Below are 71,785 nucleotides of genomic sequence, written 5' to 3'. Positions count from 1 at the left end.
TTTTTATTTTAAAAGAAAATGTGGCTCTTGACTTTAATTATTGGATTTGGTAAATTAACTCTGTGCTACATTCTATATAAAAAAAAGTAAATAATGGGATTGAAAAGTACACTCACTTATATAAATTTGAAGCATTCCATCATAATCTTTATATAGTGATTCTTATCAGACTCTGCTAATGGTGTTTAGACCTGAAGGTGTGTACAATAAGATTGATGGACTGTATGCAGAATCCAATGTCTGGGGGACAAGAGATTAAATCTACAACTATAAAATGCGGCAAAGCAAATGGCACCCAAAATGATTTTCACGTCAAAGTAAGTCAATGATGATCCACAGTTTCTAAATTAAATATGACACCTTATAAAGTAACCTAAACATCGGTGAAAATCCATTTTGCTATTACCAAAACATAAAAAAAAGCGTGTGATCATTGAAACGTTTCTGCAAAGGCCTTCTGTAATGAATCAAGAATGTAGCTCTCTCCTAATTATGCATGATAGAGTGTGAGGGTCCCCTGAATGAGAAGGCAAAAAGAAAAACAAGAAAAAGCGCTTGTTGAAAGGCCATGTTAGTTTATTTTATGGTGGTAGTTTGTGGAGGACTGTGGTTGCAGCAGTGGCTTGTCATGACATGTGGTCATCATGCAACAGTTCAGCTTTGCTGTCAGAGAAATGCATCGTCCTATTCCCAGTGGAAAAATCTCATTTCACTCACAGCATTACAATGTCACTAGGTGACAATGAGCACATTCAAGCACTGATTAGATGCATAGAACAAATCAGTGCATTCATGTGCACTATATTTTTTCAGCAGAATACAAGCAAAACTTTAGAAATTGCTTTTGGACCTAAAGAGGAACGATGATGTGTCGGCATCAACCTTCAGTTATTACAGACAGAGACTAGTGATCAGACCCAAAACGTGGGCACAGTGATGAGCTCAGACCTGAACCAAAGACACATGAAGAAAATTAGAAAGTTTGCATTTTATCATCTGAAGAACATTTCCAGGATTAAGTGACCAATGTCCCAGCAAGATATTGAGACCCTCATCCATGTTTTTTTTTTTTTTTGGTGTCCTCACAGGTCTTCCTAAGATGTCAATCCGACAGCTGCATTTGATCCAGTTCACTTTTGGTCATTTGTTTTTTACATGAAGTACCTTCAGTTGCCTTTTGCTGAAATGCGCTATAAACCTGCTTTGACCTTAACACCTAGCATTACTCTGAAGATCTAATCAACTCACATATTTAGATGGAAAAGACCGTCTATAAAAGGTGCCCTTCATCAGTTCAGATATTTCTGAAGGACTTGGACCTCATAAGCACACCATCTACTTTTAATGCCATCTTGAAGCAAATTAGATTCAGATCAGTGAAGAAATTGTGCTCAGCAACCCTTTGATATGTAGAAACCCTTTTTCAGTTGCTACAAACCAACATTCAACACTCTTTACCGTTTTCAGTCTTAGCCAAACATAGACACTTCCTTCTCAGGAGTACAACAAATTCAAAGAAATTCACAGAAGCATTGCTATATCGCTACATGTGTCTTCCTATATGCAATGTCGGATGGTTTTAATAGCAAAAAGTACAAAACCATGTGGAGCTGAGCTCTAGATATTCATACACACGAGTGTAGGTAAAAAAAAAAATGTAGAAAAATGTAACAAAAATATATAGATCTGTAAAGATGTCTTCAAAGAAAATAATTTTTTCTAATTCAGGTAGGAAAAGCAGATCAAAGAGGGAAAAAAAAGACAGTATGATATCATAATTTCTTTTCTCTTTGTGTGTGTAATGTGCTGCAAGATCTCAAAAAGGACTTGATTAGCTTTGAGAATAAAGCAGCCGTTACCTTGGTTAGCATGTTTTGTTTGTTATGATGTGCATGCTATCGATAGGACATATATTGTGCTCAGTTAAAATGGCATTGAGCACAGCAGCCTTACATTATAATGCATGCACTGACAGTTTTGAATGTTTCTCATTAGATTGCAGAGGGTGAATTTGAGCCTCGTGACCTTGGAAGTCAGAGTTGTCTCCTCTGATTGTCGGGTCGCGACCGATGCACTCATGTTCATGAATGCAAAACAACCGCACTTTTTCCTAGCAGCAATACGCATTTGCTGAACTTGAGGAGGTTGTTTGGTTCTTTTGAAGTTGGTCCGCATCGGGGACAGTAAGTAAATTCTCATTTAGGGGTAAACACTGCAGGATTCAAGAGCATGCAGATTTTCCCATTTCTATTCATTTGACATAGTTTAGACAATATAGAAAACGACTTACTTCCTGTAAACTATTTCATAGGTCAAACTCGTTGGACATTTTGAGTTTGATTTGTTAAGATTTATGGAAATCTATTTTTGAATTGGACCTACTCAGCATTTTTATTACTTTTATTACTAAGTGAGAAATCTTTTGTAATGAGCCCAAAAAAAGTTTTGAAAATGTGCTCACAGTCAAAGAAAAATATGTAAAAAAAAACTCATTTTCAACAGTAACACCTTTGATTTAGAGTTTTATGAAACAGCATAAAACACTTGAGATAAATATTGGGTGAAAAGTAAAAAAATTAACTACTTTGAGTTGTGGATTGCTCTTAGAGCAGCTTTTATTCAGTTTTTGTCAATATGAAAACCTGATATTTTTCATTAAAAAAATATGTTTTTTTTGTCACACTGCAAAGAATATAGCAATTAAACCTCACTATCATGATGCAGTGATGGAGAAGGTCAACACGATTGATTAATCTCTACTACTCTACAGATGTTACCTGAATAAAAGGCTTTTTTTTTTTAAATTACCGTTAAAAATATATTATGATTGGAATGGAATATTCCATCACAGAAATTTCCTGGAACTACGGCGTTCACAAATATAAAGGCGTTTTATTTTATTTTCAGTAAATATATCTGTAAAGTTATGTCTTCTATGACAAGTGCATTCATTATTCTGAGAAGGCTCCATGTCACACAACCATAAAGACAAAAAAATGTCTCCTCCATGTGATTGGGCAAATAGTAGTAAATTTTCCAGCAATAACCAGGTGACGCATCCTGTCTGCGTTATGAGTTGCATTGTAAACAAAAGATGATCAAACCGTCAGACCCGAGTTTGAAACACAATATTAAAGTGAGGGGGGAGAAAAACAAAGGAGAGAATGTGCTAACTACTTCTGGCGGTTGGCTGTGATCCATGCAGCTCATGGTTTCCTAAGGCAAAAAGAAAAGTTGAATTTGAATTGGCTGATTATAATGTAGCTCCTTCCACAGATTTTGACCCTTAGTCTGAGGGGGTGCAGACACCTGTTCACTGTAAAAGTCAGAGAAAAACATCTGATGCACAGAGAGAGCGAGAGACAGGTGAGACAAATGATGTTCACAGGGAGACAGCTGGCTTCTCCATATCGAAAAAAATGGTTCCTTTTGTCTGTGAGCCAACAAACCGATATGCATCATGAATCGTTTTCAGGAAGCTAGGAGTGTATGCTGAGATTGGGAGCAGGAATGTTAGACCAGAGTATTTCCACAGGTGCATTTTACAATGTACTACCGTGAAGATAAACTAACTCTCTCTCTCACACACACACACACACACACACACACACACACACACACACACACACACACACACACACACACACACACACACACACCTATCTCTGCTGCCTTATTTTCTACCTTGCCCCAACAGCATTCGCTCCTCTTCCATTTTATTCTGGCAGTAACTGTAACTGAATAACAGTTTGAGCTCCAACTTGTTAAATCTGTAACGCTTTTAGGAATAAGTAGGGCTTTGAAAACAAAAACACACACACACATAAAATAGTGAGAGTTAAATAAAAGAGATCGTGCAGACAGGTTGGAGAAATTGCAAAGCAAAACCGTGAGTCAGTTTGTCGGGGTGGGTGTGCCCGAGAAGCTGGAAAATAATTTAAATTGGGAAACAAATGAAGGAATGTTCACCAGTGATTCTTATCCGAGTCACAATTCTTTGTCACAAAAGAAGCAAAGTAGCAGCCTTGCAATTTCACAGTGATTGGACAAGGAAAGACGGAGAAGTAGGGAGGGCGACTGAAAGAGAGAATACAAAGAAGACAGACCGGTAGAAGACATGAATAGAGGGTAAAGAGATCAGAGTTGGAAGAAAAAAGAGCAGACTGAAGAGAGCATGGTAATACAGACTTCATTATTATAAGTACTTCAGCTATGCAGAGAGAATAAGTGCACTGTCAGATAAGAGATGCACATCTTTGACATATAAACTTTTCAGGAATAAGTAGTTGAGGTCAAAAACAAAACTCACGTCAATCTTATTGTCTCTTAAAAAAAATAAATAAATAAAAACGGCAACAAAACCATCTTAAAAACAACTTTATTTTGTTCAGTGCGACACAAAGGAATTTCATTTTCTCTGCAAACTGTTACTCCACCACTTACACGGAGGGCAGGGTGACCTGTGCCAAGACAGATCCTGAGTCATTCATGAATGTGAGCAATTTAAACAGCTCAGTCAAACTAAGGCCACTTTGTTCGGAAGCCAAAGAAACCAATTTAAAAGACACGGGCTCATCAGAAGCAAAAATACACCAAAAACGATTTTCGAAGAAATTATTTTTTACAACCCCTCTCTCAATAATGATTCAAATTTATCACAGCGATGAGATTCCAACAAGCTCCTCTTTCCCCATCGACTAATAGATTCCTGAAAGAATTCAAGAGGATTTTAAAGTGTGGAACATTTTTCTTGTGGTCACATTTATCTGGGGTTTTTAAATAGTTTTCAAATTTTCATTCCTATTTGCCCGGTTAGAATATCCCCTGCTGCACAACCTAAGCCCTTTTAGGAAACGATTTAGGTTTAATTTCTGCCAAAAGAAAATTATCAGGATCAAATAGGAATAGTTGTATTTTAAGTGGGAAATAAACTAAAGGCCAAAACAAACTATTGAAGTTATTTTTGGACCTTTGTCATGGTGAGGGAAGACTTTGCCAAAGTGCTTAAAAAAAAAGAAAACGAAAAAAAAAGAAAAACTCAGACTGCCTCATTATTTTTGTATTTTTACATTTTGTATTAATACCACCACACTTTCAGGCATTTCATTAGAATTTTAGGTGACAGGATAGAACAAATGCAATTGTAAAATGTCAGGAAATATAAATCTGAGAAGTATGGTGTGTGTGATATATATATATATATATATATATATATATATATATATTTCAGAATAAACAGTTATTTGCAACAACAACTGCAGATTAAGAGGTAGTTACATGTGATAATTTCTTTGTTTTCAAGCTTGGTGAGATTAAGTAAATCTATGAAGAGCAATGTTCAAGTTCTTCCACAGATTCTCAATTCAGTTCAGATCTGAACTTTGAATTGGCCATTCAACACTATGCAGATGCTTTGACCTAAGCATTGTAATTAGCTCTGCCTGTGTGTTTATGAATAGTGTCCTGCTGGAATATCAACTTCAGCTCTGTTCTCGAGTCTTTTACACCTTTTGACATATTTTCTTCCAGAATTCTTCCTGTTTAAACGCCACCTATCATCCCACCAATGAAATCTAAATACATTTTTCTCCATCTGCTAAAGAAAACAATCCTCCCATCATGATGCTGCCACCACCACGTTAGATTGCGGTCACGCATGACATTACAGGATCAACTTTGAACTCATCTGACCAAACCACCTTCTTTCATATTCCTCATCTCCCCTGTTTTTGACTCATTTTAAACTGAAGCTTTCCAGTGTCATGAAATGCACAACCAGCAGTTCTCATGTCAATAAATTCTCCCACATGACCTGTAAATCTCTGCATGCTTACCAAAAGGCCTCCGAGTTGCTTCTCTGATTAAAACTCTCCTTCCCCAGAGTGCGAGTCAGTGGCCCACCGTGCTAGTATTTCAGCTGGACCAACAACACCTTTTAAGTTTGATGTTTGGTTGAATGATTCTCTCGAGGTTTGGTGTTTTCAGAGGCGAGTTTGTTGGAGAGCGAGCAGGCAGAGGGGGGCAGTGGAGCTTTGCTGGATGAATTCAGGAATAAACTGTGGTGACTTAGTTCTGGTGAGGAAATCGGAGAGAAACACGAAGCGCTGGAGAAATCAACAGAGCTCAGAAAGTTCAAACCGGAGAGCGGGTTTGTGGCTTGACTCTACCGGTGTCCGTTAATCACCAGGTGTCGACTGGACGTCCGGCAGCTCTTTAGGAACCTCAGCGAGTCTCAGTTGATTACCCTCCTCAGGTGCGACGTGGCAGCAGCAGCAGCAGCTGCACTGCATACTCAATCAGCGATCCTCAGGAGCAAAGACCTCAAACTCGCTCACCACAGACGAGCACAAACAAATCCAGAACCCCAACACTGAGGCCTTCACAGAGCAGCTGTATTTATATTGCGGTTAATCGCAACCAGTTGGTTCCAGTTGATCCTTCAAAGTTGAATTTTCTACAAGGAAAGTGGGAGCAACTCTGACTGTTTTTTAAAAAAGTTTTTCCTTTCTTGTAAATATGTATATCTTCACTGATTATCGATGGCATGTTTACCAGTAGCACAGGGTGGGGTGGTTGTCAATACCATCTTTCTGGATGTTACTTATAAGTTACAATAAAAACTGATACACATTTAAAGTGCAACTATAAATATAGTCATTTACCATATGGAGAAAAGAGATTAATGTTACGCACCGTTTTTTTATAACCCAAGCAAGGTGAAGAGGGGACTGTGTGGGCTCTATCTCCTAAACTTTGGTTGTCAAGACAAGTGCTTGCATGATTTCTGGGAGATGTTTGGAATACCAACATAGCTATTCTAGGAACTGCACTTGTCATTGTTGTTGTTCCACTCCACACAAAATAATTTATTGAACAGTGCTGACAGTGTGTCTCATTTAGTGTGCATACGGATCCACAGGTGCAGAAAAATGGCATTAAAACTGCAGTCCGGAATGCCAAGTGGGTGTGCTGTCTGTGGACCAGAAATCCAGCGTTTAAACCCCAATGCTGACAGATGTCTGCACCACTGAAGCATCCAGCGTTCACACTGAGTCATGGTGAGCTGCAGGGTTGCTGGTGAGTAGCTGATCTACCCATCGTCCCTGCAGAAGAAGCATGTTGTCCTCCCACAGAAAATAAAGCAGATGCGAACACTGAACTTGCCTCCTTGTTTAGATGATTCATTTTCCACCTGATGCACATCCAGCCTCCCAGTTAACGTTTGCTCTGAGCAGGAGACCAAATGGGTTTTGACAAATAACATGCCTACAGAAAAATACTATTATTAAACTTGCACAATTATTTTCATCATCTTTTGATTTCTTTGTAAAACTGTAACGAATGACCGAAGGAAGCACAGCAATGCAGCTGCAGTGGCTATAATAAAAATCTACCTGCTGAATCGTAAAATGTTCCCTGCTTCTTTTTGGAAAAAAAAAAAAGATGAATTAAGAGATAAAAGATTACATACATGATTATATTGTATCTGATTATATTGCACCCTTTAGGATGTTATCAGAAGATAGTTGATGTCTGCAAAGTCAAAATTGATTGATTATTGTTTGAGAACCAGCATGTTGATGGATTAAATATTAAACTAGACCATTGTAAATTAAATGGTTGCCATATGACTCTTCACATACAGGTTGGTTACATTTTCACGTTTTGTCACTAGATGTCTCTAAATCCTACATATTACAACATAAATGCAAACTTCCACCAGTAGTGWTGTATTGTGGCAAGGATGATATAAAAAATATCCAACTATTGAAACATTTTAATGCCATGTTGTCTTAAAATCCAGAATGATTCCTCTGCTTCTGCCTGTTCMAACTATTCGCTTTCATGGTCATTACTTCCTGCCTCTCTCCTATTGGTGCCCTTTTTATGCCATGTAGAAAAAAGAGGAAAAAAATTATAAGAACACAACTTTATAGGATAAAATGCTTCTTCTGTCTGGTTTTCCTCTTTCTTATTGTGTTATTAGGTACCTCATTCTTCTCTCTTGTTGAGGTAAAAAATATATATATACAAGTATGAATATCAAYACTTGATTGCTTGTCATCACACCCACAATGCATGTTGAGATATACAAAAAAACAAAAACTTATATGTACGCGAGTTTGAGTTTGTGCCAGTGTATGTGTGTGTGGAGATAACAGTGATATTCTAACATCAGTGGGTATTGTACACACTCTCAAAATATTTCTGCCCCCCGTTTATCTCATTGTTTAAACAGACTAGCTTTAATTAGGAAAGTCCTGTCTGTCTATAAGCGTGCGTGTGTGTATATGAGTGTGTGTTTGAATGTGTATCTGTGCTCCAATAGTGCCCCCATGTGGTGAATTCTAGTGAGACATATATTCTGTGGTCTGGTTTTGTGACACACACACAGACAACACGCACACAGACCCACACACACTCCAATGACACGGTGTTATATTTGGAAACACAATTTCATGCTATCAGTACTGGCTAGCTATTCCATTTAGATAACACTCATCTACAGTATATAAGTGAATGTGTGTGTGGGTATGCATGTGTGCAGCGTAATCGAGAAACAGTGTGCGTGTGTGTGTGTGTGTGTGTTTACGTTGGTGTGTTTGTATGCATGCATGTTCTCATGAACCGGATGTGTATTTCATGGTCATTACCCGACTTCAGTGAATTAAAAAGTTTGTTGCCATGGCAACGTGTGGATTGGCCTCAATTATGTTGATTAAAAATGTGAAAATAATTAAAAAGTCAGGGAAAAGATCTCACAGCAGATGATCAGCAAAACATCATAATGATTCAGATCCTTGTGTGTCTTTCCCTCCCACCAGCTCTTGCAAACAAACACCGTTTTCCGTCTTCCTCTGTTGCGCCTCCTAACTCTTTCGCCACCACACAACAGCACTGTACTGTCTGCATTCAGTTCTCAAGGTCCGCCTGCTTTTCTTTCACACATTTGCTAAGACGTGCTTATGTTTTCTGGTCAAAGAACATAAATGGTACAAAACCCCCCCCCCACAAATGCCATCACAACTTTCCAATTTACCAAATCTCCCTCTTTCCTCTCAGCTCATTCTCAAGTTGTTAACAAGCACGCCAAGGCATGTCTCATACTGACAGAGCAGACACATCAGCTACTCGGCAGCAGAAGTAACACTAAACGCCATAAACCTCAACCTCGCAATCGTCTCCTTCGATCCCGACATTATTCACCCAACTTGTCTCTTGTTCTCAATCTCGTCTCCTCTGACAGAATGAGTAAACAGGCTGAGCAAAGTGTAATCTCTGTCTTTTATTAGCAACAGCAAACACAGAAACAATCACTTTACCCTCTACCTACTCCTGTTCTCCCCTCTGTTTGCTCTTCTCATCAGCTTTAATGAACCACAAATCTCATCAACTATCTCTTTCATCAGCGCTGCCATCACCTCCTCCTGCTCTCCAGCACAAGTCCTCTAAACCCGACTACTTATGTTGTGTCAATGCCTCCGTTTATGTGAAGACCATGAGGGTGGCACATAATTCATGTTAACTAAAGACCGCACAGTATTGTGTATCTTAGTATATCACTAGTACTATTTTTGTTGTTATTGTTAATCATGGTTGTTTTTACAACATTTCTTGGACTTTTTGTGTGAATCTACGGTATATATCTGAGGCTGCTGTTACACCCGAATGTCCCCTCTGAGTGACAATGAAGGCGATTTCTGTTTCTAACTGTAAAGTAAAATGCACGCAGGCAATGCAGAATTAACATTAATTTGGTTATGACGGGTTTTAGTGGCCGCACTGTCAGTCCCACTCTGAAGCTCAGCATGGTTCATCATTGGCAGCGGATTTTTGGCGCGTTCAGCATCTCACTGTGGTGGTGTTAAATAGGACATTGGCATATATTTGCAGCCATAAAATCAGAAGGAGGAAGTTTGCTGACCGCTTCCTACAACCCAGCTTACTTCTGTTTCAACCGCACAGCAATTTTGTTTGAGACAGTGGCTGAGAACCTGTTAATCCTCGTCTTGTCTTTTGCGCCGGGGCAGTGGTGGCGACGGTGGTGGGAGCTCATCCTGGAACTGGTGCAAGACACTTCATCCACTACGCCTGCTGGCGGTGGTCAGAGGACTCTGTGGTGTCTGTGTAAAGCAGCCTCTGATAGCCACAGGGCAGCTGTGGCCACAATGTGGTAACTTGTCACAATCAGCATGTGAATGGGTGAAAGAATATTAGGTAAAGCACTTTGGAGGCCTCTTAAGAAAAGGCCATTTACCATTTGTACATCAGCATTAGAAGAGAGAGAGAGATGTAAAAAAAATTACATTTGTCATGAAAATCATTTGTCCCACCAAGTGGAGGCCAGTTGGGTTGGGGAGCTAACCCAAAAAGACTAGCACCATGGCTCCCACACCTTCATCCTTAACATAATGCAACACAACAAGTTAGTGGGGTCTTGGAATGTGTGATGATGGGCTTTGGAGGCCTTGGGTGGGACACCAAGCAGAGGCCACCCGCCAACTTTGACCCCATCCTGAACTTCACTTTTATTGCATTATAGACACATAGGGCTTTGGGGTTGGAAACACTATGCTGTCAGCAAGCAGTGGAGTCTTGTACACTCCAGCCACAACCCCAATTTTAATAGACCTTACCAGGGGTGTCAAACTCCAGTCCTCAAGGGCCGCTGTCCTGCAGTTTTTATATTTGCCACAGGTACAGAACACTGGAATGAAATGGCTTAATTACCTCCTTCTTGTGTAGATACGTTTTCCAGAGCCTTGCTAATGACCTAATTACTCTATTCAGGTGTGGCGCAGCAGAGGCAGATCTAAAAGTTGCAGGGCAGCGGCCCTCCAGGACTGGAGTTTGACACCTGTGCCTTAGACATGTGCACCAGCTTCCATATCAACATTTAGCACTACCACAGACACATACAGACGCTGTGGGGTAAAGGAGTTGGACTTGGAGAGATCAGTGTTGTCCTCTACTGCCCAAAGGGCTTAAGCTAGTTTCATGTTGCCTGGGAGTGTGGGGATGGCCTAAGGGTCTCTGATGGTGGTGTGGGGATTTATCATGTGCCCTTGTTGGATTAACATACCATCAAGCTCTTTGCAATCATGTGATATAGGCAAAATCTGCCTTGTTCTGAATTGTAAAACAAAATATTGGTTCCTTTGAAGTTCAAAATCAACATCTGTTAATTTTTCCTCCTTCACCACTTTTCTTCTTTCTGAAATTAAATAACTTTTAGAGTATAAAAGAAAGAAGATGCTTCTCTCTCTCAGTCAGGTCTCAGGTAAAACAGCAGAAATTGAAGTTGAAGCATTTTTTCCCCCCTTTTGAATCAAGTATTTTTTCTTTCTTTTGAGGCTAAGTGACTTGGGACTGTAAATCTTCTTAACACAATCTAGCACTAAACTTTTAACTCTTCATTGTTGAATTGTAGCGTTGGATGATCTGATTTGTCGGTATGAAGATCAAACCAATGGAATCATAATTTAGGAGGCGATTCTTGGCCTTTTCCCTTCAGACCTGGAGAAAAGCATTCAAACATCACACTTTGGATGCAGATGTGTTGACCATTTAATTAGTCGACTACACTGTTGACCATGTCATTGAACTGGATTTAGCTTTGCTTTTGGTTATATTTGAGTTACCATCAATGTTTTATAATGAATTTATTTTGACACAGTCTCAAGCTTCTAGCACAGGCAGAAGTACTCACAGAGTCATCTTCAATCAGTTTGAAGAAAGAACCAACTGTCCTCTTCTTGGTGGTTTCTGCTCATAATGCAACCAGTATTATTTGGAATCTGTCTCCTTTTTCATATTTCTTCCATTATAAAGTAAAATCACATGGAAATGCTCTTTATTGATTTCCCATCTGTTCAGCATAACCTCAATGGCTTGACAATGTGCCCTGTACTATAAGAACAGCACTGCTTTGCATGTAGCAGAGCTTGCATGTGATCAATACAGAATCCATCCAGTCTACTGAGGCTAAGAGTGACAACCCTCAAACATTTGTGGCTTCAAATGTTTCTGCTTTTAACTTGTTATGTACAGCGTCCTTGTGTGTCGTTAAAGACACTTAAAAAAGCATTAATATAATTGTTTTATTATTAGAAAACTCAAGTGGTGCTGTTGAAAGGGAAAGATGAAATGGGATTCGGTGAGGGTTTGGTCGTGAAGAGTGAAGTGATGCAGACTTAAAACTTTCTGAGCGTCATTCAACAAATAGGGTAAGAATATAGCAAAGTCCTGACAAAGACTCTGGATTGTTTCATTGTAAAATGTAACAGGTCAAATGTTCTGCAGAAAACTCTTCAGGAATAAAATTGGTGGAAGTAAATGAGATGTTCTCTTATGTGGTGTTTAATACGTTTGAGGTATGTGAGTTTTATTCATCATAAACAATTTCTCTATTAATATTTTGCACTTAACTGTGTATATCCATGGATGTTTTCCACTTTGTTTGATTGGATGTATAGATGGAACGTCACTGAACTGTAGAAAGATCGACGCCAATAAAACACATTTTACTCTTGAACTTCTAGCTTTATTTAAATTCATTTACTTTCAGTTTCCAAATATAACTTTTCCAGATATGAACAAATTCTTTATCCCTCTTTGTTCATCTATCCATATTTTAGTTGTTTTCATAAAATCTCCTTTAAAAGAGACAAATTGTTTTACATGCTTTTGCAGTCAAAAGACTTGTTTTACTCATCAGGGTTTTCTGACCTCTTAATGCTAATGCTTTAGCTCCATCCCATACCAGATAAGACCAATAAAAGTTTCTATTTGTGGTCTATATGTGCAGCGGCGTGTGAATACGCTGCCTTCTCATTTGTGGCTCTCATGCTTTTTATTTCCTCCGGGAAGGAGTGGGGCTCTTCACCCCTCTCCCCGGAGCTGCCTTTGGAGCAGCAGGGGAGGGGGCAGGACTGGGTGCAGAGGGGGCAGGCTGGGTCTTGGGCTGAGGGATCTCGATGGGAAGTTTAGGAGGGATGATCGTTTTAGGGGTCAGAGTTGGTTTTGCCTCAGGGATTTTCTCCCCATGGCGGTACACACTGACCTGGAGAGAGGAGCGCAAAACCTTTAAATTTATGCACTTCCTAACAGAAACCACAGTGTCAGACGGAAACAGCTTTTAAGCATAATCTAATAAAAAGCAGTCGTTTTTAGTCTTTGGAGTTTCTGTCAAAGAATTAATGCTAAACAGAGATTGTATATGTATATATATCACATTCAGGCATTAAAATGGTCACAGATGGTAGAAGAAATGCCACAGCTTTGAATAAATCCAATCATTACAGCAGAGACACTCACCACTATATCCACAGATTCCCCTCCATATTTGTTCTGGACAATCATTGTATATCTGCCAGAATCCTCCATGGAAACACCTTTGATCGTCAGACTAGCAAACTTACCCTGGTCTAGAGAGACCACATACTGCAAAAGAAAAAAGGCAAGAAAAACAAACAGGTTCAAACAGCGAGATGGGTCGCTCACAACGAGAAGCATAATTTATCACTCAGAATAGGTAATATTTCACATTAGATTTAAACATTACTTACTTTTGAACTAATAGCACAATGATGAGCTTTAATTTGTATCTTTTCTACTACTCCTGATAGATGGATGGACACTATATCAAATCAAATCAAATTGTATTTGTGCAGCATATTTCAGCAGTGAGCCATTTCAAAGTGCTATAAAAAGAATTATTTCTGTATTTTCACTGTTTTACTAATTACCTCATTTCACCTCTATTCACGCTTTTCTTCTAATTTAGCTCTGAGGTTCTCAGTAATATTCTCTTCCTCTGCATACAGGTCTGTTTGTTTTTCTGTCCATTTTAATACCTTCTGCACCATCAGAGCTAACAAGTTACGTGAGAGGCATCCCTTTGGATTTGAGAAACATATCACCAAGGATTGCAGTTCTTGTGATAGACAGATTATTAGCAGGGGCGGGCATGAATAAAGAGAAGGAAAAACTTGCAGAGGAATTCCTCCTGGACTACGGATGCTCAAACTTAAATCTTCAAAGCTGTCAAGAGCTGCAGGATGCTGTTCAAAGAGAGTATACCAACCCAGGACAGACTGTATAGACCTATATTGGTTGGCAAGCATGGCTATAAAGTATGGTGGATGGAGTTCATATTGTTGATGAAGGACTTTGTTCTTAATATGGGCCTAACCCTAAAGTCCACTAAAATACTTTGTATCGAAAATGCATCCAGCTACAGCATTTAGATAAACAACAATATATCAAATTTTAGAACTAATAGCTAAAATACTTAAAGCATGAAGCATAAGAAAAAAAAATCACAATTAGGCTTTCATTTCAAAACAGACAATTTTAAAGGATTCTTTTCTGATGGCAAAAAGTCTTTAATCGCAGATCTTAAAAATGGGAAGTGAGTAGCATTTAGCTGATCTGTGGCATCTGGAATTTCTCCCGTTGAGCCGAGTTTCTCCGGTTGAATTTCAACAGGTTCAGTCAGCAAACAGAGGGAGGAGTTATGAATAACGATGTTGATTTTCTGCGCTGTTTTTGAAACTTACTCTGCCTGCGTAGAGTTTTAGCTTGGTAATGGCAGTGGAGGAAGTGAAAGAAGGCTAAATATTCTAAATGTTGAACAACTAAAGGCAGAACTAGAGGAAGGCATACGACCTCTTATTGCTGGCAAAGATGTCGTGATCCTACTCCACACAGGTCGTTTGCACTGAACGCAATTTCCGGTAAGTTTTGTCGAGTTAGTGCATTACTAATGTCACGGCCAAACCTTAGTGATTGGATAAAATCGGATCCATTCTTTTAAAACTTCAAAAGAGTCTGTACCTCCAGCAAGCAATCACTTCTCAATAACTGAGGGTCCCAGACCCTCTGGACAAAGCAATGCATAGAACACGGGGCTGGTTTTCACCAGGCTAAGGTGAAACTATTGTTTTGTTTTGTTCTCATATTTCAGAGAGAAGTTGCTTGTGCTTACTTTGTGTGTGTGTGTGTGTGTGTGTGTGTGTGTGTGTGTGTGTGTGTGTGTGTGTGTGTTCAACCCTTCACCCACTGCTCTGTAATGCCTCCACCTTAGGGTGGCATTTTTAGAACAGCACCTGACAAGAGACTGAATGTTGTTTGGATAATGATTCCTAATAATCAGGTTGGGCCCAGACTTGTTAGTTTAACTAAAATAATTTCTAACTTTATGAATAATTTGTCAATAATAAATTATTCATTATAACTATTAAAAATTACACAAGCCAAATAACGTCGCTAATCCGTGTTGCACAACAGTGCATTATTTGGCTTTTAGGAGTCAGATAAAAGCACAAGTGGTGGTTGACTGGGCTTACACAGAGTATTTCATTAAGTGCTTCAGTCAAGCACACTAAATTAAAGTCAAGCTGTGAAGCATAATTAGATATTTTTGTTTGTTGAGTATCAGGTAATTTACCTGGTCATCAGGTTCAACTTCTGTGCCGTTCTTCAGCCATGATACTTGAGGTTTGGGGTCTCCGCAAACCGTACATGTTAAACTCAGGGTCTGTTCAAGGAAAAGAGGTGATGCATTAGATTGAAAAGTGTACATGCAGCGTCTAAACGCATAACACCCACCTTCTTTTCCATAATGGTGACAACGTCAGGCAGACCTCCCACAACCTTACCACGGTCTGAAATATATCATTATTAACATCATCACTCTATTTTATAAGTGCAAAAGAACTGAATTAAAAATCAGCAGCAGCAGCAGTAAGAGGGTTAAACTCACTCTTTTCAGCATATGCCTCAGCCCTGGAATACAAATAAAGTTGGTTATTTTTTTAAAAGGAAAAAACATTTCTAAAATGCAAACCATTCTAAAAAAAAATATATATATATTATTTTGATGTAGCAAAATAACATGAAAATATAACCACCAAGTGTTTGTGTCTCCATTTCTGCTTCTGTTTTGGAGTCAGACACGATCTTTTCTATTTCTGATTAACTCGCAGTGGTCAGATGGTTTGTCAGAAGGAACTCTGGGTGCGCTGCCAAATCCTATTACACTGTTTAGAGGATTTCTTTTTTTTTCACTTGGAAAAAAAAAGAAAAAAAAAGATATGTTTGGTATTGGGGCTGTCTGAGCAGCATGGCGGGACCAGAGGTCAGCGAACGGACCAGATGGCAAGAGGAACTCTTTTCTCCTCTTGGCGTGTTGATACTCAATCAAAAGGGCAGCAGGGTGTCACTTGTTTCAATGTGTTTGTAAAATCTTGTGCTTTAATGTCTCTCTCTGAATGTTAATTAGACAGAGGATGTGGATGGTCTATGCTCTGCATGCAGGGGAGTGCTTGGGTTTTTCATTTTTTCTCACTTATTCTTTTTCTAGTGGATGTTCAGAAATGTGTGTTTGTGTGGCCAAATTAGATTGCTTCTATTTATACTCTTGATTCTTATTTTGGCAAAAACGGTATAAGACTGAACCAATTCCCAGAAAGGGGGTGAACTTTTCCAAATCACAAATGTATTACTATTTTTATTTCATATATTAATATCAGTAGTAGTAATAGTAGTTTTAGTTTCCTATGTTTAAATGATAAGTAAGTCTTGTTCAGATGATTTTTTTTACAGGTCATGAATATATTATGCTGTATTGTTTCAGGGGTGGACTGCTATTTCTGGACAGAATGTTATGCATTATCCTTGTCAATGCATCAGTTCATGGACAGCATCTTATTAAGGTGTATTTGTGAAGAAGAAGGTGCCTAATTTGGGAACCTCATGGTTTTTGTTTCCTTCAAACCACAACATACTCTATTCAAAGTATTCATACGCAATTCAAACGCAAGTATGAGGCATCCGGCATCAGAGTCAATGCCTCCAAATATCAGGTGCAGGTGATATAAATCACTAATTAGGGTGCTGCTCCTGTTTGTGATGGAGGAGAAAGATCTGAGTTGTTAAGTGAAGCTCTTGATTTACTGGCTTGTCTCACTGAATCGTGACCAAAAGACTGAGTTCCCAGATGAAACTTGTCCACAAGCGTTTCTTCCACTGGGTGGTTGAACTTAGGCTTAGAGATTGTTTAAGAAGCTAAATGACCCACAGGAAGAATGGACGGACAAATGGAAAATAGATGCAACGAAGGTATCCTAAAAGCATTGTCATAAAATAATAAATGTTTAGATTTATGCACAATAAATACATATACTCAGGGTCGTGGTACTTCTACAAGGCATTTTGAAAGGCCTCTATTTAAGAAGAAAGCTGTATAAGTGAAAGCTCAGTTTTGCTATCCACTTTCATTTACCATTACCTCATAGTCCAACTCACAAATTGAATCCAGAAACAAAAATGTAAATTAGCAAATGTATGGAAGATATTATGCCAAGTAGGTAAATCATATTAAACGTTTCAGTGAAAGTAACAGGTGAACTCTCAGCATTTCAACTATTAAAAAAAATAATAATACAAATCAAAGCTTGTTTCAGAGTTTTTCTGTGTTTGAATGTAAATCATCTGGGGAATTCATTAGTTTGAATGTGAAACCCTACACTTGCAAGCCAAAGTTAGGAAACTCTTACTAAATATACACATTAAGGCAAAAGTAAAGAACAGCCATAAGTGCGTCGTCTTACTTGAGTTTCTGGAACTCTGCATACGCCTTCTCATACGCTGCAAAAGAGCAAGAACTGACAGTCAGTGCCACTGATCACAACATCGATGCCTCCTGAGTATTATTTTAGTGCAATATGCTGCAAAATATCCATCTTCATAAAATCAAAACACTCAGCACTACATTTTAAACTGCAGGAGTAAGGACAGGAGGAGAGGAATAACGCAACATGGGAGTAATACTTTTGTCCAGCATCTGTCAAAATATAACTGTATAGGAAGATAATGAGAACCTTGAAAGACAGATGTCAGACAGAGTGCGAGTAAACATATAGGATTGCATTGCAGATGTCATGAATTTAAGCTGCTGCCATTCTGTGTGAAGGAGCAAAGAACAACCTTTTCTTCATTTTTCGCAGCGAGTTTAGAGTCCTGAGGGGGGTTGAAATTGTTCTCATGGGTTCCTGTATCTGATTGGAATGGGACTTCAAAGTTCAAGGATACAAAATGATGAGGCATACACATAAAGTTATTGTGTTATTTTTATTGTTTTGGCTACTGAGCTGATAAAGTTATTGTGTTATTTTTATTGTTTTGGCTACTGAGCTGATAAAGTTATTGTGTTATTTTTATTGTTTTGGCTACTGAGCTGATAAAAATTAAAGGCAAGAGGGAAGACACTGACCTTCACCGCTGAGATCCAGTGTTCGTTTATGGGAGTTTTCGGAGTTGGTGATTACAATGGAGTACGCTCCTTTATCCTTCTCCGTGGGCTCAATTACCTATGAATCAAGTAATCTGCTCAACAGTGTGATCAACAGTCTCATCTGCATGGTGTTACAACCTCACAGCATCAAGAGTGCTCTAGACTTTACTGACAAAAAGGAGGAAGCTGTAGCTTTGTTAATCTGATTTTGTTAACTTTTAACATTTACATTGCCTCGTTAAAGTATTCAAACCCCTTTCAATTTCTTTTCCCCATTTTGTCATGTTACACCAACAAATGTGTGTTTTAATGCACACAATGAACACAAAGTTGTGCATAGTGATAGACCAACACAAAGTAGTGCATAAATGTGACAAGAAAGGAAAATAATATATAGTTTTTCTTTTTTTTTTTTAGAAGTAAAAGTCTAAAAAGTGTGGCATGCTTTTGTATGCAGCCTCTTCATCTCCGAATCAGCACTCTGTCAAGCTATGTTTCACATAGTACAGTTGCAGATTTCCTTACTAGTTTTACGTATCTAGAAACTTGAATCTTTGCTAATTCTTCTGTGCCAGCTCAAACTCAATCAGAACGGATACAGAACAACAATACTTCAGTCTTACAAATAAGTCTTAAAAACTTACAAATGGAGTTCTAAAGGAAATGGGTTGGAAATTATTTTTTAGAGGCATTAGAGTGAAGACATAGGACACAAATGCATGTCCCAGTTTTCTACTTTTCACTTTTTTTGTGTAACAAACATCAAAATACCAAGTAATTTTTCTTCCACCTCACAGCACTGCTTCGTGTTGGTTTATCAAAAGAGAAAATGTGAAAAGACAAAGAGCATTTTTACAAGGACCTGCAAATGGTAAAGGTCCTTCATGTGTCCTTCTGTCTCTTGCTCTTTCAAGACTTTTAACGTGAGTGAAACCTCCTGTGGTGATCAGTGTCCTAAAATTATCCACATATGATCCGCCTTATAATTACATGAGACTCAGCAGAGGATACAATCATACCTCCATTGTTGCCATAGCAGGTGTTCCTCCAATCACAGTCTTGTCATTGTGGGTAAGTTTACGCTCACTGAGCACAAAGAGTGGAGAGGATAAGTTAGTGTAGATGTGTGTAGCGTTTTTAGATACATCTTCAAATGTAGTGGCCAAAGCATGTCTTAATTTTTCAGATTCACAACAGAATGCTGTAAAAAGTTAATCTTATTATTTTTCATATTTTCATTAATCTTCAGCACTTCCATTAGTTGTCTTTTCACGTCCTACTTGGTTCTGACTGCTTTTGTGCAGAATTCTCTCTCTGCATTTTATAATCTCTGGGGTAAAACACAATGCTTTTAACCACAGGGAGCTCTGCAGTTTTTCAAAAATAATAGGGGTGTGATGTCTGTCACAAAACAGGAAAATAAATTCCTGTGAAATAACCACAGTAATGAAAGATTTTGCTAATGGGCAATGAAAAGATTTATTTGGTTTGCCGTTTCTTGTCATTGCTAACAGTTTAACTCGAGAGAAAAACTAAACCGCGACCTTTCTCGTCAGCGTGTTGATGAAATTCTGCTTCATTATTCTCTTCCTTGAACCTCTGGCATGCCTTATTGCAGATCCTTGCATTGTTAATAATTCTGCAAATCAAATTTCTCACCTGTGGTACCAGCTGATGTTCATCTCGGAGGTGTAATACTTCATGTGGCACTGAAGCTGAATGCCTGTTGCAGTGCACTTAATGACCAGTTCTGCAGCGCTGGCTCCTAAAGGTGGTTGTGCAGATTTGTAATCAGTATCACGTTTTACCAACAGCTGCTGAACAGCGTGGCCTTTGAAAGTCACATCATTCATGCCATCTATTTATCCGTCATGTAGAAAATGTTATTTGTATTAACTTGAAGTGTTTCCTTTTCTGTTTTACCTTTGTCCAGCTCAGAGAGTGAAATTGCACTAATGAGGCATGGGGCACATTCATGGAAGCAGACTATGCAGCATCGAGGGAACCACTGCAGCCATGAGAGGTTTTATTCGCCTGTTTTTTTTTTTAAAGCCATTACACGCATAAAGGCTCTTTCATACTACACCATGTCTGTGTGCAACTTTGCTGGCTGCACTTCACAAGTGGACAAGTGTGTCATCCACCTGGTCACATCACTATGGTTTCCTATTATCACAGTAATGAACCCTCCTCTCCTCTGCAACCGCCGCTGTAACAGTTGTTGCAGAGCTGTCAAGTGAATGTTGCTTAAAATAGGAGTAAGATGCTCCTCTACAGTGTCACTGTGACAGTGCAGAGGAATTTTAAAGTGATTTCATCACATGACGACATGACGGCCAGTGCTTCCTGCATGGCAACTTCTGCAACATGCCGATAAGTGTGAGCATATGTGTTTTCAGGAGTGTGCAGAATTTAAAAGCAGAAAAAAATACATCTCACTGCTGATGGATCTACTTAATCTGTTATCCGTTTTCTGTAAATTTAGCATGACGAATGATCCAACTGATGTTTACCACTTCTTTTTACGTGCGCTTGTGAGGTGAGTAATCTGTGAGTAAACAAGGTTCAGATACCTACCAGCCAGTTGGCTCAGCTTGTTTATGGCTTCGTCAAAAGCTAAAAGAGAAGCAGATGCACAAACATGGAATAAGGCAAAACGGGACAGCAAAAAGACACATTGCTGCCCTCTTGAGGATCCTGAAAAACTCAACTGAAAATGTCAGTTCCTTAGGAAACGGTGTGTTAAAAAGCTGCTACAAGTTTCATAGTATTAGCACTAAAATATACATCCTTCCTTCAGCAGGTGAAGGAGCTGAGTACTTTGGCTCTTCGTGTTGCATATTAAAACATAACATCCCAGCAGCATCAATAAATAATGAATAACATTTGAAACAGGAGGTGTGAGGGATCATCGTAGGTTCACAGAAGCCTAGCTCTCTGTATGTAAGATTCTAACAGGAGCCAAAACATGAACAACAAGAGAACAGCAGCTTAAATTTATCTAAAATAACCTTGAACAGAAAAAAATTACTAATAGATTATTTGGATTTTTGAAGCTGGCAGCTCAGTAAGATTTTTTTTTTTGTGTGCGTTTTAACACCAAGTTTTGTTTTCCTCCAAGCTATCTGCTGGGTTGTACTTTCTGTAGACCTATTTATTTGCAATAATTACTGTGCAAATTTAGGATAGAATGAAACCTAAACATTTCCATACTTTTTCCAGAGATGTCAATTTGGCTCATATCTTTTCCTCTGTCATCACTGATGGTGGCCTTGTACACTCCTGTTGTTTTCAGTGAGAACTAGAAGAGAAAATAAAAACATGGAGTAAGTTTAGTTTGCACAGGTTTGATAGTATATCATATTCATACTGTAAAATGTATTCCTGTATTTTGTAAGTACTTATGGCTTTAGAGCAGTGGTCCCCAAACTTTTTCCTGTGAGGGCCACATAACTTTTACTTTTACCCAGAAAGCACATGGGCAAAAACCGTTAGTGAAACAGTCACTGGGACTGACTAGTATATATTCCATTGAGGGAAAGTAACTTTAACATATGAATTCCTCATATGTTAACATAAAAGCTCGTTTTGAAGTATAAGCTGCTACTTACAGGCATTGCTTCGAAGAACTCGACCTGGAATGCGAACTCGACCTGGAATGCGGCGTTCATAACAAACACGTGTGTTCTTCTTCTCTACCGCTAGCAAACAACCGTACTGATTAAATAACATAAAAGTCAAGCAGTTCCCTAAAWGKCMRMAAYSCKCCACAGTTTACAGGACACACTTCCTGCTAAAGAGCCCCCTGGTGGTTGAAGAAAAATCCACATATAAACCGGAAAATACAATATATGAAAAAAAATCTGAATGCTCTTTGGTATTGTTCAGGGGAGCCCGCCAAATGTGGAGGCGGGCTGGATCCGGCCCGCGGGCCGTAGGTTGGGGACTACTGCTTTAGAGTATACATAGTTTTCCACAATTTTGGCTTACTGATCAATAAATAGAGACTATATCTATACTGTCTGATTTTGCAGACTCATTTATTTCACCATGTCCATATTTATATAATCCAGCTCAAACTTTCACAAACTCATGGACATCTATTTAGATAACTACAGTTCACTTAAATTTAAATAAGCAGGACACTAAAAGAAACACTTTTTTCTTCTTCTCACCTCTTTAATTGGCAGTTTGCAGATTCCTGAGCTCAGGTCAGGCTTCACATCGGGGATAACCTCTGCATCGTCCTTATACCAGTGGAACTCGGATTCCTTCTTTAGATTAGCAACCTACAAAAAAAGTCACATTAAATTTGTTAAACATTCATCCAATGGCAAAAAAGATATTTTTGGTCTTGTGAATTTCCTTAAACACAGCTTCAAATTTGTTGATGCAACCTGAAAGATTTTTTAGATGTGTCATTTGCCTTAATTGGAATCAGTTTATGCCATTTGGATTTATTTGCTAAGTAACTCATTAAAACATTAACATCTGTCAAGTCAGTGTTGCATTTTGTGTTTTTATCCCCACAAAATATCAGTTATATTCTATTCTTCATTCAAAGATAGTCTCAAACATATTCTTTTTTTTTTTTGAGAACCACACGTCTAATTTCTGGCGACTAGTTTTTGATGAAACATATCGCAGGGATGCAAAAATATATTTATAAATAATGCAAACGATTGAAGTTCAAAACATTTTTTTTCAGCATTGATTCAGCCACTCATAACTTATCAAGAATTTAAATCGATAAACTTCAACTCACTATCTTAGAGAATTCAAATAGACAATTCGGAATCGAATAAATCTGCACCATGATCCTCTTTCTAAGAGATATGCTGAGCTTCTTTCAGGTTTCTACAGCGCAGGCTGCTTTTCAGTCCGGTAGCTGCTGTCAAAGAAATCCTTTTCATGTCGGCACAGGCAGCCCACCGACTTAAGCTAGTCATGATCAGTGAAGCTGAGGATTAAAAGGATTTGGGCAGTATATGTTGCTTTTAAAATAAATGTAAATATTTTCTAATTGGGTATGTATACTGTCTTGAGTATGTATGTACAATTGTGGAGTTTGAAATTTGCGAAAGAAATTAAATATAAGCAACACCCTGTTTTTTCTTCAGATTAGAATCAGATCAGTTCATAGAAATCACTGCATGTAAATGATGTCATGACATTTCAGGAATGGTTGTTTTAGGGTCAGTCATGCAGATATTAAGTAGGCTCCAAATGTTTACGTGTTTTACCTTGTCTACACTTAGAAATATTATTTTAACTCTTAATAAAATAAACACCATCAGTGCTTTTTACCATCAGTGCCTGGTACAAGAACAAGTGTTTGGTCATTAAATCAGATGCTCTGATCAGTAACTCAGTACTTGAGGCGATAGTACTGAAGTGCTATTTTGCTCTATGATATTATTCCTTAGTTTCATTTGAGTAAAAATATGTTGAATTGCTATTCCTACTTCAGAACAATTTTTGGGTACTGTTTTTTTTTTTTTTTTGGAACAACCTGTTATTTGATATAAACTGCTTTCTGAATTTACTCATATCTTTGTGTTCTTTTAAAATCAGTTTGATAATAAGAAAAAAACTGTAATAGAGGAAAAGAGCTAGGGGGGGGAGATACTTTTTCACAGCCCTGTAGTTGTTCCCAACACAGCTGCAGTATCCAATTATAGCACAATATGTGCTTATTTCCTGTGTCCATCTTCTTTCTACAAAACACTGTTGTAACTTGCATTGCACAGAATGGCCAAACAGCTAACCACAGGGAAGCTGCCCATTTGTTTTGAGTGGAAATATTGAGTAATTATTGAGAGCTTTTCTGTTTACCTTGCAGACCAAAGTTACAGAGCAATCATCTCCAACCTGAAGTGAAAGAAACTCACTGAAGTGGGGGCCTGTGGTGGACAAAAATAAGATCAACCTTACAAAAATCTGCATCCTGCAGAAGCATATTTTTAGACAAAATTATATTTTTTCTTTACTTTGAGTTTAAGTAGTTCAGCCACTTAAAGAGGCAGTTCACTTCTATCCTTTGTGTTACATTCATTTTCACTTACCTGCTCTCATATAACATGAAAAAGTGGCAAAAAGCTATGAAATACAAAGCTAAAAAAAAAAAAAGATGATATTCCTTTTTTCTTACCCTCTTTCACTCTAATGTACTCCCTTCTCTGGAAGTCAGCCTCAGCCAAAGCAGCCTTGAAAGCTGTGGGCGCAGAAATGTACATACAATGAAATGTATTAAAGGATCAAAATAATGCCGTTACCTGCTATCACTGCAATTACTTTTGAGAAATATCTCTTACACATAGATACGCCATACATGTGGAACAATATCACTGAAACGTTTTCAAATTTGAGTAATTTAACTGACAATGTGAAACCGACGTATAATAATTGATAAACATGGTGATGGACGTGTTCTGGAGTTTTTGATGATGATAGTTTGCAATCGAGGAAACCATGTCACTCTACTGAGAAATATTATCTTTTACTGTATCATATATATTCCACAACTGGTCAGACACTCCTGGTACATTAATTATTAAAAAAAAGCATTGAATGGAGGTGGTTAGTCTGGGTTCAGGAAACTGTATTTTTTACTTTTTTACACTGAGGACGGGGAAGAAGTCTTGCTGAAAAATGAAACCAAATTCTCTATAAAGTTTGTCAGCAGAGACAAGCATGAAGCACATGTAGCGCTTCTGATGCTGTTCAGACTAGACGGAGCGGCAATTAGAAAACACCTGTTGCTCTTTACATAAAAAGTACTTCTCAGTGCAACGCTCCTGACAGTCGCAGACAGCATAATAAGAAGCATTGTTGTGATGACATGCTAAAGGCAAAGTGTTAAAGCAGGAGCTTCTTAAAGAGACAGAGACCAATTTCAAGTTGATTATATGCTATAAAATGGCACTGGGTGGATGGAAAATACATAAAACTGTTTACTATGCTGTATGCAACGCTGCACAGCCAGCTTTTTTTTTAGCAAAGTGGCTTACACTCATTGTGGAGACTGTCAAGGACTACCTGCTGCACAAATGTATATTTAGCAGTATTCACCAATGTTTAAATAGACTGTAGTCATTTGGGCTAAGTCACTTTGGTTCCTACCACCTGTCATTTGCTAAGCATTCTTCCAGTGGTAGATTCATCCCTTTCCATTAGAAATAGTGATGTGGCGGTGAGATCAGCCTTGCTTACCATCTCCAATCAGAACCAGTGAGCTTTGTGCTTTGCCGCCACCATCTGTAATCTGGCAGGTAAATGTCCCTTCATTCTCCTCTGTGAAATGGTCCATGATGAACTCGATGATACCTGTAGAAACGTCGTGTCCCATCTTATTAGGCTGCAGAAAAACACAGCTGTATTGTAAGAGAAGCCACACATGGTTGATGACAGACTTTGTGAATATATATATTTTGGCTTTGATTAAGCCTTTCATGTTGCAACAAACCAACACTCGAGACAGTACGGGGCTGTTAGACATTGACGCTGTTCACCTTGAAGCCAGACAGTACATTTTTCCATCTTTTCTATCCTTTTCATTTTGTAAAAGCAGAGTGTCTCTTACATCAGCTCCTGATAGTTCCTTGTTATTTGCAAAGAATTTGTAGGTGACTTTGGAGGAAATCTCTTCAGCCTGCAGCCAAAATCTCATTCTGCCTCTCTCCAAAATCTTATAGGCCAACTCAGACTTCAGTGGGATGACTTGGGGAGAGGATAGAGGAGAAAAGGAAAGGAGAGTGAAGAAGAGGACAGAGTCAGGCAGGTGATGCAAAAGCAGGTAAGAGTTTTTTTATGGATCAAATAAAATGAGAAATGCGCCCCTAAAATAATGAAGAAATGAGAAAGCTTCAAAGCAATTGGAAGAAAGCAAATATAACAAGGAGACAGGGAGAAAAAGAAATGGAGGAAGTGGGTGAGGCAGATGGAAAGCAGAAGCCAGAGAGGATATATTAAAAGAGACACAAAAAAAAGAGATTATTGAAAATACGTACTTGGGTGCCTGATATCATAACTGAGCGCCAGCATCTTTTCCAACTCTGAAAAAGAAAGGCAGTTTATTACTTTTATGATGCCACAAAAAACAAACAAGCAATCTGTTTCAATTAACAGGGGGAAAGCTGAAATATTAGGAGACATTAAGAGGCTAACTCATCGCTGAATTTAGTCTGTGTGCGTTACATGGGAAGTTACTCAGGCCGTACTCAAAAAGATCAAAACTCTATTCAGCCTTACGGTGAAATATCCGTGGACCAAATGGGAGAGAATCAGTGGAAGGTGCACTGAATAACACATTACAGCCGAGTAGGATAATGGTGCAATAGAGGGAAAAATACAGCAAAACTTTTGACAGAAGGTCTTTTGCAGTGAAAATGTGGCAATAAAATGCACACTCTGCCTAAGGCTTGGAGAAGTGTGCTCAGATGGTATTCATCAGAGGAGTAATGAAATTTTTCATTGCCTACATGCCAGTGAAATCATCCCTAAGTACAATCTCATTGCTTTCATCTTAGCTACATCCTACACAGCGCCTCAGTTCTTCGATACGCACTTCCTTTTGATTTATTTTTTTTTTATTTTCCGCCAGTCTTTACTTTTTGATTTATCGTTCTGAGCAGAAACACACATCTTTTCAAATTTTTATGATTCTGATATTTTCATGCAATATTTTGACTAAAAGCAAAAAGAAAAATAAATAAAGTGGTTTAAGAAGTAACTAACATACAGACAAAACCAATGACTTATTTGTGTGTAAAGCAAAGGATTTTGAGTCTGAAAAACTAATTTAAACGCAAATTTTGTGTATTCCCTTTCCTGTTTTAAAAAAATGCATTTTAAACAGGATTTGGTCCAGTGTTGACACACCAGAGCCTTGCTGGCACAATAATGATTAAATCAGTACCTTCAGTTGAGATTGTGTAACTGGATGAAACTCCGCTTGTGCTGGTTACAGAAACAGAGTATGTTCCAGCATCTTCCTTATCTGGGTTCTTAAAGATCAGCTTAGATCTGTGACAAAGGGAAGGGAAAAGACAAAGGCACCCGTGCTGTAAATGAAGACGTTGAACATGAGAGGTGAAATCTAAGCCGTGGAACCGTGCTTGTGCGGGTCTGTGATCTTACTGGCTGCCTTCAGTTTTAATCACCACTCCTTTGGAGAAATCTGTGATTTCTTTGTAGTCTTTTTTCCAGATAAACTGCGAGTCCTCATTCATTTGGCAGGACTCAAAGGACAGAACAATGTCACCGGATTTCTCGTCCACCGAGCAGGAGACTTCCTGGGAACCTTTCAACAATAGAAATGAAAATTTTCTTCATTAAGACGCTACGGGAATCTCATCAGATTCTGCGTCTGTGAGGTTTTTAATTGCTCTAACAGCTATTCCTGCAAAATGTAGATTGCTACCTGTAGAGGAATATGTATATATCACAGTTTACTGATGTGTAAATATTGTGCCCCTTGTGATGTCATCGCTCCAAATACAAGCAAAGAAGAAGTCATCATAAAGTTTTCTACTGTGCGCTTTTTAAACATTTGACATTTTTCTAAACCCTATCGTGGAAATCCACCGTACATTTTCAGCAGTATTTTTATTGTCAGAACTTGTAAATTGGTAAAAAATTATTTTTAAAATACGCCCACAGGATTTTAAAATTGAATCACGACCTTTTTCTCTTGGTTTGTTACCTTCCACTGCCTTCGCAATGACAGGATCAGAGGGCATTGAAGCCATACCCACACCTGCAGCGTTGACTGCACGAACTCTGAACACATAGCACGCGCCAACCTCCAGGCCTGTTACCTAGAAAATACAGGCACAATAAAACCATAGTTCTGAAAGGAAGAACACAGCAACAAATTTCAAACCTATAATGGAATCCTAAAAATAAATATACAGCTTGCAATACTTTGCAAACAATTAAAAACCTGTTTTAAGTAGGAAGTGAAGATGAAAACAACTCATTTAAAACTAAGTACAGATTTCTCATTATTTGTTTTCAGGAAATGTGTTCAATTTCAATTTGCTGACAAAAAGGTATTTTAAATTAGGAGGGACAAAATGCAAGTCTTCCTATAGTAACAATGCACAAAACGTTTCTTTCAGACTGGCTTATTACAACAGCTTGTTAACCCCTGTAGTTTTTAGTAATTAGTGTCATACAGATGGTGGCTGTTGTGATTTAGCAAAATAGTCTGGAAAACATTGGGTGACATTTTAAACATGATTAACACAATTTCTTTTGATTTATCAATCTGTGGGATAGCGTTGCACTTTGTTTCAGTTCATCACTATCCTCCTGAAATGTTTTCTCCTCAAATAAGCTAGACTGTCTATTAGACTGTCTAATTTCACAGTATTTATTTATTTGGGTCAATTTTAACCTTTCCATACACAAGTCAAAAATCATGCTAAAAATACAAATAAAAAAATAGTAAAAATAAAAACAATAAAAATAATAAGCTGCTATGTTTAAATTAGTATTATGTAACCTCATTAGTCTTTCACTGACATGATGGCAGGGAAGCAATCAAGGAGGTTAAATGGTTTGGAAATAATTCTAAAAAAATACTTTTTATTTAATATTTGGCATTTATGTTTACAAAATTAAATAAGCTTAACATTTACTGTATCTACTTGCATTTACATTTTCTATTCTTTAGTTATTTAACCTGATCATGCAGACTGATTCCACTACATTTTCCAGCTGCATTTTACATATTTAATATTAAATTACGGTCATTTAAATAAGTCATAGTGACTACTTATGGAATTTCCTCCATCTCATAAAGGTTAAATCACTCACTTGTGTTTACATTTTAGCAAATATCTTCCCATTTTAGAATCACGCTCCACACTTAGGTCTGGTAGTCACACTACATCCACTAGATGTCAGTATTATACAGTTTTTAGCTACTGAACTGCTATAAAGAGACTTTGCTTTGTTAGGTTATGATATTAATCGACATTTATGCAGCCATTAAAAAGAACATGCATTTAAAGATTCCCTTACCTTAAGGAAGAGGTGACTGACGGCTTTGTCATTGGCTGTCTTCCACTCACAGGTTCCCTTCTTTGCGTACTCAACATGATAGCCTGTGATTGGTCCAGAACCAGAATAGATAGGCTTTTGCCACTCAACCACCAATGAATTATCTCTCACTTCACAAAACGTCAGGTCGTAAGCAGGGCCTAAACACACATTGACAAGGAGAAGAACAATTTACAATACAGCCTTAGCATGATTAAATTATGAAGACATTTATTTGTTTTTTTTTCAGAGCTTCTTCAGGACCATGTCAGATAGAAGGTGAGATATACTGACCAGGCTCTGGCATAGTCAAGGCCACACACTTGAAGTCATCTGAATGTTTTGAAGCTGGTCCAAGTCCAGCCAGGTTGGCTGCATAGACATGGAACTGATAGACTGCTCCCTCGGTCAAGCCCTCCACCTGCCAGTAAAATGTTTTAGTAGTTAATGTTCAAGTGGCACAACAAACACTGAGTTTTTGAGATCTACATGAGCCATTTCTGCAGTTCCACATTGAAGAACTAATTTGAGATAAAGTTTGGGGCCCTTTTCATGTTGAAGATATGCAGATCTCTTTTCTACAAAAATCTGACTTTCTCAGATGCTTTATTAAGACAGTATGCATTATGTTATTCCTAAGCAGGGAAAAACATCACAAAACAAAAACTCAGTAGCACACAAAAGATTTTAACTTAAGCTTGGACACTGTTGGTGCAGAAGCTGGAAAGTTGGCAAACATCAAAAAAAATTTGTTTTTGTTGGAAGCCACAAAACAGTGATATTGAGTTAATTTTGCTAATTGGCCATTGTTTAGTATCTAATAAACATTGAGAGATTTTTTTGGTACCTTATAAAGTCTCTCTGGGACTGGTGGAATATGAACCTCCCTCCACATGCTGGTTCCACTGCGTCTTTTATCCACATAATACTCCTTGATCTCAGCACCTCCAGAGTGGAGAGGCTTCTTCCAGTTCAGAACCATTGAACGGCCATCACAGTTAAGCAGTGCAACGTCATATGGGGAAGATGGGTTTGCTACAAAACAATCGCAAGGATTGGTCATAATTTTACCTTGTTCATCTTTCATGCATAATTATTGAGGAAATCTTTATATTTTTATCAGCGTTAGAGACTGAATATAGCTTTACTGACTAAGTGCAGCTCTGACAGTCAGAGGTGCAGATTCCTGGGATTCATCACTCAGACCCAACTCATTGATCGCCTGGACACGGAACACATACGTTTCTCCAGTTTTCAGGCCACTAACCACAAATCTGCAAAAAAAAATAAAATAAAAAAAAAAGTAAGGAAAAAATAATAATAAAACGCTTTTACAATGTTGGTATCATTTCCAAAGAAAACATAAATCTATTTACTTTTTAACCCCTTTACACTTTTAGGACCTGTTCCAGATATAAATGTGCAAACAGTGGAGCACAGCCACAACAGGCTACCACTCCACACAAGGCCTTCATTGACTCACAACTGTGGTACATTTATAATCACTTGTAACTGCAACACAGCAGTTAGTTTGAAACATACTTGGTGTTCCTATGAGGTTTGTGATTGGCTGAAGTCCAGTCTTTGGACCCCTTCACACACTGGTCAATATAATAGCCAATCAGATTGTTGGGTTCCTTTGGAGGAGCCCATTGGATGAGCACAGAGGTATCTGTTTCCCTTGTAGCAATCACCTGACCAGGAGCCGATGGGACACCTTATAAACAACAACAAAACAAAGCAAAAGCCAGAATAAATCATAAAAACTAAATTAATATTATGTATTAGCAAATGGAAAAAGCTGAGAAAAACCTTTAAGCTGCAGAGTCTCAATGAGACTTGTTGGTTTTGACGGCTCGCTGGTTCCATAGATGTTGGCAGACAACACTCTGAACTTATATTCTTTTCCCTCTGCCAGGTCAAAGACAGCATAACGTGGAGATCGAATAGGAACCTTAGTATTAACACGCTGCCAGGCTTCAGTGTTGGCCATGGCCTGTGAAGACCCAAAACGTAAAAGTTTCCAGAAAATGAAATGAGAGCTTTTTACCAAAACCAACCAAAAGAAATGTAGCTTTTTTTCCCCTTCATAATTGTTGCAACCTGTCCTCTTTATAATTCTATACAATTCTTCCACCTTTCAGAGCTAATTATTCCCCGACACAATAAATTCAGCCAGATTCACCGAACTGTTTGCCTAACCTGATGGGTCAGTACATGTGGAAAAAAAACTCTTTTTCAACGGAGTTGTACCAAAGAAACTGTTTGCAGTATGACATTTAGTGTTACCTTTTCAATGTAGTACCACATGGGGGCCTTGCCGAAATATTCTGGGGCTTTCCAGCTCAAAACTACATATGTCCTGTCGGTTTCAGAGGCATAAACACCAGATGGAGCACCTGGGGGCTTTCCCTCAGCTTAAAACAAATACAAACAAATAGGTGTGTAAATATTAGGGCAAATATGAAAAAAAAGTAAAGGATATGCACAATTTGAATGAACTTTCACCTTCCTCTTCATCATGGTAAGACACAATCTCCAATTTTCCTCCAAGCTTCTTGGCTGAAAGGCATATAAAGATACATATTGGTTTGAGAGTAACAAATGTTTCCTCATGGACTTTCAAAACTAATCTGAGTAAATCTGGCAAATCAGTAACTTTCAAGCAGTTTCAGAAAAAAAATTTTTTTTAAAGCGGTTTGTCACAGAAATACAAATTAAATAGTAATTCCAACGAGGCGAGGATCTAGATTCTTAGTTTGATTTTTTTTTCTCTTTTTTGATTATAAATAATAAATATTTATATTGCAAAAGACTTAGTGACTAAACTTAGTACAGATGAAGCTCAGTAAACAAATTTTTCATTTAGTCCTATCAAAAATACCTAAAAACAAGCATAAATCAAATTTTTGGCATCCTAAAAGCAACGCAGTGACAGGGTGACATTTTCTCTGCAGACACACCCACCATGAAGCCTTTCAAACTCAGTGGGGTCCAGAGCAGCGATGGGATCAGACATGCGGGAGGGTTTACTGATTCCACGGGAGTTGACAGCTCGAACTCTGAAATAGTAAGAGTGTCCCTCAAACAGCCCAGACACCGGGTATTTACAGATCTTGATGGGGTGATCGTTGCACTGGGTCCAGTTTTCTGTGCCAACCTCACATCTGAGATTTTGAAAAAGAAATAAAGAGGGAGGAGATTGAAAGAAGTAAATTGGCTTGAGTAATTCAGTTGCCCGCTTTTAGACTTCTACTTACTTCATTGTGAAGATGCAAGGTCAAGAGCAAAAGGAATGATTTAAAAGGTGTAAAACAACCTCACAAACATGGCATCAATCAAACAAATTTGACCAGTTTATCGATCAGCAGTTACATGCTTAAACCATGCAAACCAAAACTCCTACTTGTCCACAAAGTATCCAATGATTGGACCCTCTGTAGTGGTATTTGGAGGCTTCCAAGAAACAATGACATAATCTCTGTTGGCATCATGGATTTTGATGTCCATTGGAGCTCCAGGTGCACTGGGAACAGGGGGAGGACCATCTAAACAGACAAGAACAGCAGGAGGGTCTTTGTTAAGATAAGGTCCTTTGAAGTCTAGTAAAAATATCTTGATAATTTATTTAATGAAATTGTCTCTTTTTTTTTGTCTGATCAACCACCCTACCAGCGACAGAGACAAAGGCGCTATGCTCTGCGATGCCTCCCTTAGTGACCATCCGAAGCGTGTAAAGGCCTTCATCATCTTTAAAGAGGTTTGGAAGAGTCAGGGTGGTGTATCCTCTTCCTGTTTCAATCTTCACCCATCTGGAGTCAAACAGACGAGTGTCTGAAACGAGGAACCATTCACAAGTTAATCCATGATCCTCATAACCGTCTGTCCAATGTACTCGATTTTAATAAAGGGATTTTTATGTAAAAATGTAAACTGTAACAATTTATATACACATATTATTATTCGAGTTTTAATTAAGTGGAGATAGTTAAATTTACTCTAAATAATGTGTAATAAATATTGTCTTTGTGAAATTTTCTGATTTTCCACTACTGTATATGATGCTGCCTGGAGACTGGCTTATACCAGAACATATTAATACAGAATACTATTAATACCAAATATAGCGCATAATTTCTCATAAAACACCACATTGTGAGAATTACCATCTCTATACCACTGTGCCTCAGGCTGTAGGTTGGCCAGGTTAGGGTTCAGGCTCATGCGGGCAGAAAGAGTGGCTGATTGTCCCTCAGTCGCAAATACTGGGCCAAACTTCTCCTCAAAAGTTATGTGGATTTTAGTGTAATGGATTTTGGGAAGCATAGCAGCTGGGAAAAAAGAAAACACAGGATAATGAATATAATGAGACAAAGAAAGAGAAGAGGTTTTGTGTGAAAGTTTTTCTTTATATGTAGCATTATTGTTGTAAAAACATCAAACTATTGGTTTATGGTGAAAGCAATTAGACAAAACCTAACCTTAAAATACCTACCAGTAAAAGGTAACCATGCGTATGGACTGGATTCATCCTCATCTTTATATCCTGCAAAAAATACAAATAAAAACTATTATGAGTAACATCTCTGGAATTTTAGATGGAAGACTAAAATACTGAGCAAAAATATTGAGCAAGGGGGTTAAAACAAGTTCAATTCACCACGGTACATACATATATTTAGACATTTAAATTCTTCATATGCACAGAAAATTTTCAATGTTAATACAGGAGTGCCTTCAGAAAGTTTCTGAAGAGTGGCCAGAAGGTGGGTAGTAAAAACAAGGAACTTCAACAACACTTCAGAGTTTTATCATGCAGTCCTTATATCTAGTGTGACGGTGGGGATCAGTGGTGACTACCATCTAAAAGGGGTGCACTGTGCAAAAAAATATGAGTGGCATAAATAAAGCTTTTCTTATTTTAATTGGCATTCAAAAACATATATCTTGCATATGTTTTCCAAACACATTGCCCTTTCATTTCCTCTTGCAACCACTACAGACATCCCCTAAATTAACTCCCACAGTGGTGGCACCACTACACAATTACTGGAATGGTGATCTTTAAAAAGAACGGTAATGCCAGAATGTGGCTCCATATTGGCCAGGTCAAAATCCTTTGAGCCTGAAGAACTTACGCTTGACAATGACTGATGCCTGGCTAGAAGCCTGTCCATGGATGTTACCAGCTACAGCAGTAAACTGTGCTGTATCTTCAGTTGTACATCTATAAAACAAAGTGAAAGCAATCAGTTGGTAAATCAACATACCCCTTAACATCTCAATGAGGGGTTTCAGCAGCTTATTCTTTCATAATAAACTGTGCAAATATAAAGCATTGACACTGAATGTACCTCAAAGGCTTATGAAATAGATAATGGAAATCATCCAGTAATCGTTTTTTGTGTTGAAAGCTATCCCAAAATAGCAAATGATGCATTAATGCGTAATTTTATCTACTACGGAATACGTTCCACAGGAGCTATCGCTTCACTGTATGAAACCCATGTACGACTAACTGCCCTCCATTTTTATTGCCAGGTACTTTGCTTGCTTCTCCTTTCAAACTGATGTCCATAATTTATGAGTTAGGATATTTTAAAACTCGTACACTCTTGCAAGTCTTTTATAACAACTAACTTTTTTCATCATTTTCTGTGTTACCAAAAAAAATCTTTCTGCCAGTCTAATTGGATCCCATCATCACCGGGGGGTGATGGGAACCATTCAGAGAGCAATGACCTAAAGAATCCTGGCGTGTCATATAGCACTGAGGTCAGCATTTGAACAGCTGAGCTTCCAGGCTGGAGTGAGGTACGCTCCACTCCGTCTGCAGCCACACTGCAGCCACACACTCAGCTGTTTCCGACCTCTAATCTCAAACAGTTTGAGGCTCGTAAAGCAAGGATTTTAGTAATCATTTATGACCCCAGTCAGCAAGCTCAAGGTCATGTAGTCTGAGAAATACTGCATTTCTAGAAACATGTCACAGAAGTTGGATGCATTAACAGCTGCAGAAAAAAAGAGAACTGTGTTAAGAAAAATGCCAGAAGACCATGTAAAGGAGGATCATATTAGGTTTCAAATGTGTCTTTTTATTTTGAAAAAGTGACATTTGAAACCTCCCTAAATGCTCCCTAAATTCAATAAGTGGTTATGCCATCTTTAGCAGCAACAACTGCCTTCAAATGTTTGCACCATCTGGCAATGAGTCTTCTGCACAACTGTGGATTAATTTTGGCTTCTGGCAGTGTGTTGTTTTTCTTAAATACTTTCTTATTCACCAGAAGTTAGATGACGCAAAACTTTTCCAAAACTTTTGTCTCATCAGTCTACAGATTATTTTCCAAAAAGCCAAGATGTGCTTTGGCAATGTTAGATGGTCATAGTGTTATTTTTGGTCAGCATGGACTTTAGCCTATAGATGAATGCTGTCTAGTTCCTTTCTTTTTGCTGGATCATGAACACTGAATTGAATTGAGGCAAGTGAGACATGCAATACTTTAAACACTGTTCTGGATCATTTTGTGACCTTCTTTGTTCTGCTGGTTGAATCTATAATGGGCTCTTGGCGTAATCTTGGTAAGTTGGCTTTCCTGGGAAAATTCACAAGTCAATGTTTTATTCACTTTTGGATAATGGCTCTTACTGTGGTTCACTAAACTACAAATCCTTAATTGTTGTGTCACCCTTTCCATTCTTAAAAGAAGTCATTAGAATTTTTTTTCCTCATCTGCTCTTGGATTTATTCACATGGGCATAAGCTATTTGATATGTTTCTTCTCTACTTCATGATGCTAAACATGTTCTATTAAAATTGATTTATTGAATACATTTGTGTGGCAGAGATTAGGTATGGATGTACATAGTTTGCTATGTACAAACATGGCAAACTATGTTTGCTATGTACATCCATACATAGCAAACTATGTATGGACAGACTCAATAATTAATTATTGAATCTGTATAGTGACTATGATGCACTGACATGTTATTTTCATCGCTGCGAAAATAAAATGTGGTTAATCCTAGTTCAATACTGATTTATCAAGTGGGGTGATTACATTCTCACATAGGGGTAGATTTTAAGGCTCCAGGAAATTACGTTCAGAAGAAAAATGCTTGGAAACTCATATGAAATGAGCTTACGTAGACATCTAAGACATAAGGCAATAATAAAACTCATCAGGACAACCATGGAAAATAAAATTTCAGGAGAGAAAAAACTGATGACCAAATAGACAGATAGCTATTTTGTTGAACTTACTATACCTTGGGATCAACAGAGAGTGGCTCCCACCTCTAGCTTCAACCAGATACTTTCCAGAGGACAAGTCCAGGATCACGCCATCTTTATACCTTAAGTGGAGAAAAGATATGTAGCTACAGTGAGGCCTGTACATGTTTATTGATTAATACCTTGAAGTATGTTTTTGCAAATGGATTTGTAAAGGATTATAGTGATATTGATTAAGACAAAAAAAACAACATAATAATTTATTACCATTTCACTACTGGCATGGGGTAGCCTTCTACAGTACAGAAGAGTTTGATTGGAGTGTTTTCAAACACAGTATGGGATCTGAGTCTGACGAGGAACTGTGGTCCCCTGATCATAGGTTCTTCGCGCACATATTTTTCTCCCAACTTTGTTTTTACCTAAACAAAAAACATAGAATCCTAATGAATACACAGGGGAGGAATACACACCTCCTTGTCTTGCTCTTGTAATTAATTATTGAATCTGTATCCTGACTATGATGCACTGACATTTATAAAGTTACAGCGTGTTGATAAGAGGTTAAGCAGTTTATTAGCTAGTTTACTGTATGTGTTTAAGGGGAAATGAAATTGATACAATAAATCTTACCACTTCCTGAATGCGAGCTTGTGTTTTGTACTCATATCTTTCTTCAGAGGCCTTGGAGCTGAACATAAACAATAGGCAAGTTTTATTAATATACATTTAGAATTACATTGATTTTGTCACAATACTATTTTTAAAATCAATTGATTCTTTTCGGGACACTGGACATTGTGGACATTCACAACAGGTCTGTTTGCATTAGTATTAGTCAAAACCCCAAAATATTAAAAGCTTCAAAAGGATCTGCATAGTGCAGAGTAACCCTTCATTCTTTTATTAAAAAAAATAAATATATATATATATATATATATATATATATATATATATATATATATATATATATATATATATATATATATATATATATATATATATATATACAGAGTACTTCTATTTTATTTTTTAAACTAAGACACATTGATTCCTCAGCTTTAGGTAAATTATTCTGAATCTTACAAACCTTTGCACCTTTGCATACAGTCATGTCTGAATCATAAACTACTTACCTCTAGCCAAGCTTCTCAGAAGACTTGCATCAGCAAATTACTTAATGATTATGTGACTGATTTAATGCCTGAATAGTCTTTCTAAATGAGTTTTTCTGTCAGTGCTGTTTTAACAGTGTTGTGTGTTTTGTGGTTGATGGACAGTTAATTCTGTGTTTATGAGAATAGGGTGTAAAACTCTGATGCCATAATGTATTTTCATTGAAAAATAATGTGTTGTTAAAATAGTTAAAAAATTGTTTCTGTCTTTCTATTTTTCTATGGAGCCAATTTTTGCCTTACTTGAACTTTGCTCTATAGCATAGGTCAATGTACGCACAAAAAGGAGTTACATCAAAAAATACTTTATTATTAAGACAATGGTTACTTAGAAATTTGAGAACTATACATTCAACAGAAAAAGTTGTTGAAACTCAAATCAACTTGCCAGTTGTTAATCTGACATTTATGTTATTATATTTAGCCAGATAACATCAAACATAACTGAGTCAGTACGTTATGTTAAAGTAAAGTCAAAAAGATGCTGCTTTAGTTATAATAATATTCAGATTAAAAAGCAGGATAGATATATTAAGACCTGTTCATGATTGTTAGCATGTGTCAGCTGTACCTGCTGTATTCTTTGACCACATATTGGCTCTCTTTGTGGTGGTATTGGTGGTCATATATTCGTTTCAGACGTGCTGACATGGTGGCACTGAAGACACTGACCTGTTAGGTGAGTAATGAAATGTCGAGAGAGATCAAAACAAAGAACAACAGCATAATGTGACCACCTCACAGATACAGCTATGAACTTTCAAAGATAATTGATGAGGTTCTATAATATCAGACGATAAAAAATTTTATTACATGGAGTACAACTTCAAGGAAAAAAAATAGGGAGAGCATGCTTAGAATTTTTTTTGTGTTATAGTTTTTCCAAAGGAAATTTCCCCAAATTCAGCATTTTTCAGTGGCAAGTCATGTTGAGCCCCAAAACCATACAGATAAATCACTTTTTAAATATGTTGAAGAGACTATACTCATCCACTCAAAGAGCAATACAGTGGTTAATGATGCACTTTATTGTTATTAGAAATCAGAACTTTCAAACAACAAGAAAACAAACTGGAAATCAAAATGGCCCCTCAAGAAATGTGGACGTTTATGACAAGCCTGAGAGCATAATCCAGTATGATCACTTAACATATAAAAGAATCTTAATGATCTTTGAAAAAATAAATTAGCAAGTTCCAAGGGTTTTATGATCCAAACATAAAACACAGGTTGATATCAACTGCAAAAGCAAAATAGTTTCTGTTAAAATGGATTTATACACATGCTTAACTTTTTGCTCTTTGAATTCCAGACAAAAAGGTCAACTTAAGTTGGTTGTTGTTTTCTCTAAAGTTGTATTTACCTGAATTTGAAAGAAATGACCCAAAATTGTGAAGATTGAAACCTGTCAGGGACTAAAATTATCATTTTCCACCTGCACAATAATTGCATCTATGCTTTTTACGGTATGGCTATTTTTCACTTTTAACTAAAACTTCAAAGGAATTATCAATTGTGAGGAGGAATTTCACTTTCTTACAAAAAGGGGGAAAAAATCAAGCCAGCAACAGCTGAATAGCAAACAGTTCACAGTGATGGCTCTGTATCGGTAAAGCTTATCGTTTATACACATACCAAATTATTTATTATCCTTCTACAAATAGAAAAGCCTTTGAAGAATCTGAACACATGGACTTTGAAACAATCCAGCACATCTCAACACACACACTCACAAACACTATCAGCTTCTTGGATACTGTTAGAAGTGACACTAGGATTTAGACACAGGCAATAAAAGACACACGTGTAAAGAGATACCGTAAACAAAAGGCATGACCTTGAGCCACTGTTAGACAACAGAATGCACCAAATGTTGTCTAATCAAAACATAGCTTTAATTTTAGTTCTTCCACTGATAATAAATTTACTCTCCTGTTCGGAATCCTAATAATAATTTAATGAAGCTGAAAGTTGGAAAGAGATGAATATTGTCATACGTTATAAATCATGCATGTGATGTGAAAAATAATGTTTTTACTGACCAGTAAAATAAGTCAACACTAGCTTTCCAAACTAATTGTTCTTGTTTTTCATTTATTTTAGTACAACCATCAAAACAGAAGCATCAGTTCACTTCGTGTTTGGTTCACATCCCCTTACTGACCACAGCGACCAGAGAGAAGTTCAGAGGAAATCTGAAGCAATTCCTTCCCCGTTCCTTAACCTTAGGCTGACGGGGAATGAAACATGTTGCACCATAACCCTGTTCCCATATCTTTGGGATGCACTCGGCAGCTTCAGTGTCATCTCTCATATCAATAAACCCAAATTCAGCTTACTGCTAATGCCTCAAATCTGCCAGTCAAGCATACAAAGTTACCATATCATTCCCAAGCTGTTTGTCTGTAACTTTAAACACAGGTTGATATCAACTGCAAAAGCAAAATAGTTTCTGTTAAAATGGATTTATACACATGTTTAACTTTTTGCTCTTTGAATTCCAGACAAAAAGGTCAGAATCAGGACTGGTAAAAAAATATTTGGTGACATTGGGGAGACTCAGCAAATTCCCAAAATAAATGTATTCACAGCAGGACATTTAGACCATCCTTCCCAGCAGCAATTTGAAGCAGCACCAATAAAATCCAGGCAAACATGACTAATTCCTTGTGTGCAAATAACAGCTGTTTGCATTACATAGCAGATTTTAGGCAAGCAACAGTTTTTGTGTCTGAAGGCAAAGGAAACATGAGCATTAAGTTTTCTTTGCAAGATACTCTCTTGTTCCATAAATTCTGCACCTCTGTAAGTCCAGCCTATACTGTAACAGCCAAAAAAATCCATCTGTAACTGTAAACCTCCAGTACTCTCAGCCATAACCATACAAAGCAACATGATGCAATTCCACTGCAAAATCTTATGAACTGAGGTGCAATTATCAAAGCAAAATGCCTATTTTTTGTCATTTTAGATATTTGACATTCCCACGAAGAACATATCTAGTTCATAAACAGCTCTTGATGGCTAATATAGCTGTCCATATTGTGTTTACCTTAACTAATCTGGGTACCAACAATAAATGCAAAGACGTTCTGTACATCTCAGATGACCAAACATACCATCTGTCCAATAAATGAAAGACAGAGTGTCTACATTAGCCCTCCATTGCTCATTTATTCCACTTGTAAAACCCATATTCTTTCATTCATCACTTTGAAGTATCATTAGCAGCAGTAAAGGATCATGAAACATCTTCTGGCTGTGCTCTCTTTAGTCCCACCTCACTGATCCCACCTGCTGCTAATGGGTTTGAAATGAAGATGGGTTATAAAGCTAACAATACAGAAGAGGTAAGAGCTGAAGCATAGTTTAAAAATGTTTTTCTTACCGCTTAAGATTTTCTTTTCAGCGACTTCGGTTATCAGCCTGAATCCACAGGGAGTCAGCCTAAACCAAGTTCTGCACAAGGCCAAGAGAACCACCACCCGACTCCAGCTGCCCCCCACCAGCCTCTCCCCGAGGCCTTATAAGGAGAGAGAACTGCCTATATATAACTAGTATCCTTTGAGACATAGCCACTAAAATCAGTAAGCTGTTTGATTAGCAGAAAGTATTCATTTTTATTTCTGCAATAATGCTATTCAAGATGTAATGAGATTCAAGTTGGGCTACCAAGCATAACAGTTACATCAGATAAAGCATAAAATTTCATCACTTTATGGGAAACGAACATAAAACATTTGCAAATTATTCAAATTAAAGTTGACATCTCTTTAATGTAGAGCTTTAAATCTAGCTGCACACTGCATCAAGCTCTTGCGCTTAGAATTTTCTCCATCTGCAGTAAAGAACATCTTGAGAAGCTGCGTCGCATGCTGAACTTTGGTCACGGCCTATTTATAAAACTAGCTACAGTTACAACCTGACTATTCCTGACATCGAGAAGGAGCTGTTAAACAGATTGCACGTCTGAGACAAAATCATGTGAGGGGACAACATGGGATAACATTCGGCAGCTTTAGAAGGAGTGTGTGATGTCTGAATGACGTGTGCCCAACAGGAAACCAATTTAGCTGATAACAGGCCAGAGTTTTACAATTATAGCAAAGTATTGACTTTTCCAGTAAAGAAATTACAGGAAACTTAAAATACAGATGGATGTTTATTTAACAAATTTAAATGATCTTACCCATGGCATCTAATCTTTGCTATTTAAAATATAGGGCAGCAAAAATAAAACACTTAACTGTTGTGTTACACACTAAAGTTGGACTTACTTGAAAGGGCTTTGCAAAATTATGCCCACTACAATCATTAAGAAATATCAAAAGCTACTTATTATTTTTATTCTATTTTCACCCAAATACATTTTTCCATTTAAAGAATAATACATAATTGTGTAATTAATCTCATTACAACTTAATTTGTAATTAATTATGAATTTAATGATGGCACTTGACTTAATGTAATGTATTTGATTGTTGATTCAATGTTGCATGACAGTGTTTTTGTGATGATGTAGAAGCCTTGCTGCTGAAATGTGATATACAAATAAAATTTGATTTGATACAAAATAGTAGTTTTTAAAATTATTTTATAGTTTGTAAACATGCTTTTTTGGGTTGATGTCTGCTAGACCTCTGTTGATCCAAATTTGTTAATATCAAAATATAAGTTTAGAGCATACTATACCCAAAATATTATATATATTTCTTTTTTTACTTTATATTTTTAATAGATTATTTTTTTATGGAAACGTAGCTTGTTTTCAACTTCACTTAATTGGGGTTTTCTCATATTGTCATAGGGTGAGAGTCACATCTGCCATAATACATACGTGCACTATGTATCCATATTTATGATGGTAAATTTGTTATTTAAACAAATATTCTACAAAGATTTTTTTTTTAATTAATTCAGCGAATCTATCCAGACCTGGATTGAAAACGTCGTTGGTAGGCGCTGTTCGGAGGAGCAAACGGGTCACGGCTTATACTAAACCAAGCAGCCCAAGAATCGGCTCTACGCAGAGACGTAATGACGCAAGATGTGTTTACGACACGATGCTTATGATTGGCTGATCCAACAAAGCCGGTAGTTCAGTGCTGTTCGACGTAAACAAAACTGTTCGCTGGTAAACCACTATACAAAACGTGACCTAGTTAAGCCGAGATATCAAGAAGGAAGGGCTGATTCAAGTGTTATACTGTCTGATGTTCCATGTCTGCAACAAGGTCAGTGAAGTTAGTCAAAATTATTTTTCTCTTCTAAAATAAGCACTTTAGATTTCAGCATTTTGTTCCGTACTATTGAGGTAGTGTCTTTTAGAATGATTAAGAGATCGTCGTGTTGTTTTTGAGTTGGTCTGGAATAAATGCATTTAGTTGATATTTCTTTACAGCCCTTGTGCTCATTGCGTCAGTCTGGTCCAATCATTTTTACAAAGATCCCCCAGACAGTTTCATGAACAGTCATTGTTTATGCAGTGTTAAAAACTATATAACGCACAGTGTGTAGGAGGTTTAAATTTGAGTATATTTTTATTTTGCGTTTAGTGCAAAATCAAAAAGGGCGTCTTCCTCATTGGTGTCCTTAGCCAGTGATGTCGTAAGTTTATGGGTATTTCATGTCTTTGTCAACTAAACTGAAAAAAGGAGCCGCAAGTTCTCTTTAGATTTCCGTGAGTTGACGGACAGGTTTGAGACATTTACTGCTTAGCTAAGCAGAGAGACCTACAGCTACTGTTGGTACGTTGAGATTGAGGAGCCCACTGGCTCTGACTTAATCCTTATAACCTTAAGTTGTCCAGTTCAGCTCTTTCATTTTAATTTGTGTGTGATTTTGTGTCTATGTAGTGTTTCTGCATTATTTTATGGAGAATAATTGTCAAAAACTTATGAAATAATGACAAACATGGACATTTCATTGTAATAGGATGTACAGTTTTACACGTCATACCTTTTGCCTTATTAGATTTGTACTGAATTAGTGTTCCTGGAGATTTAATATATTTATCATTGAATGCCATGTAACTCAAGCTGTGCTCTCACAATAATATATTTTAGTCACACTGGTCCAGCTTCCTCACTACACATATTGTTGCCACCTCCAAGGTGGCAACAATACCACTTATACTAATTTTACATGACTTTGCCTGCACTTGATGATGCATCTCAATTGAATCACAATGTGCTTCTCTGTTCATGAAACTTTTGAAAGTCCTATTTTTGTGCAGTTTGTACACTTAAATTTGTGAAATAAATAAATTAGGCTGTGTTGTTATCATATTTTATCACGATAATGTATCTCAGCACCTTCCACTTACCAAAGCTGTTAGGTTGTCATACTGAATTATAGGGTTACCTTAAGAAAAGCATTTTCCTTACTGTTAGAGACAACCTCATACAAGCGTTTGAAGATGTTGAACCCATGCAATCTCTATGGGTGATATTATTAAATAGCCTAAAAATATTGATGTGAGTTAGCGTTTACATGGTTTTATCTTTACAAGATTTTAAGTTAGAAAATCTGAACACAAGATCATTACGTAATTCTAACTTTTGTTCAATCTTTGTAAAAAACGGTTATGCCAGAAAAAGAGAACTGAGATGAATCCCACTTACGTAAACAAGATGGGCTAAGTTCCTGTTTATAAGTGTATTCTAGTTATGCTCTGACCTTTCAGCTAGGATTTGTGTTATACGTATATCTAAGGAGACAGTTTCTTCTAAGGAAATTGTCTAATGAGACTCAAAGTTATTTCTACAGAGACTAAATGGAATATTTTTGAAAAGTTTATAACTTTTTGTGTGTTGGTGTGGTTTTAATTTTGCATGACTCATATTGATTGAGTTTAATTTCCCATTTTGTTGTAGGTCAGCCATGAGACTCCACTTCCCTCTTCTGGTCTGCCTGGCAGCAGCTATGTCCTCTGCTGTTGTTACTTCACCAATGTAGGAACAAACAGATAAGAAATGATTAATTGTGCTCATCTGTCAATATTTTTTGTTACTTTCTGTTCACATTTGCAGTAACTGTTTCTCAATAAATGTGAGCTGTGATCATTTGAACTAAATAATATTGGAAAGAAGCTTAGAACTGTCTGCATTTCAGCAAATTATGGACCAAAGTGATCCTGACACAGCAGTGGCCCAAAACCTTCTGTTCTGTGAGTTCCTGTCTGTCTTTATCTATTGACTTGGTTTGTTAGCACTTGTCATTTTAAATATAGGATGACAGAGTATGTTCAGTAGTTTTATCATTTATTGACTATGTACAGCATTTGTTTTCTTACTCGTCAACGAGATAATTCTTTATGACTTTAGGGAAAATGTGTGTCAAATGCAAGACTTGCTCTCACTAAAAAGACAAATAATATAAAATTAAGACATTTTATTTTTGACTTGGGTGTTTATCTGCTGTAAATTTCAACTATTTACAACAAATGTCATCTCAAGACACCTTATAAGACATACATGACTCATATAGATTTTGACACCACTAAGTGATTTGGAGGACCAGAAAAATATGTTTAGACAGAGCAAAACTCCAGTGTGTGAGATATTAATGGAGTTGTCAACAATACTTAATTTTAAATTGATCATAATTCTGTATTGCATGTTCTATATCTCCAACTACAATAAAATAAATATTGTGTGTAAGTTGCTTGTATGCTGACCTTTCAATCTAGGATTCATCTCAGCCATTTATTTAGTTTGAAGAGGATTTCATTCACTGTCACTTAAAGAGGAGTATGATCAATAAACTAAAGTCATGGGTAGAGTTAATGCTGTTTTCTAGCGAGTCTTGGGCATCGTCGTGTTAAACAATGGTGCCCACTTATCCGTTTGGGGAAATCTAATCCAGGTGTTTTCCTTATAACACCATGTGATACAAAACCACAAGACTACTTGTCAGCAGTGCGGTTTAACATCGTTCACATGCAAGTTACAGCATGACTGGCACGTCTCGTTTTTAGGCTTATTGACGGCACTTTTTCTGCTTATTGTGCAGTTAGGTTTTCTATTATGTTGTGATTGAGTCTAGTGATAAAATCAGACACAAACCTAAGCAAATTTGATATGTCAGCAGCGGTGTACTTGTGGTGTAATCTGAAACTTGATCAGTTTCAGATTGTGCTTTGGCTCGTGGGGTGCTTTTGAGTTCAAGAGGAAGGATGTTTAGTGCCGTTTAGCTGGGCCTCTCAGAGATTTATGTTGCTGCACTGGCATAGGATGACATTTGTTGATAAATATACATCACACAGGAATACGTGCAATCGAGTTTAATTTCTTATTCTTGATTCAGTGAAAATGATTAGTTACATATACAGTATAATGATTTAGCTCTTACCGGAGTACACATTAAAAAAACATAAAATATTAATATTTGTTTATCACATTTCAGACGGAGCATTGCCAACTCAATGTTAGTTACTGGACACTGCATGGACTGTGGTAAGTGTCTGGGTTTTAGTCTTCAATATCTCCTTCATGTGTTCTTGACAARTCCTTTTACCTTTGGGAGATGAGATGTAAACAATCATGCAGCCTGTGTTTTCCACTCTAACAAAGCAACCCAGTTTGAAACAATATCTCATACAAGCAATAGGGATGTAAAGGTATATGTTTKTTGTATAGAACTGTATAGATTTAAATTCATAGATTCAGTGTCATCAAAAGGAAACCCCTGAAAAAGATCTCTTCATTTTGCTAAGTTTGTATGTAATTTTTCTCTGTATTCTCTCTGTGTTCCAGGCCTGATAAAGGGGAATTCTGTAATTCTTCCTGGCATTTCAACGCTACTGAAATAGAGGTATAGCACTTCTCCTAACAGTTTTTATAACACTGCAAACGTACAGAGCTAGGATAACCCAGGAATAAAACATTTCCTTTGACTATTAAGATATTGGTTGTGTAATACTGAAGCTATTTCGAAAAGGTGAATTAATTAATATTTTACTCCCTTTGCGACTCAAAATGAACATTGTTTTAATGTATAAAGTAAATCTTTTTTGGTGTGTTTTTCCTCAGGACCTGATCCCAGACATGAAGAAGGTTTGGCCAGACCTGCTCAGCCCTTCTTCTTTTCACTTCTGGTATGTCTGAAACATGCTGACTTTAAGTCAGCATGTTTTTAATGAAAAAAGTTGTTTTTTGGGGCCTAGTTTTGGTTATAACTTATCAAACTATCATTATGCTAATTTAACACATTTATTCTTTTTATTACTACTATTAGATCATTACTCCTAGAAGTCATTCAAAAATAATAAAAGGGAACATTTCACTGCATTTGTTAACATCTAGATACTTTCAGTTGCTGATTTTAAATCAAACCCTAGGTTCTTGAGGTTGTGTTCATTTAATATTGCTTTAATATATAATATTATTGATTTTACATTTGTAAAACTGGGTTATTGGCAGTGGAGTTCCATATCGTCTCATTTATGGTAATACCGGTGAATCTTTTTGACACCGGTGGAAAAAATTTATACATCAAATGATGACGTCATTTAACTTGGCCCGACCTGTACAGTGCGAGGCGCTATGTACTACTGCTTCTTGTAGTCGTTTGACAACCGCTATTAAAATAAAAAGGAAGCTGATCAGCTGGTTCACAGTGTGGGCTGAACTGAATTTCACAGAATTGGCTGATATATGCAAGAAGGGAGAAATATACCGTAGTGTTTTGGTCGCTGCAGCTCCCGTATCCGCCATTACCTTGTTCCGCGGAGCTCCTCGCCACACAAACAGAATGAACCGGTCACTGTCAGCCATGGCGAAAAAACTTTCTGAAACACTGAAGTCTTCCTAAATTAATAACTCGAAGCTCAGCACAAGGCACAGGACCATGATATACATGAAACAGAATATTTCCTGTCTGTGTTGACCCGGTTGCGTGCACGCGCAAGGATACCACGGCTGCTCTGGAACATAGAGAAGAAGCTAGCTAGCTTTAGCTAGTCACATCCGCCAAGTATTGAACATTTAAATAAATCAGTGGAAGCGAGAGTTGAATGTGCTTATCGCTCTGTGTCCCGAGCCACAATTCTTATAGGAAAAAAATAATAATATTTGCTCATTGTTGGTAAAGCAAACCAAACGGCGCTGCGGGAGGGGTAGAGAGAGGGGTGGGGGGAGCTGTAGTTGCGGAACAAAAAAGTTAAAACCCAACACACTGACAGGAAGTTATTACTGCAATGGAGATGTCCTAGACAGGCGGAATAAATGAAATTTCCGTGCCGAATCATTAGGAAGTGAGCACAAGCTTTTAGTTTTTGCATGGATTTTTTTACGAGACATATTTTGGTGTCTAACATTTGTAAAAAGAAGGTTTTATTTATGTAACAAGATTATTAGTTTTGCACATATTCGAATGCTTAAAAAGTATGATGGGGGACACTTTAAAATCTTGTAAAACCGTTTTGTTGATCAACAGCAGTTTGTTTCATTTTTGTATTTACTGCAATCTGGAGTTAGATTTAGTTTTATGAGATGAAACCAAATTGATTAGAAAAGTGTTTTGTTCTTAAAATGTCCGTATTATTGTCAAAACTGAAGAAAGAGAGATAAATAATGTCTGGAAAAATTTTATAGAATTAACTTTCAGTTGATCTGCATGTTTTAGTTTTTAGTTTATCAGTTAAATGAATTTCCTTTTGCAACAGGAAGTACGAGTGGTCTAAACATGGAACATGTGCAGCAGAAGCTGATTCGCTGAACAGTCAACACAAGTATTTCAGCAAGGCACTGGAATTGTATCAGAAGGTGGATTTGAACAGGTAATGTTGGTTACACATTCTTTCACACACACCTGCATAGACATACCTGCCTCACACGCAGGCTTTGTCATTTTGAACATTTCTGTATCTAGATCTTTGTACTGTGGTGAGTTATAGGAATTATGTTTACTCTCCATGTTTGTTGCCCGGCGTTTCACCTATTTCATGTTTCTTTCGGTAAAACCCAACATCAGTTTAAGTGAAGATCTGTAATGTTTTATTGCAGCATGCTGCAGAAGGCTAACATTATCCCCTCTGACGAATACTACACTGTAAGTTTATCTATTGCACTGGATTTATGAAACTACATTCTGTCACAGCAGTAATAATATTTCTGTGACTTTTGCAGTTTTCAGATATTGAGCAAGCAATGGAAAACTTCTATGGCGTGAAACCCAAGATCCAATGTTTGCATCCATCAACGGTATAAACAGCTTTTGTTCTTAAAACAGTTCAACTTATTTATATTTCCTTGTTTGTAAAGTTTATGGAACTTGTATTAGACAATAATTATGTTTACTGTTTTTTCTTTTTGTTTGTTGACAGAACTCTGAGCCCCAGACTTTGGGACAGATTGAGATCTGTTTTGATGCTGACTTCACTCTGCATGACTGTGAGAAACACTTTGCCACTAATACTCTTTCAAGAGGACAGTGGGACCAAAACAAATCATCTGGACTCAGTGTGTGTTCTCCTGACATACCAGTTTATTACCCACCTAATTCTTAAATGCAAACATGTTCAAACTGGGGAGCTGTTGCTCACTAAAAATCTCCTTTTACCTTTTTATGGACAAAAATAGTTCGTTTTTGTTTGTAAATGGATCGTAATTTAGCATGTACACTAATAAGCAACCCATTTCACCCTGTTTAGTATCCCATTTAACAATTTTGAGTTTCTGTCAGGTTTACAAATATAATTAGTAGCACATTTTGAGCAATGCTTGAATTCAAGTTGGCTTAAACCACAATGCTGTTTGCATATACAGCAAAAAATGAAAAACACTCGTGGAAACTAAAATGTTCAGTTTAGTACAGTCAGTTTTTGTGTCCTATTTACAGAGGAAATCCCTTATACTGAACATGTTTTTAAGGATTTATTAGGTTTACTTGATGATGGACTTTATTTGTTTATGAGAATTCAGGTCTGATCCCATGAAGACACTGATAATTACACAAAAATATAAAGTTGTGTTTTACTAGCCGCTTTATATTGCAGGATACTGTGGGAAATATAACACTCCATAGACTGAGCTAATGGGATCATATAGATGTTGAAGAAAAATAGCCCAAGCTTAGAGCCTTGAGGTACTCCACATGGGATTTTTGCTTGCCCTGATTTATTATCACCAAATGTCACAAAGTAGTTCAAGTCTGCCGAAGAGGATCACACTTGTTTTGCACTGTAACAGACAATCTTGCTCTCTTTGCCATTCTGTCAGTGAGAATTTTATGATCCCTTGTTTTGAACACCTACATCCAGTAAAACCAAAACAGAGGCTTTGTGATTTGTCGTTGTTAAAACGCGTCCCATTCAAATTCTGTTGTGTATTTTTTCTTATTTTGTTAACTGGAATCGTCTTGATCCAGGGCAATTTGCAAGGTTTTACTTTGTCCTGGGGGGATGGAAATGGCCTTTACTTTAAAGTGCCTTACTTTGTTAACTTCTTTGTCATTTATTTGACCTTTCTGATAATTGTTCTGCCTCTTTTTGAATTTTTGCCAAGTATATGAAATGATACTCTAGAATGTTAAATAAACATGGAGCGCCTGTGATGAGATTTATTCATGAACAGTGATTATTTTTAATCACCTGTTACCTCAGGTTATGTTTATGTGTAGCAAACTGATTGCTTGATGTTAAATAATATCTTCTGCTGTCAAATGTCCTAAAATTAGCAATTGCACAATGCTGTACGTTCTTATTTTTAATATGAATAAATCTATCCTTTTGATTCTCACTGGTGTCATCAACTCTTTTGTTTTATACAATGTTTTTTTTTTAAAATGCAGAATGAATAGGAATGCAATTTACTGGGATCACAATGTAAGACAATTTGACAAAATTATGTAACGGTGTTAACAGTTTTTTTTTTTTCTTTCAGCAGCGTGATCCAGCATAGATGCACTGGTATATTTGAGGCTGTCTGTCTCACAGTCTGGCTGTGGGGTATAAATATTAATGTTGTGATCTCCTTACAGAGCCTTAATCCCACTAGGACAAAGACATCAGTCCATAATCCTGAATCTCCGCCCACAGCAGAGCACAGCAGATTGACTGAACACATTTGATTACATTTTCCAATAGTCCTAAAATGCCCCCAAAAGACTGTGTACCTGATGTGATCAAAGCCTGACCCAGATTCAGCCAAACATGTGAAAACCGCACTGTGACTTCTGTGTCCTGGACTTTGAAGTGTTTGCCGCCCTGTCCGAGAGTTTGAGGTGAACTTTAGAGAAATTTAACCTTAACTCAGCTGCAGACAGTTAACCCCAGATGCAGTCCTCATTTACCCCCGCCAGCTCCCATCAACGTGGACTCACTGCCATGTATCACTGCTTCTTTCTGAGGTTATGTAACACTGCAGCCCTGCAAAAGCTGCTGATGTGACAGATTCAAATTCCAACACAAACGCACACATGCTTAGTGATCAGAACAGATCATGCTGTTCCCCTTGTGACTGCTGGCCTCATTTGTGTCATCATTATTGGCTGCTGTGCTCGGCATTTTATGTTGAATTCTAACGCCGCCGTATTTTCGCATTTTGACATGTTGCCGTCTTCGTTACAAAAACGCGCTTTCTAAATCTGTGAGTGCGGATGCTGCAAAGGAGAAAAGGCAGCCAGGGAGAGGTTGCAGGTTTGCACCATGTGACCTCACCAGCTGTTGCTGTGTGCTGTTGGGAAAGACACGAGGTGAAAGGGAGGGGAGACAAATGGGGAGGGGTCGGTGAGCTTCCCTGTGGCGCACAATGTGACTGGTGACAATCCCTTGTTTCGCAAAAAGGGTGGGAGAGAGAGAGAGAGGGGAGAGCGGAAGATGAACACAAACATGCACAGGTAGAGATGTGAGAAGGGAGCTGCACGCACTCCTCTCCTGATTCAGCGGAACGGATTTATTCGTCACCTCTACCCCCTGCAGCCTTTTACGCAGCGAGCCTGCTGCAAAACACGGAGGGCAATCCTAAACCAAGCAGCAGTCATCAATCCGCTGCGTGGATTAACAGCTCCGTTACAACTCGCTTTCAGTTGCTGGGTTCCCGCCGAAGCCGAGATCCACCAGCGGAGAGCGCAGAGGATGGAGACGCCACAGAGCGACCGCTGCATTGAGGATGCGCCAACAGGGAAACTGCGGGACAAATAGAGAAAGAAGAGCCGTGTGTTACTGCGCGTCTTTCTCGGGGAGCCCCCCTCCTCCTACGGGGAGATGTTCATCATTATGGGATAGATGCGCGGGTCTGATCGTTGCCATGGATACAAGCACGCGTAAATTTACAGTGCGGAGATGGTTTTCCATCTACCTGAAGAACAAAGCAGCGCGGAACAAGAACAGCGCCGGGTTCTGTCAGCTGGAGGTTAGTCGTGATGTCAGCTGGGTGTTTTTTTTTTGTTTTTTTTTTTATACGTCTGATCAGACACGAGAGGCATGCACGTGTTAAAGCAGCTGCATCACTATTGGGATGTGTGTTGGGTGTGTGTGTGTGTGTTTGTGTGTATGTGTGGAGCTGGACAGGCAATATCCCAAAACATAAACACAGACAGCTGACTCACAGCTCACTGGTGTGAGAAATGTTGCAGAATTATCCAGAAAGCAGTGCTAGTTTTTGCCCTTCTCTCTGTCTGCCAAGAACCAAAGCCTGAGGCCCACAGGAGATGTGTTTTTGGCAGAGAGAGGGTGTGTGAGGCCGGGTGTAGGACACACTGTCATACAGGGAAACACAAAGCAGAGGCAGGCAGGTTGGTCAATACATGGATCTAGACAGATTGATTCAGTTGACAGCCTCAGCAGTGGAGTTCTATTTATAACCCAAACACACCAGCAGGGTCACAGTGTGAGATGTCCAGCTCACCTGCCTACACGCCTGAGCTATAAATGCAGTAAAACATTCTCCAAGACCTCCTGTTGTGAATGCTGCTAGATCAGCTCGAGTGACCATTTGATTATTGTTTGAGTGGCTGTCTAGCTCTCTGGATGATAGTAGCTGCCCTCCATAGTGACAAATATTCACAAACATTAAACTTTACATTTTGTCACAAACTGAAAGTATTTTATTGAGGGTTTTTTTTTAGCGATCAACTGTTCAATTACATGAGATCAAAACTGAACTTTGAAGTTTCCATGCAAAATGCGTGTGTGAATGCTTTTCTTTAGCAAGCAAAGGGGAACTTGATCAGAGTTTATGGAAAGACGGAGAGAGTCCTGAATGGAAATCTGTTGAACGCTGCAAAACACTTGAGATTGCCACAGAGGTTTGCATTGTACACCACTGTCCTCCTTTATTCGGAATACTCCTAAACATGATACAGTTAAACAGCTTTCTTACAGAAGTCATCTGTTACTATGTGATGGAAAACTAACACTACACATCACTACTGAAACACCTTTCTCCCAACATAGGSGTGGGAGTATCTGCTGCAACTACAAGCTATAATGCTGCAAGTAAAGCAAGTAAACTTGTTAGAGACTGCTAAATATTTATAACTGAGGTGGAAGGAGGTTCATCACCTAGGAGACACCAAACACACAGGTTCAATGAAATGGTTTAAATCGCAGCATCTTTGAATATTAAAATGGAATTGAATAATGAAGCTAGTTTAGAATCTGTGCCAAAGTAGTTGCTTCTCTCTGACTGCTTTCTAGCCAAACTATTGAATTATTATGGCATAGTCTGGTAGACGTTTACATGCGCTGAATGACTTTTATATAAACTTATTTGAGACAGAGGTGTTATTAGTGCTTCCTGTTGCTTTTTTGTTATAGGGTATGGTGTTGGAGTATAGGGAAAATCTGCATAGGCTTCATGTTCAATCTGGTATTTTTTTTCCGTTGACTCATGCCTTAAAACTAATATGATGAAAATCTTCATGTATCACAGAAGCACTGCATGTCAAACTTAATGAATGCTAGTTGAGAATAAATAGCAAGCTGAACACCAAGCTAACATTAGGCGGCCTTCCTGTTTTCTTTGTGCTGACAAATATCCCAATGGAGATATAAAGAATTAAAAAAAATAGTCATACTCAAAATTGCCTTAAATCTACATTCTACATTTTGAGCTGCATGTTACCCTTCCTATGCATTTCAGGGGAATCCAAAAGGAAATCCATTTGGATTTACCAACTGCTACCTCAGTAAATATTTTTCTGATGAATGTTTGGTCTCAGATTTAATATATTGTAAAATGAGAGTGAAGTTTAGTTTATAGTGAAGATCTATAAAGAGATCTGTGTATTACAGATCTCTTTATAGAGAACTAGAGAACAATGCTAGATTGCTTTGGGGCAAGACTACCATTAACAAAACGCTAGAAGCATTTTTAGTGTCCAGAATCAAATTCATTCCCTGTTTGTGCTTGTCCAGTTTCAATAAATCAATTGACTAAGAGCTGGATGTTTGGCTTAAAAGCTGCTGTGCCTCCTGGGTAATCGCGCACTCTAACGCTTACATGAATATTCTTTTTGGAAACACGTCTGTTTCCCTTTTAAAAACTGTGCAGCTTATAGACGTTAAATATGGTTTTCTATTTTTTCTGTCAGAAGATATTCTTATGAATTTGACACAGATGTGTCTCATTGAAACACCTGGCTTGACCTCTTGTATTGGTCTGCTAAAAATGTGAATTAAGTTTAACGATCGAATATAAAACATGTTAAGGAGCTGTTTAACCAAATTCATTTCATGCAAGATTTATTACGTCCCTGACAAAGTCCTTATGGTGATTTATTGAACTTGCAACAAGTTTACTGTTGCAAGCTTGTGAGTTACAACAGAAGTAATTTATTGTAATGTATTATCACGCAAGCAACAAACAAACACATTTTTTAAATGAGTTTTTAAATGAGTGCTTACTTGAGTTCATAATCCTATCTGGAACAAATAGCTTTATCTTAAAATTAATATGATCTGTCATTAGCAAAGTATACTTAAATTTCAGCAAATGTCTGGAAAGATGCAATTTTTTTAAGTCAGTAGCGAAGAAATAAGTCTTAAAACCTACTGAAACAGTAGGTTTTAAGACTTAATTTTAAAAAAATGTCCCATGTTTTTTAAAATTAATTAAAAAACATGGGACATTTGTAATAATTTCTTAAGTGATTGCATTTATTTGTATTTTGTATTTGTATGTAACATGATGCATAGTTTTGGTTACTGGAGATTATTACAGTAAATGATGTTTGTTCTGTCAGAGCATAACTAAACCCAGCACAAAGATAGCACTAGAGTAATTTGCTGTCCTGGCAGAAACTGATCTCACAGTTTTATTTTCTGCTTCATTGGAGATTTAAGCATTACTCTTGTTAGTAATTAGCATGAGAATGGTTATTATTCCTGTAGTAAACTGCAGTATGTTTATTGCAGCACATTATTCGACCTCAGATGACAATAGAAAATTGGTTGTCTCAGCAACAGATGTGTAAAATGTTGCCGAGCCCCTGGCAGTCAAGCCTTGGCTACTGGGGATTAGCAGGGCAGAGACCCAAAGAGCCAACAGAAGGCATCCTCGAAGTTGGCCCACCACCAGCAGGGAAAAGAGTTGATGTTGTGTTCAATGTAAGCTAGTTGGCAGGCAAAATTTTATTACAATTAGGTATTTGGGAGAGAAAAGTGCTGAGAAAACCATATTTGCTCCTCATAGATTTCTTCTGGCTTTGCTTGATTGCCACTCCTAAATGTTTCATATCATCAAACAAATTGTAATATTGGGCAAAGATAACCAGAGTAAATATAAAAAGTAGTTTTAAAATTATTAATTCATTCATAAAGTTAAATAGGCTATCTAAACCCATCTGGGCCTTTGTGAAAAAAGTAATTGTCCCAATTTTAAATAAGGATTTAACTATAATTGATTTTTTTTTTTAGAAAGCTGAGCTCAGTTTCCCATTTCAGACCCAGGCGTGTTTGTTACCTGATCAGCAGATATAATAAATCATTTAAATAGACCCCTTATGACTGCTGAAAAAAAAGGAAAAGTAGGGGAACAAGGGCTGAGCCTTTCCAAGAGAGGCTGGTCAACCAAAATGATTCTAAGAGCGCAGTGACGATTAGTGCAGAAGGTCAACACAACCCAGAACAACATCTAAACCTCTGCAGACCTCACTTGTCCCAGTTACTTTTGAAGTGTGTCATGTCACATCTTACCTAAAACCAACATGGCATTTTAGACACAGACCAACGTCAAACCTGTGAGGGTTCAGAATGCTTTGCATATGAATCATCTCCAGGCATCAGTACCTGATCTAAAGCTCATTTAGACTTTGATTCTGCAGGATGACAATGATCTACTTCACAGAAGCAAGGGCGAGAAGCCTCAGAATAATGAAAAAAATTGAAATGATAATTAATAACTTGGGCCTTTTCTGTATCCATTTAGTTTAGAGTTTTCCCTCTTTCTGTCTTGTCAAGCGTCAATCAGGTTGTACAAACACAACTTTTGAATGAATAAGCAAAGTGCAAATGATGATATCTGCATGTCTTTTCTCAGGACGACAGTGTACTTAAAGAGATTGACATCAGCCACCATGTTAAGGAAGGCTGTGAAAAAGCAGACCCGTCTCAGTTCCAGTTATTGAAGGTCCTCGGACAAGGATCCTACGGAAAGGTACCAAAACACAATACAGTAGCTGCTGCCTGGAAACAGGAAAAATGTGAAGTTCTAGGAAGAGAAAGTGATTTTGCCTAATGTATCATGATCCCTTGATCATGATACATTAGACAAAATCACTTTGTCTAAGGCATTTTGAAGGTAATTAATAAAAGTAGCTTAATGTGTGTCAAATGTTCATATTTGGAGTGTGATGCTCACTGCAGTGGAATTGCCACCATATGGACAAAAAAGTGGACAATTGAAAAAGAACTACCATTAGAGAAACTATGAACATTAATTTTGAAAAAGATTACAAAGTGGGTTAGATTAAAAAAAAACATTCTTTCTCTTTCCATGTCAAAACATGAAAAATTAATTAAACAAAACACATGCAACAGAGAGAAAAAGGGGTTATGATCTTACTTTTGACTGGAGTGTGAGTGTGCTTGTACGTGTTTGTTTATTCACCAGCAAGTCATCTGCTAATGATAAGCCTCCCATTTCCAATTATCTGTAGATTAGCTCCCTTGACAACAGCTTCATAGACCACTAAGCTTATCTAAATGAATAGAAGAACACAGACTCACTTGATTAGAGGTCTGCATTAGCCAAACATTCAACCCTGGCAGTCATTGGCAGGCGGATGCTGTTTACAAAGCTGTGAGCAGACAATTGAGGTCGAGTCTCAGTGTGGCCTGGATTGCCTGCTTACATGGCTCAGTGTACTGCTGTCCTTTGACAGACCTTGTTTAAATCATAGCTGTTGCGGCTCCAAGACAGCAATTTGCATTTCTGTTTGCAAAACGCGATGGAAGCAAATGACCTTCAGGTTTGTAACCTACAACTTTTAGGCTAATGTAGATTATATTTCAATTAACTTTCTGGCAGCAGCTTTGATTTTTATGATAAATAATTGCTATATTCATCTTTTATGAACTGTTAGAAACAGTATGACTACCACAAGGTAACTTGTAACATGTGCTGCTTATTTCTAGGTGTTCCTGGTTAGAAAGATCAGAGGAGTGGACAGAGGACAGCTCTACGCCATGAAGGTCCTGAAAAAAGCCACTCTAAAAGGTGATAAACTGAAACCCAATGAGTGAACACACATATAAGCTGTATAGAAACATCAGCTCTTAAAGGTCTTGGTTTGTCTATTCACATATAATTTAAAATAACAACTTACATATTTATTTTGTCGCATGGCTAGGGCATTATATGTACTGCATTACAAAGAGTCTCTATTATGGAGGTGCTAATATACCAAGATTAAAAGAGGTTTTTGGTGTAAATTATTTTATTTATATGGCTGTTTGATTTCTAAATTTACATGCCCTACATTCAAGGGATTTGGTGTAAAACAGGTTAGTTTGTACTCTTACTGAGAAAAACATTTTTTAACATCTGCTGGGATTAACATGAACCAGAGTGAAGCAGGTTCAGATGTCATGTGCTAATCTAGAGTTTCCGCACAAGATTTAATCCTCTTTACCCACACCCTGGAACTGGAAGAATCACAATCTCATCCTGTCAAACGACAGAGATGCTGGAGTATGGAGGTTTTCTTAATTTGCACAGGAGCAAGTTCACTTTACAGTTTCCAGTTAGGAAGATTCTTGGTTTTTGTACCATGTTCAACTACATACAGAAATCTGTCAACTATGTAAAAAGTTATCAGGACACGGATGTAAATATTTAGAACTATTTGCTGCATGTTGAAGAGTAAAATGAGTTTCTGTTGTTTCTGATTATAGTTCTGCAACTCCGTAGCAATATGGAAGCTCTGTCATTGTATTTTGTGCTACTTCAGTATTCAGAAGCTTTTTACTAGGCTTTTGGAGCACAATGTCTGCTTCAGCACCGGGGACTTTTTCTTTCATCACAGAGGCATTCTGTAAATTGAATTATGTGCCTCAGCGTTCATTTGATGTACAAGACCTCCCCAGATTTTTTTGCTTTTTTATCTCTTTGGGAGAATGTCTCAGCAACTTGAGCATAATGATATTGATAGAAAACAAACACATTTTTCAGTCTTTATTGTGAGTTTTCAGTTTTGTTTCGCTGTCTTTAAGTAATCCATATTTTCTGATTTAAAACTTCAACATTTTTTCATCCCAATTATGTCATGTTAACATTCTGTTTTTATGATTTTGAAAATCAGCCAACATTTTTGTGACATTAAATGCCATTGAATCAATTAAGTATTTAGTAATATTAAAGAATTTAGAGATGTTTACAATTCAATTAATGGCATTATTTGCTGTTTTTAGTGCGGGATCGAGTCCGATCAAAGATGGAAAGAGACATTCTGGCAGAAGTTAATCACCCTTTTATTGTTAAACTCCACTATGGTAAGTTGAATATTGTACTTCTGCAGCTTTACTTTTATGCATTTGCTAGAGAAATAATTTAAAACCTAAATAGTATGCATAGTGGGAAGAAAATGTGTTTATCATAGTTTTGCACAGGGGCAAATACTTAATACACATTTTCATTTAGGAGGGACATACAGTGGCATCTCAATAAGTCAGAATAATCAAAACACTTTGCTAATTTAGCGACTCAATTTAAAAACAGTAAATCATATGATGTATAGATAGATATGTATTTCTACTAATCTACCTAATCCTCAAAATTAAGTAGAATTCTATCTTAATACCAAAATGTCAGTGTACTGAGAAGAATATCAATGTATTGTATAGTACATGCACACAATATTTGTCAGGAAACCTGAGATTATTCCATCTGACTCACATATGTTTTCAAACTCTATCCACTGTGAGATCTCAGTGGATAATTTGAGTCATCAGGGATGCTAAAAGTAAAATAATTCAGAAAATATTCTGATTCATATTCATTCTCTTCATGAGAAAACAAAGTTGTCTTTTATCCATTTAGCACAGTACAACATTCAGAGAACTATACACTACAATCATTTCTTAAGACCACATCCTCAAAATGAAAGAGAGTGTAATAAATTTACAATAACACAAGCTCAATGTGTGTTGTAAAACTTGTACATCTGTGTTTGTGTTTAGCCTTTCAGACAGAAGGAAAGCTCTATTTGATCCTGGACTTCCTTAGAGGCGGAGATCTTTTCACTCGCCTATCCAAGGAGGTGGGTTTGCAATCAGTTTCCTGAAATGGAAAAAAAAAATTACCAATAAACATAACATCTATTTGAAATTACTTAGGTTTAATTTTGGGAGTGTTTTCAGATAACACCTTCAGTTTTTGAGGTCAAAAACTTGTCACTTTTCTTGCTGCAGTTATAAACCATTTTGGGTTAAATATGCGGCTTTTATAACCTAAAACCAGGAGCAATTATCGGAGTGTGATAAAAGAACAAATAAGTGTATTAAAATGTTACAAAGTCAACCTAATGGCACTGGAGCAATTCACTTTTCTTGCCACTTTAGGTCATTATTTAACACGTCTAATTTATTTATTTTTTACTTCTACCCCAATGAACTGTTACTATATATTCTTTATTTGCTTACAGGTAATGTTTACAGAGGAGGATGTGAAGTTTTACCTTGCTGAGTTGGCCCTGGCCCTGGACCACCTACACAGTCTGGGGATAATCTACAGAGACCTTAAGCCTGAAAAGTACGTAACATGCACTATAAAAGCTTAATTTCAGATGGATGTTTATTTAACTAAATCTTAGTGTTGTTTGTCTTTTTCATCAGTATTCTCCTGGATGAGGAGGGACACATAAAGATCACAGGTCAGAATATATACAGCTGCAAACAATCTTTAATCTTTGAATGTTTTTTTCTTTCTTTTCTTTCCATATTTGTCTTATATTTGTCTATGTTTCCGCTCAGACTTTGGACTGAGTAAGGAAGCCATTGACCATGATAAACGAGCATACTCTTTCTGTGGGACCATTGAGTACATGGCTCCTGAGGTGGTAAACAGGAGAGGACACACACAAAGTGCTGACTGGTGGTCCTTTGGAGTCCTGATGGTGAGAATTATTCATTTCAACATACGAATATGAGTAGCGAGAGTATATGTTTGGTTTCACTACCTCAGATTGAAGTACATTTGTTGCTTGTGTGGAATGATAATAGACTTCAAACAACTTGCATACAGTAGGACAGACTTTCGTCAGTAGTAATGTAGAACTGGTCTGACTTCCTCATTTCAGTTTCCTGCTACAGTGAAAGTGCTCGGTTCCAAAAGTGTTGCAAAAGGATTCACACTTTTCATCGTGTTTTGGGGACATTATAAACACAAATCTTTACTTTATTAGGATTTTTATTTGATAGACCAACACAAAGGTTTTCACAATTAAAATTCAGTAAAATGCATTTTAAACATGCATTGTATTTGTGACCCCCCCCTCAACCAATTGCCTTATAGGTGGAATGTTATGCAAAAGTGACTTTTGTTTTGAGTAACTGTTAAATCTAGTCAACCAGTGTGTAAGTCACTTTTAAAATAAATAGTTGTTTTGTGATGTTTTATTAAAGAACATTGCCAAACAGAATCTTGAAGCCCAAGGAGCAGACCAAGCAAGACACAAGGTGACAGACGAGGTTCAACTTGGAGTGGGAAAATGACACCTAACATGCAGCCAGAACTAAAATTGAATAGTTTAGATTAAAACATAATTGTGTGTGAGAATGATCTGGACAAAGCAGCACTCAAAAGCTGGTTTTCACAGACATCCTCAGTTAAAAACGAGCCCGTCTATCCATCCGTCCATCCTTTCGTCCATCCTCCCCAGCTGCCTACTTAACCATTTTCACGCAGAACAAAGAAGTGTTTTCAGACATATCATCCATCACTCATGTGTTTAATTTGGGTTAAAGTGTTTGCAGACTGTTTGGTTAGCGACGGATAACTTGCGACCATAATTAAGGGCTGTGAACTGTAGCTCAACAGAGAAATTGACAGACTTGCCTTTTGGCTGAACTCTCTCTTCACAACACAGAGTCGAAACGTTTCTACGCCCCAAACCCCCCTGTCAATCTCCCACTCGTATGCCCTCATGAATCTGAAAAATACTTTGAGGTCTCTTCCATTTTGAGACAGAAGTTTGCTTCTAACCTGGAGTTGACAGTCTATTCTTTTCCAGAGAAGAACAACAGCCTCAGACAAAGAATTGTTGTTGTTTTCCAACTATTTCAGGTTCTTGTGAAAGTGTCTCTGGAATGTCTTTGCTTGATGAACCCAAGAGGACATATTAAAAAAAATATTATGATCTTATTTATCTAGTGGTTCTTTTCGTTAAACATTCTTCCAGGAAATCCGTAGTAAAACATTTTGTGGAGCTGGTTCTGTGGATCTTGATTTCATACAGTAACAGTGGGTCATTTTCAAGGTTTAATAAATGTCAAATTCAGTTTAACATTTAACAATAGCAACCACACTTACAATGAACCCCCAGAAAGCCGCATGCAGTCTTCGTTTTTATTAGATGAGTTACATGTTCTGACAGTTTTTGTTCTGTTTTCCAGTTTGAAATGTTGACTGGATCTTTGCCGTTCCAAGGAAAAGATCGGAAGGAAACAATGGCGCTAATTTTAAAGTAAGAACAAAATCTTTTCACATCTTCTGTCTCTTAAACTTGCTTAAACCTTTTTATTGAATAATTTCCAATTAACCTTGGGCAAAATTCATTCTATTCTAAAACAATTCAGTGTTTATTGACATTTAGTTGGTTTCTTCCTCACTGGGTCCTGTAACTGGATGTTAGGCCCTGTTCTTATATTTAATGCTTAGCATTTTCTCTGTCATCTGTATGTTGCTGTATTGATTCTGCTTGTTAATATGCTAACCGTTTACATTTGTGTCTTGTCTCTTCAGGGCAAAGCTTGGAATGCCACAGTTCCTCAGCCCTGAAGTGCAGAGTTTATTGAGAGCACTCTTCAAGAGGAATCCTGCCAATCGTCTAGGTCTGGCTGTTCAAAAGCTTTGTGCATAATTGATCTGTTAACACTAACGTGATGCATTAGTTTTGATTGTGTTTCAACCTATTTAAAAGATTAAATATCTGTTTGTGTGGCTGACAGGAGCCGGACCAGACGGAGTGGAAGAAATTAAAAGACACCGCTTCTTTGCATCGATTGACTGGAATGTAAGTAAATTAGATTTACCACATTTTTATGCGATACAATACATGCCAACAACAAAGATGTTCTGTTATGTTCAAATGGTGTGAACGTAGTCAAAATGAAGTAAAAATTAGTAAGTGAGAACTCTCTACCAGCGACTTTTTTGTGACTCGTACTACAAAGCCTTGCGCTCAGAGAGTTTGCTCGTGTCCATATGATCTTGTCTTGAAAATTACCTGTGCTGTCAACATGAGGCGTTGACATCCTTTGCTTTGATCTGCACTGCTTGAAAAGGATCGTTCTCTCCTTGCTCTGACCGAGATTCTCTTCAAGTAGTCTAATTAACCATGCTGCATCAAAACCAGAGATGCGGCACGGATAAGATTGTCTTTGGACTATCTTGCATCTACTAGGGAGTAACATCAGAGCTGAAACTCACCGAGTAGCTTTACAATTTTGCATATAAGAAATGCAAAGCACTTTTTAACCGCACAGGTACTGTGCTGTGAATCAGTACCAGTCCTCTTACAGATTTTAAATCATAAAGTAAATTCTAATATCACAAATTAATATAGCAACTAATCACCCCTTGTTAAATCAGGAATTAACTGTGATTAACTACAGTTTATTTGTAAATTTCACTATCCACAACCAGTCCTGATTTATAATTGAATCAAGAAATAACTTAATCTGAACCTAACTTTTAACGTCAAGTAGGTCAAATTGTAAAAATAGCAACACATTATGTTGCAATAAAAAAAAAAAAATTAAATAAAAATAAAGAAGAGCCAAACATTGTCATGGATATATGTTAATGGATCTATTTTTAAAATTGGATAACTACTGCTTGTTGAGTTATTGTCTCAACAAGCAGTAAATTGTGTCTAAATATCCTCCGATTTATAATGAAAGCCGTTTTCTTACCTTAGCAAAATAAATCTGTCTTGTTTTTGTCCTACTACATTAAAATCATTTAACTAACTTGTGCAATGGAAATCCACCATTACAGACATGAGTTCTTATCCATCTAGCTTTGGCAATTGTGATGCTGCATTTTCTACACAATCCACAATATTCTGCTTCCAGCATTTACTAATCTCTCTTCTTGTTATTCCTTTCTGGTCATTACCCTCACTACCTTTCAGCCACATTTCCCCCCTGTTTTCAGACAGTTTTGGCCAAAATATGAGACTTTTATTTTTTTCTCCACACCATTCAAATAAATCATCACTATCAGAGAGAGTGGTGTACCTGTTATTGTTTGTGATTATTAAATCTGTCTTAAAATTTTCATTTTTTTTTAGACTTACTTCCATAACTCTATAAAGCAGATACAGCCTGTAGCCTGAAGAATATGAAATGCAGTGAGCTGCATCCCCACCTTAATACAGCTTTGTAGTATTAGTGGGATGTGTCAGGTATCTATTTTTACCCCAATGAGCCCAGACATGTAGACTCAACAGATGTTGTACTAGTGACACCTAAAGGCCATAATCCGTAATAACAGTGTTCAGTTTTCAACAGGCAGGATAATAAATGTGGGCTCTCTTTTTGTAGTATTAGATATTTAGAGTTTTGTAGATTACTTTAATGTATAATGCTCCAATTACATTTCAACATCACTGTGTTTCTGTTAAGTTAGTTCATGTTCTTCTTGACGATTGTTCTGTGGTTTACCCCATTATCTTTACATCAACTCAGACCCTGTTGAAAGAAAACCAGCCCATGAGGGAAACCCACCACTATGTTTCCCCTCTCTCTTTGGTAACTGTGTGGAGTTACCAAAGACACATTGGATTAATGTTATCTTTGCCCAGGCTGAGCTTAGGTGGATGAGCTCGTCTTGGTTGGTGTGCAGCTGTACCTCTTTTCATTTTCAGATGGAGGATTCAGTATTACTCTGTGGAAGGTTCTAAGCTTTGGACATTGTTTTATAACCTGTCTCTTCTCTTTAGTCATCATAATGCTGTTTGTAATGTAACCCAAGAAATGTCTGAGGCCTGTGTAGAGCCGTTGAATTCATAAAGATTAAATTAAACACAGTCTGTTAACAAATTGACATTTGAAAGCAGTTTGTTCCCCTGGATTTTATTTAGGGAAATCAAAGAAAAGGACGGTTTACAAAGAAGTTGAAGGGATGTAAATACTTCAGTGTGCAGGACACTGTGAGACAGTTATGAACAACTTAGCATAAAGGTGGAATATAATTTATTTTCTTCCAAAACAGCTCCATCTGCTTACAGTAATGAGCTGCAGTCATAGTACGTCACATCGTTATGTTTCTTTCTTTAGTAAAGCTGACGTAACATTGCTGTTGTCTGGCTCTATAGAAGCTGTACAGGAAAGAGATGAGGCCTCCATTCAAACCGACTGTCGGAAGACCTGAAGACACTTTCCATTTTGATCCCGAGTTCACCTCCAGAACACCGACAGGTAACTCAGACCCACGCATGAACACGCAGAGGCGGCAACATACTCAAAACAAAACAATTCCACTTTCATTTTGATTCAGCTCTTGTCACACGCATATATACAACGATAAAATAGACATACAGATAGATTTAGCACAGCTTGGGAATCACTGTGTTTTGTCCTATCTCCAGATTCTCCAGGGATTCCTCCAAGTGCAAACACACATCAGCTGTTTCGTGGTTTCAGCTTTGTGGCCACTAATCAAACTCAAGAGGCCACTGTTGCTCCTGTCGTTCCTTCCCGGCAAGAAGTGAACATTAACCCCATAGCGCAAGTATGCAACGTGTAGCAAAGCGGTTTATACTTAATTTTACATATATGATTATATGTGATGGTAACGGACAGGTTGTCTGATATTTTTTACTTAAAATGAATAATAATAAATGACATGATGATCTCCAACAGCACATCCGCAGCGACGTGGCTTTCAAAGATACGTATGAACTGAAGGAAGAAGTCGAACAGTCAGGACCCTTTCTCCGCAAAAGATGCCTGCACAGAATTACTGCTGTGGAGTATTCAGTGAAGGTAGGAGAAATTGTTCATGTGAACTTTTCACTGGGCTTTAGGAATGCGGAGGATAGTTTGTTTTGGCTAAAAACAGGAAAACTAGCTCAAAATGTCCTGTTTTCATGTTCTAAAAAAAAAAAACACACAACTGCTTGCCGCAATGTAATTTATGAAAACATTACTTTTAGAAAAGTGTCTTTTATTCAGTCCTCGGTTCATCGATGAAACATGTCATGAAAATGTTGAAACCACTTACAAAATCTCTGGCATTTCCATTCCATCCGTTTGATGCATTTTTAAAAGTACCAAATAAAATATATCCCCATTATATTAAATAGTTGTATGTTTGTGCAGTTTATAACAAACTCTGTGTTTCTGTTTATTAAATCAGATTATTGACAGAGCCAAAAAAGATCCATCAGAGGAGATTGAAATCCTTTTACGATATGGACAGCATCCAAATATAATTACCCTGAGAGATGTAAGTAAAAACAAAAACATGCTGAAAAGATAAAACGACAAGCTGAGCTGCAGATTCTTTAAATTTTCTGAATATTAATCTGACCTGTTTTTTTGTTGTTTTCATCTTAAATACGAATGTCCTCTCCCCCCCACATGTAGGTCTTTGACGATGGCCAATGTGTTTTCTTGGTTCTTGACGTAATGCGAGGAAATGAGCTCCTGGACAAAGTTCTGAGGCTGCCAGATTTCACAGAGAGGGATGCATCAGACATTATCTGCACACTGACCAAGACTGTAGAGTATCTACACTCCCAGGGGGTAAAGATGGCCTGTTGTGAAACAATTATCAAAATTATTACTGTGCAAATTACAGTACCTCCCACAGTTATTGGCATGACTGGTGAAGATTTTCACAAAAAAAGCTCTTTCACTGTGTTAGCAAAATCACACTCTAAAACATTTATAAAATCCACCTTTTTTTTTTCATTCAATTGTAGTATCAGACTTTTAATTTCAAATTTTTTACTTTCTTTTTCCCTGGGGTATAAAAATGTCTCTCGTCTCAATTCATCAGGCTTGCTGATAATTGTGGAAAGTGCTGTGCTTATACCATAAAGTTATTGCATCATCAGAAATATTAGTATCTCCAAGCACACCAAAAGAGCACGCAGGCTTGTTGATGATCAGCTTTGTTCCAGGTTGTTCACCGAGACCTGAAGCCCAGCAACATTCGCTATGCCGATGAGGCTGGACTCCCAGAATCCATCAGGATATGCGACTTTGGTTTTGCCAAACAGCTCCGTGCTGAAAATGGCTTACTGATGACTCCATGCTACACAGCCACGTTCATGGCTCCTGAGGTACCGCTGCTACTGATCGGCGCTGTAAAACGTCTGCCATTTCCCAGACATTCAAACACACGAGAAAACAAAAGTGCTTAATGTGTATTTTGTGTGTTTAGGTTTTAAGGAAACAGGGTTACGATGCAGCCTGTGACATCTGGAGCCTGGGGATCCTCCTGTACACAATGATAGCTGGGTTAGTGTAAAGTTTAAAAACAAGAAAACTGCTGTCAGCGTTTAAAAATACAATTTATTGGTCTATTGTCAGCGCAGCATTAAGCTTGTGCAATGTCATGATTCCTTGCCCATAATCCCTCTGCTGCAGTCCTATAAATAACATCCCCTGGAACAAAAGCAGTACAGACAATAAGAGAGAAGGTCAACCTGAGGACGATTCTCATTTCATCCCTTTTCCTGTTGACCTTCGATGTTCTCTGTTAGAGCTTTATAGCTTCTACAAACTGTATATATATATTTACATATTTTCCAAAGTGCTATAAATAGTTTACTGCTTTTTTTTTTTTACTGATTTACCACATTATTGAGTAACTATGGAATCCTCAATCTTGTTCAGTTTCAGCCCATTTGCCAGCAGCCCTAATGACACCGCAGAGGAGATCCTGGCTCAGATTGGAAGTGGGAAAGTTGTCATCACAGGAGGGAACTGGGACTTGGTGTCTGAAGCTGCCAAGGTTACATCTTAATGTTCTCTGACATGTATTTAAAAAAAAGAAGTCTTTCTTTTGTTAAGATACTGATGCTGTCAAGCTGTTCTAATATAACCTGTGTGTTATCTGTTCATGTTTAACAGGACATTGTGATAAAGATGCTCCATGTGGATCCTCACCAACGTCTTACTGCCCCACAGGTAGGATGCTTTGTTAAAATAAACTCACCAACAATGAACTGTTAAAAAAATGCATAATACTTTTATTTATTTACTACAATTTTAATAAGTTTATTTTACTTGCAATCAGAGCAGTATGCTGCACTTACTGCGCGTTGCCAGTGGTTTATGATGTTCTTTCTCAATGTTGTCATTCTAATTGTTATTAAATAAGGATCGAATGTGGATTATGGGTTTTACTGCGATGCTCTTTAGGTTCTTCGGCACCCGTGGATTGTAGAGAAAGAGCAGCTTTCTGACAGACCTCTCGCCAGGCAGGATGCTCTCACTGTCAAGGTCAGACCCTTTCTGCATGTCATTCTGTATCTATATGTAACTGCCTCATTATAAGCTAACCACCAACATTTAATTCTCCTGCATGTGTGACTAGAAAAGACTAATATTTAGTAAAATGTAAGTGTTATTAGATCAAAAAGATGCTGAACTGATAAGCCAGTCTGAGCTTTTTGTTTGTTAGCTGTTAGCTGGCAATTAAAGAAAATTGATTTTGAGAAGGAAATACTATAATACTACAATTATTGTTGTATGTGCGTGTGTGCGTGTGTGTGTGTATGTGCGTGTGTGCGTGTGTGTGTGTGTCCTTTATTATATTATCATCACACACCTCATGACATACAACAATTTGACTCCAGAATCCACTAGATGGCACTTTTCCCACTTACTTGGATTGTTGGACAGACCATCTAATTGCATTGTCCTTTATGTCCCGCCAGGGGGCGCTGTTTGCCACATATTCTGCTCTGAAGCGATGCGCTCCTGCTCCAGTCCTGGAACCAGTGCAGTCCTCCAGTCTGGCTCAGCGAAGGGGGTTGAAGAAGCTGGGCAGTTCAAGTGTCACTTCGGAACCTAAAGAAAAGGAATAACTTTAATACTGGAAACGAAAGGCTGAAGGGGAACTTAATGAAGACCTGCATCGAAAAGAGACTCACTCACTTTCTGACAAGCACAAAATGATGCCTAATTAACACTAAAGTGGCATCAAGATTAACTTGGTTCTCAGTGCAATTTCCAAACTGTATCAAAATGAGCTAATTTTACACTGTGACATAACACTTATTATGCATGTCTTCATACAGAACTTTTCTCTATGATCGCAATAAAGTGGCTTTAGTGGAGAATTAAATTTTAACATGCAGATGCCTTCATAGATCCTTTGGATCTTTCTGACCTGTCTTGTAGCCATTTCATACATAATTCAGAAAAACAGCCCCTTTCATGGAGTAAGCCCCCCATTCAATTACAATATACATGTACTCATTTGAGTCCGAGCAAACCTAAAGGAGAGGTTGTCAAGGAGGGAATACTTTTGTGCAATAAACACTGTGCAATACACCCAGCTTAACTGGAACTGCCTTGGGTTACACGTAACTTCAAATAAGAAGAATAGACTGGGAAATAAAAATGAAAATCACTTTTTGGTGCCACAAAAAACACAGAGTAGACAATTCTTTCAAGATTTTTTTTTTTAGCTTATATTTTGACTCAATGTGGCACTCATTATAGCAATACTTTTCTTCCATTCTTTTGGGAGTTTTGCATGAAAATGTAAAAAAAAACAAAAAAAAAACGACTTGTGAATATCCTTAGAGAAGTAGTTCTGAGGTAACTATGGCACTGACTTTTATTTTCATAATGTATGCTTCATAGTTGTGTTAGTGCATATATACGTATATATATTGATGTCTCCATAATTTTGGCATTTGACTCTTTGAGATGTTTTGCCGTTAAATGTATCCCAGATCTATTTTATTGAGCCAGCAGAGAGTAGGTATAAGAATGAGTGGGTCAAAGTTACTGTGCCACACTGTAAACCCATTTCTGTCTGCAAACACTTCGGTTAAAAACAACACATTGTTCAATTAACACTGATTATGAGAATACATTGTCCTGTTTGACCTCTGCCAAGGCTAGCAATAGGCTTGTTTTTTCATTACACTGTCAGAGCCGTAATATTTGAGAACACTTGTCCTAAATGTTTTGTTTATTCTGTTTATTGCTGCAGTCCTGGTTGCATCTGTTAAGACGAGGAGCAGAAGACATAAGGCGAGACCATAAAACGGCTTATAAAATGCAGACGTTAGTGGCACTTTTTGCCAGCGGAAATGAAAACTATAATTTTTCACAAACATTATTAGACGCTAAAACCTAGAAAAGCAAATATGGTAAATAAAATCAATGGTAGCACATTGTGTTAATCCTACTGTATGTTCTCAAATGCATAAGCTATTGCTTTACATGTCTGTAACAAATTTAGGTGGGACCGATGCAATACTTTAGGTTGTACAATAGCTGCTTTAGATTTTGTGCAATATGCCCCATGTTGGAGGTGAAGCTGTACATATTGTTTGCTAATCCGGTTGTACATACTGTCATGCAAATTCAATACCGAAGAGGTTAAAGTGGGTGTATGTATGCCAAGCTGTACTACGACATGCAGCCAGAAGGACTGTAAATTTTGTGTTTGCATTTCTAAGGAAACTGTAAATATAATGAGATGTTGTTCATCCGTTGCTATAGACTGCACTGACTGTCTACACTTGGTCAGACATTGAGATGACTGGCTAAAAAGGCCAAAGTTTTTCCAAATAAACTATACGAATAACAATGTAAATAGTTAAATGAAAAGTCTGTTCATTTACATAGACAGTCCACTGTTTCATTTCTTAGTGCTGCACAGAAAAAAAAAAAAACAGGCTTAGTTCAATTTTATCTGAAGGTAAAAAGCTTAGAAGATGCATTCAAGCTTGTTGCAGTGAAACTGAGAGATCAGTTATAGCTATGTTTTACAGGGTTATATCACCATTAAAATGTGAATACAATATGTCAACCAAAAATAAAAATAAAAACAAGTACACAATAATTGTAATCCATTTAAGCACAAGGAATGGATTGCTTAGGGTTCTCGTGGTATAACCTTGAGTATAAAGATCTCAGTTTCACAACTAAAACTACAATGCATCCGTCATTTCTGTCTGATTTAAAACAGACAGAAATGCAGTAATCGTTCCCACTGCTTGTAAAATATAACGCACTGCGTCAAGGGTCCTGAATGCCTGCACATTTTAGATGTCCCTGCTTCAACACACTTGAGGCGATTCACCCATTTGATTCAGTGTCGGACTGGGGACGAATTTAAAAGTTGAAGGACACCTGCCCTCGCAGCATGTAGTCACCATTAGATCCAGTTAAACATAGGCTTAAAGTCAAAATAAATTGTGATATAGTACATTCAGTTCAGTTCATTCAGTCGATCATTAAGTGTCAGTCAAAATGGATCTGCTTAAGAAAGCCTGACAAAATGCAAGGAATCCATTATTCTTGGCAAGCATGAGGCGACGATACAAACAGACCAATCTCTAATTACAGGAAGTAATCTCAGAACCAAACTTAGTTGGAGGGAACATGACTTAGATGGGAGGAAAATACAGAAGTAGTGGTCTGAATAAGAATAACAGAGAACACAGAGTTAATCGCAACAAGATTAACTCTGTGGCTGCATCACGTAAAGAGGCAGAGCAAAAAAAAAAAAAAAAGGACAGGATCACAGGATCAGGAGTACTTCATATGAGAAAGAAAAACAAAAGAGTAGGTCTTCTTATAGGAAATTAATTCGGGAATGAGGAAGTGTTCATAAATCCAATCTTCAGTTCATTTTTTTGCCTGTGGATTATTCCCCTTCTTGTAACACGGCCTATAGAGACATTTCATCTGGTGGAGTGCAGCTCTACTCATCCAAGGTTTTAAAAAAAGAGACAATATTAACAAGAAAAACTACAGATGCAGACTTAGACTTTCTAGTTTCCAAAGTGGGCTTGTACTAATAATTAAGCGTAAAGGAAGTTGATATCGCCTGTTCAATATTCAGTAAATGAATATCTTAGTCTGTCAAATGTCTCTTCCCAGCTTTGATTTGTATTAGAGCCACTAGATGGCAACCAGTCACAGCGAATGCTCTCAGTTTGCCTCACTCTCCATCTCTATCGACCCTCCCCTGAGAAGAAGTTGTCTGTTTTCAAGCCATACACCCCACACCTCTAACCCTCACCCACTAAAAGAAAAAAGAAGAACAAGATGAAACTCTTTAATTTATATCAACCACCAGGCCCTCACTCCATAAAAGCTTTTAGCAGGCGCTGAGCTGATGTGTCAGGTGGGTGTGGCAGTCTCATCAGCCCTGACATTTA

At 37.5% G+C, this 71,785-nt stretch overlaps 3 protein-coding genes across 3 annotated transcripts; 2 read left to right on the top strand and 1 right to left on the bottom strand.

Moving 5' to 3' along the window:
* Nucleotides 1–12,522: 12,522 nt before the first annotated feature.
* Nucleotides 12,523–41,251, bottom strand: myom2b (myomesin 2b). The gene is made up of 39 exons (XM_008405863.1): nucleotides 41,145–41,251; nucleotides 38,328–38,428; nucleotides 37,215–37,272; nucleotides 36,849–37,003; nucleotides 36,617–36,703; nucleotides 34,483–34,571; nucleotides 33,840–33,890; nucleotides 33,511–33,675; nucleotides 33,017–33,178; nucleotides 32,751–32,892; nucleotides 32,312–32,511; nucleotides 31,853–31,906; nucleotides 31,634–31,761; nucleotides 31,157–31,340; nucleotides 30,887–31,061; nucleotides 30,497–30,618; nucleotides 30,192–30,379; nucleotides 29,639–29,765; nucleotides 29,327–29,505; nucleotides 28,002–28,116; nucleotides 27,437–27,599; nucleotides 27,216–27,322; nucleotides 26,308–26,352; nucleotides 25,881–26,017; nucleotides 25,511–25,655; nucleotides 24,450–24,512; nucleotides 24,134–24,201; nucleotides 22,474–22,587; nucleotides 21,512–21,599; nucleotides 20,876–20,914; nucleotides 19,958–20,063; nucleotides 19,318–19,384; nucleotides 18,278–18,374; nucleotides 17,616–17,652; nucleotides 15,767–15,789; nucleotides 15,613–15,668; nucleotides 15,452–15,541; nucleotides 13,318–13,443; nucleotides 12,523–13,063 (listed from the first exon to the last, which is right to left on the bottom strand). The coding sequence occupies exons 2-39, from the start codon at nucleotides 38,405–38,407 to the stop codon at nucleotides 12,854–12,856; spliced, it is 4,242 nt and encodes a 1,413-aa protein (XP_008404085.1). The 5' UTR covers nucleotides 38,408–38,428; nucleotides 41,145–41,251; the 3' UTR covers nucleotides 12,523–12,853.
* A 1,595-nt stretch (nucleotides 41,252–42,846) lies between these two features.
* Nucleotides 42,847–50,496, top strand: rnaset2 (ribonuclease T2). The gene is made up of 10 exons (XM_008405864.2): nucleotides 42,847–42,990; nucleotides 44,632–44,709; nucleotides 44,870–44,924; nucleotides 46,163–46,212; nucleotides 46,513–46,570; nucleotides 46,789–46,853; nucleotides 48,423–48,536; nucleotides 48,763–48,808; nucleotides 48,886–48,960; nucleotides 49,083–50,496. Exons 1-10 carry the CDS (start codon nucleotides 42,977–42,979, stop codon nucleotides 49,263–49,265), a joined length of 738 nt encoding a protein of 245 aa, XP_008404086.1. The 5' UTR covers nucleotides 42,847–42,976; the 3' UTR covers nucleotides 49,266–50,496.
* A 985-nt stretch (nucleotides 50,497–51,481) lies between these two features.
* rps6ka2 (ribosomal protein S6 kinase, polypeptide 2) lies at nucleotides 51,482–70,212 on the top strand. The gene is made up of 22 exons (XM_008405865.2): nucleotides 51,482–52,110; nucleotides 56,239–56,355; nucleotides 57,336–57,417; nucleotides 58,611–58,691; nucleotides 59,379–59,458; nucleotides 59,843–59,949; nucleotides 60,033–60,070; nucleotides 60,171–60,313; nucleotides 61,812–61,882; nucleotides 62,161–62,249; nucleotides 62,367–62,431; nucleotides 64,739–64,841; nucleotides 65,012–65,154; nucleotides 65,286–65,408; nucleotides 65,782–65,871; nucleotides 66,012–66,170; nucleotides 66,551–66,712; nucleotides 66,814–66,890; nucleotides 67,269–67,386; nucleotides 67,506–67,562; nucleotides 67,797–67,877; nucleotides 68,315–70,212. The coding sequence occupies exons 1-22, from the start codon at nucleotides 51,868–51,870 to the stop codon at nucleotides 68,462–68,464; spliced, it is 2,379 nt and encodes a 792-aa protein (XP_008404087.1). The 5' UTR covers nucleotides 51,482–51,867; the 3' UTR covers nucleotides 68,465–70,212.
* Nucleotides 70,213–71,785: the final 1,573 nt, after the last annotated feature.

This window comes from Poecilia reticulata, linkage group LG3 (assembly GCF_000633615.1).
Source record: "Poecilia reticulata strain Guanapo linkage group LG3, Guppy_female_1.0+MT, whole genome shotgun sequence".
NCBI lineage: Eukaryota > Metazoa > Chordata > Actinopteri > Cyprinodontiformes > Poeciliidae > Poecilia > Poecilia reticulata.
The sequence above is the reverse complement of the archived record's forward strand: the minus strand, read 5'-3'. Positions and strand labels throughout refer to the sequence as shown.

Coding starts and splice junctions, on each gene's coding strand:
- myom2b (XM_008405863.1), bottom strand. CDS start 38,407: ATGTCAGCACGTCTGAAACGAATATATGACCACCAATACCACCACAAA. Junction 33,891..34,482: donor GGCATCAGTCATTGTCAAGC/GTAAGTTCTTCA, acceptor TATTTTTTGCAG/GATATAAAGATGAGGATGAA. Junction 33,676..33,839: donor CGCATGGTTACCTTTTACTG/GTAGGTATTTTA, acceptor CTTTTTTCCCAG/CTGCTATGCTTCCCAAAATC.
- rnaset2 (XM_008405864.2), top strand. Junction 46,571..46,788: donor TCAACGCTACTGAAATAGAG/GTATAGCACTTC, acceptor GTTTTTCCTCAG/GACCTGATCCCAGACATGAA. Junction 46,854..48,422: donor CCTTCTTCTTTTCACTTCTG/GTATGTCTGAAA, acceptor CTTTTGCAACAG/GAAGTACGAGTGGTCTAAAC.
- rps6ka2 (XM_008405865.2), top strand. CDS start 51,868: ATGCGCCAACAGGGAAACTGCGGGACAAATAGAGAAAGAAGAGCCGTG. Junction 58,692..59,378: donor TATTGTTAAACTCCACTATG/GTAAGTTGAATA, acceptor GTTTGTGTTTAG/CCTTTCAGACAGAAGGAAAG. Junction 61,883..62,160: donor ACAATGGCGCTAATTTTAAA/GTAAGAACAAAA, acceptor TTGTCTCTTCAG/GGCAAAGCTTGGAATGCCAC.